The 72,089-nt window shown below is 37.3% G+C and overlaps 1 protein-coding gene across 2 annotated transcripts; it reads right to left on the reverse strand.

Annotated features, from left to right (window-relative positions):
- Nucleotides 1-24,396: 24,396 nt before the first annotated feature.
- Nucleotides 24,397-55,497, reverse strand: TFPI (tissue factor pathway inhibitor). 2 transcript variants are annotated; one of them, XM_026033741.1, is made up of 9 exons: nucleotides 55,388-55,497; nucleotides 46,497-46,616; nucleotides 41,318-41,518; nucleotides 35,063-35,101; nucleotides 33,263-33,439; nucleotides 31,694-31,789; nucleotides 31,093-31,191; nucleotides 27,184-27,366; nucleotides 24,397-26,812 (listed from the first exon to the last, which is right to left on the reverse strand). In XM_026033741.1, the coding sequence occupies exons 2-9, from the start codon at nucleotides 46,609-46,611 to the stop codon at nucleotides 26,706-26,708; spliced, it is 1,017 nt and encodes a 338-aa protein (XP_025889526.1). In that variant the 5' UTR covers nucleotides 46,612-46,616; nucleotides 55,388-55,497; the 3' UTR covers nucleotides 24,397-26,705. The 2 variants fall into 2 exon arrangements, with proteins under 2 accessions (XP_025889526.1, XP_025889527.1); XM_026033742.1 differs by lacking the exons at nucleotides 24,397-26,812; nucleotides 27,184-27,366 and adding an exon at nucleotides 29,755-30,423.
- Between the last annotated feature and the right edge of the window lie 16,592 nt (nucleotides 55,498-72,089).

Here is a 72,089-nt window from a genome sequence, read left to right on the forward strand (position 1 = left end):
ATTTGAAGCTTTATTTTTTCCAGATACTGCTTCTTCCAGACTGCAGAGTAAACTATGCTGCTCTATGAATCCTTCTTTTTTATTTTAATGACTCTGATGCTGTTTACAAAGTAAATGACTGAAAAAAGGTCCAAAGGTTTCTTTGTACAGCATGAAGTCATTTTCTTGACTGATCCTGTTTTAAAAACTTTTTGGGGTGGTTTTGTTTTGTTTTTTTTTTGTTTCTTCATGGAGTTGTACTCATTTTACAAAACCAGTATTCCCAAAGTTCAAAGATTTTTCCCGACAAAGCAATGCAAAGGGGAGAATGGTTTAAACAAAATGAATCAGGACTCTACCGATGTTACTCCTGAAGCTTTTTCTCCCACTAATCTCCTCCCATTCCCACATCAGTTTGGCTACCAATCCTGTGCTAAGAAACATATGAGATTTATATCAGCATTCATCACCTTTTAGAAATGTGAGCATTTACATAGGAATCTACACAAACATACTCTGCTCCAACCATGAATTAAGTTTTTATAAAGTTGTGTTTATTGTGAAGTTTTAGAAGTCACAATTCTTAGGTGATTCACCCCACGCCAACAACTGCGGGCAGGATGGGGAGGGAGCAGGTGGCCAGGAAAGGGAACTGCTGACGGCAGCGACACGCGCCCCAGCTCCGAGCTCCCTGTCACTTAGGGACTCGCACAGAACGGATCGCAAAAATCAAGGTAAACCCTCAGTGCAGTAAGTCAAGCACCGTGGTCTTACAGCTTTGTGTTGGATTCTTCTTTAAATATAATATCAAGTACTTGAAAAGCCTAAAAGCAGTGATTTTACACTATTATCATTTTTGGATTGGCTGAAAATGAACCTTCAGATGGAACTTCATGCAAAATATCACCATTTTCTCACACAGGCTATTTCTGGTGCATTTAATATTCCAAAAAAAAAAAAAAAAATTCAAGTATATTCAAAAAAGCTTAAAAAAGATTCAATTTGATACTTATTCAAAACAAAGAGAAGCATCAACTACTTCAAAGCCTTTTACTAGATGATCCTAAGTCACCACAGTTCAAAACATTTCCTCTTAAAATTTCACATACCATTAGCTGAAAGGACAAGATCTGATATATTCCCCTCTTTGAATATTAGGCATTTGGGGTTATGCCCCAGGCTAAAAGATATAAAACTGCTAAACTGTGCAAAGACTTGTGGATGTTTTCTAACATCCAGAAAAGAATGGGTGCACGTACCTAAGCAGGTGAAGAACACAGCAGTGCCAGATTTATAACCAAGGCTTTTTACAGACCGTTCTCCTCCTCACAGATTAACTGCAAAAAGCTCCTCACGGTAGCAGTAAGTTTAACAGAGTGATAGAAGTTTTTTCTGTCTATATACAAATCCTTCAAGTGACAGTATGCACCAAGGCATTGTTATAGCCAACAGTATTTTACATTAGTGTCTTTTTCCAATGATCAGCATTAGTATTGACAAAGAGCAGAAAACACCATTCAGCATTTCAAAATCTYCTAAATGGGAATTCCCTTCAGCTTCATCCCACCCTCCCACACCCACAATGTTCACATGARTAGAGCCTCGCGGTGCCTCAGGCTCCTCGGAGCAGAGAAACATTTGCTTTGTTAGACTTATTTGTTTTAAAAAAATGAATTACAGGATCATAGCAATAACCAATAGTCACTTTAAAAGAAGAAATGCAATGCATTGAAAAGGAAGCAAATCATTACCTGTGAGTTCACTAAGCTCTCTTAATGTGTTCCTCACTCTGACTTAACAATGTATATGGGGAATGCTGGATGCATAGAACTAGCAGCATGCATAACCCTGTGATTCTCCAAACTTTTGCTGTTATGTAGTCACTGAAAAAACAGTGATGACACAAACAGCTGAACAGAAATTAATTTTATGACAACCTTTATCAGTTCTTAGGCAGTCTCTTTGTCACCTGCACAAATACATCAAGCATATGAATAGAGAACATCTTCACCTTTGAAATAATGTTTCAAAATCTTCTTTGAGATACCACTTAAGTAAGATTTCTTCTCCTTGAAAGTGCACGAGCCAATTGATATTTGAACAACTAGGAACATTGTAACTAGGAACTAGCAACATCTGCATCTTCTCCATTAATTGTCTTCTGAAAAAAACTTACGACTTTCTTTCAACTATCAGTTATTAGCAATTGTTAGAAACTGGAGCAGTTCAGTCCAGTTGCCATCATATTACATCTTCCTGATGTTAACATGAAGGAGACGCTGTGCCATTGAAAATTTCCCCTTACAGAGAATATTCTGTTGGAAAGATGTTAAAAGTTTGAAATAGCGAAAGCAGTTGGCGAGTGTTGAGGCAGTTTGGCTGGCATGCAGTCTGCAAGCTGGGCACATAGCTGATGTTCAAAAACTGCTCTGATTCCCTGTCCTCCAAACAAGAGCTACAAGGAAGATTATTACTAGCATTGCAGCATTATTTGCAGGGCTGTGCAACCCAGCATGTTTCGGCTTTTGTTTGATGTACTCCATCTGTTTCACATAGCTGTACAGTAACACTGCAGCAGAATGAAATGTATCATCGCACATTATCACATAAAATCCTCTGCTCTTTGTGAAGCAGAGATTTTACAGACAGAGCCAGCTGCAGTCTGTAGGAAGCAGCCTGAATGTTTCCATGAATTCAGTCAAAGATCATATGCTCAGGGTGTGGCCGTGGGAAAGACTAGTCTATCTTACACACGGTCCCCAAAGCCCAATTAGCGTTCCTTTAATTACAAACAGACTTTTCCATATCCTTTTGCACTATTCCACCCTGTCTTACCTGAATACAAATATTAACTATGAGCATTCAAACACTGTATAAATCAGACAGAAAATTACAACCTCGATAAAGCCAACTCTCACTTGGACAAGATATTTGATGACGAAGGACTATTGCATTCCAAATGTAATAGCAAACTATTACAAGCACTATAACCACAGCATGGAAGAATGGGAAAGCCACCACAGCTATTCTAGTCAGAAACTACATCCAAATGCTATATGTTGTTGACACACAGGCACATTGTCCACCTCCACAAATGTCAAAGACAGTAGTATAAATGTACGTACATATCACTGAAATTGCCAGCTACGGCTTGTCAAAATTGCAAGCAACTGAAAATTACCAGCATGGAAAATATTAGATAGCCAAAATATTAGATAACCTTAATATAGGTGTGCATACTCTCCGTACTCACACATCCTGCATTTATTTTCTTGGAAGAAAAAAAAAAAAACAAACAAAAAAAAACCCACCAAGTTCTCACACTGATTTCTTTCATGTCTATTAAAAATAATCCCTGGTTCAAATAAAATTAGTAGAATTCTATGAGAATCTCTGATTACGATATCTACCAAAATTAAATCATGATACAATCAACCAAGTTTTAATTCTATAGACCAGTCCTTGCCACTGGTATGCAGGAATTTTCATAAGCAATTGCTAATTCCCATTAATAGAAAATGGGCATTAAGCTGAGGCGTGACTTAACATTTCTCAGTCTGTGCTACCRGATGTCATTATGAAAAATCAATCTCTGTATGGATTCTTTCATTCCACACACTATAACTTACACGGTACCTTAAAAGGCTCATCGCTTTCCTACGCAYCTTTCATCCAGCGGGAATGAATTTGTGCGTCTCGGCTGTCCCCCTGCTCAGCGCTGTATTGGGGCATCCTGTTCCACCGAGCGTGCAAAACTTCAGATTCCTTTTGCTGACAAATTTTGTTCACAGCTGCTGGCTTGGCAGGGATATCRGGGCCGGTGGGGGGAAGGGAGACAAATTTCCAAGCAATGGGGGAAAAACAGTACAAAACTTTCATCATCAATGGCCTTGACATTGTGGGAGCCAACAGAAATAACATGGCCCAGCTGATTCCAGGCGAGGGAACCGCGCCGACGCGAACAAACAAAAAAGCTGCTGCATTTATTTCCATCAAGGTAGCTSGTGCCAAGCTTCCTTTGGTGAAGTGCCGATTCCTCCCGCATCGGCTTCCTCCTGCTGTTGATGGAGCAGGATATTTGCCGAAACRCAGCAGGTAATGAATGTGATATTCTGAATTAATCAGCATATATGGCGGTGAGATAAACCTGTTCTCTGCAGAAAATGTAAGCAGCTTTTTTTTTTTTTTTTTTTTTTTTTTTCCACCTCCAAAAGAACTATCATGTGCTTTATCACCAGAATGCATAACTGGACCAAAAGCACACAAAATTTCTGTGCCAATTCTTAACTGAGTGCAAGTCTTACAGATAAGTGAATGAGAAATGTGCTCTACCGACCTTTTAAGTTGACCTTTTAACCATTTCTACAGAAATAAAAGCACTTGGTTACTCCTGCAGGTCTTCATCATACAAAGAATTGATAACATTACATGACCTATCTTCTGATTGCTCTAATAGCTCTGAATTTCTCAAACTAAATCAAAATTTGCAGGAATAAAACTTGCATATTTTTACAGTAAATATATCTTCCTTTCTCAGGAGAGTATTTAGAAATCAAGTACTGAACTAGCGTATTTTATAACTGCTCTGTGATGAGGATAGAACAGAAAAATAAATTGACTGCTTCTTTAATATCTTTAGCAATCTAGTGATAGTCTTGCTTCAACAGAGCCAAGTGTCACTTGTCTTAGAGACAGGTTCTGATCAAGAATGACACTAACAAGTCTGGCTGCATTTGGTTTGGCCTGGTCTAAAAGACCTCCTTCTCCCTAATTTAGATTTTGTGAGATATTCAGATTTCCCTAAGTATCATTTGAAACTAGTAGACRAAGTTCACTTCCAGGATGTTGCTATCAGAAAACTTCCAACTTTGAAGTCATTAGAGACCCTCAGGCTCTGCAGAATGTTATGGAGAAGAGAAATATATCTTTGGAAAAACGAGTTTTTTAAAGGAATATGAAAACTTGAAGTYTAAAGTGGCCATCATCCAGACATCTGAACTCTGAACCCACTTGGCTAGTCATCTTGGAGGGCCAGGCATTACCATAAGGATAAGACCTTTYAACATCTGTTGAAAATCAGAATAAATTGATGGGAACTTAAAACTGATCCTTAATGCACGTGCCAACTCTGCTACTGAAACTATATATTATTTAATGAGGTCTTGATAACCAAAAGACTCTACCTTCACACTGTGTACTAATTCTATTTTTCAAGGGATATTGAGCTGTAATGAATCACTAAAGTGTCATGAATTGCTAATGCTACRTTTCAGTAAATAACAGTCACCTGCAATACACAGGCATCAATAAAGCTTATTTAAATTCACAGTTTTAACAATCTGGTAATTACAGTCACAGTGACTGTCCTGACACCTTCGTTATTACCATACAGCTTCATGATCAATCAAAAATTTCCTGCGCCTAGATACATAATCACAGAGCAATCCCAGCTGTCACCCCCAAGAAGTTCTGAGTGAAGGGAATCCATGAAGTGCACCTGTACAGCACCTCAGGCAAATTAAAAGAACGGAAAAATATTATTTTTAAATACTTCTTGATTTCTAAGCAATCCCCTAGTGACAGCATCAAACTCTTGATTCTTCTACTTCTATTATAAGTGATATAATTACTTTGCCAAAAAGAACTACTGCAAACAGGTAATCTTACCTTTTAAACATGTGTCRGAGAACAAGAAAAGGCAAGAATCATAAGAAAAGTATTATTTTAAAACCCTTTTAAAACCTTTTTTTTTGATTATGTGAAAAGCACTGTAACCAAAGATTACATCTAACTTACATTAGCATATTATACTTAATATATTAAGACACCCATGTTACGTTGCAGGAGATTCATAAGCTGGTATCTCATATTTATTGTGAATCAATCCAAAAAAGCTGCAGATTAAAAATTAAATTAAATCATAAATTATTTTATGATTAAAAATTTCCTTTAGATTTGAAGTGCTCTTTCAAAATAAGAGTCAACTGAAAAGCAAATATGACCATCCTTTCAGTGGTGGAAATTTATTTAAAATCACCCTGTTACACCAAGGATTTCTCAAAACCCTGTACTTAAACAAAACATTAGACCAAAAGGCTGTTAATTTCAGAGGCTAATTTTAGCTTTTTAAATACCTACAGTATTAGCAGTTTTCTGTCCAAACAAACCGGGGACATCCACAGCATGGAGTGGAGTAGCGGAAATAGTAAACCTTTCATTTTAATTGATCTTATAATAGGAAAAGGCTACCRTTACATATGGACATTGCAGACAACACAATAACATTTTGGCTCTCATTTTTGTTATTCATCCAGTTGCAAGCAGCATAATTGATCCCTAGTATTAGCTCCACTTAAATCAAGGTCAGAAACTGTCATGAATGTCACTATATATATATATACATACACACATATATATATATATGTATAAACATTATTGCTCACATGCATTTATCACAACAGATCCCTCTTGAACTCGTAGCCTCCAAGAAAAAAGATCAGCTGAAGAAGCGGGAAGCCCCATGGAAGAGGCAGAGAGAAAAAACAAACAAACCAACAAAAACACACAGACCTGCGGAAATGAAAATATGCTGAGCTATACAAAACACACCGCATCGTTACARTTTGGGTTTCCTGGTAATTTTGGTCACATCACTAAATCAAGACATGCCCAGAGCTGAATCAAACACCTCAAAAACAAAGGTGGAGGGAAAAGGGGGCACGTTTAAAGCCAGAATCACCTCAAGAGACAGAAAGAAAGGGAAAACAAAGGGAAAACCAGTAAGGAAAAATTTCAGGGAAAATCCAACCAAGGCAAGAAGTGCATTATGGAAATTTTGGGTGAGATCCCAACAGAAGAGGTGCAACATCACTGCTCATAGCTGTCAGGGGCAGCTGGAGGGACACTGGGAACAGACCTTGCGCTGTTTTCCAGCTCCTGTTATCTGCTGCAGGCTGTACAGAATTCGTCTTGCCTATACCGACCACTTTTTTAAAATGATGTACACCAGAAACACTAACAAATGTGGAAATACGGAGTCATGTTTGCAAGAAATATTTCCTCAGAGAGTAAATGAGCAGAAGATTCAGATGGTCTCAAGTGCAGAGAGGTGCTGGAGAAAAGGACGGCAGCTTTTTACAAGGAAGATTTGTCATACTGAAGTATCATTTCCTGATACACCTAGCAACTTGCTTCAGTGATGGCTGGGCTTTGCCAGTCAGTCCTAAAAATAGTTCTGAAGGTATGAATCTTATAAAAACCCATTTCCTATCCCCTCAAAGAGTGTAAAATAAATATATTTTTAGAGACAATACTACATCTCCTTATTTAAAAAGAAAGATAGAGATACAGATGATATAGATATACATACACACACTCTAAAATCAGGAGTTCTCATTATATAAGCAAAACTGAAAGGGCCAAATAAACCCAATATTAAAAACAAAGCTTTCACATAATTATATTTTAATTGTGTAAAGTGTTTATGAAAGATGCTAAMCTGTGTACYAGGGTCATAATATCATATCATAATATAATCTTATTCCATAAAAATCAGACTAGGATTTTGTGCAACTTTTTATTTTACAGTTTGTTGAGGCATTAGTGTTGCCAAACATACAGTCTAATTCCTGTATAGTCCTTGGGAGCAAAAACTATCTTACTTGGGCTGTAAAAAGTCTGTTCTGTACTTCACTTTGTAACATTCGTATTTCACATCTGTGTAAGCTTTTCTTTATTATCATAAAGAAGCACTAGGCTTCAAGGCAAAAAAGGATATCTAGTTTATATGAAATTCTCATTGACAAGCTACTTATCTTTGCTCTTTCCTGTCATAAAATGGCTGTAGCATTTGTCTCTGTACAACATCCTTCCTCTCTTCCAGGACTGTGACATAGGTGGAGCTGATCACTGTGGGATTTGGGTTAGTTTATTGGCAAAAGCGGTTATGACATACTCGCTGCTGCAGCCTTACCCTTCCTTGTCCTAGCTGTATCTACCACATCCTATAGGGATAACCAAGAAATTCTTGCGATATTCTCTGAGYTGTTAATTTCAGAATTTTGTTCTTCAGAGCTGTGCTCTTGCAATGTCAACTGTGTCAGTGTCCTCTGGTGCAATGCAGCTGTAACCGAGTATCATATGCATGATATTTCTAGTATCTACTAAAAAACATAGAAGAAAATGAAACTGTCTAAATGGCAAAAGTGTAATATTTCTAAAAGCAAGTCTCAGCACTCAGTATAATTTATTTCCAGAGCAACTGGATGTCTTGCTCAGAGCTCCTTAGAACTATTTAAACCTAGTGGCAAGTCCCATCTTTTTGGGTACTGTAGACAATTCTCACTGATATCTTTTTATTTAACTGTGAAATGTATTGAGCTGCTTGCAAACATAAGGGTTCATGCATTTACCATTCCCCAAACGACTGAATAATGCTAGATGCTCCGATTGCCACTGTACACCGCTTTTGTTCTGTACAATGAGGACAGGAGTAGCAGAAACTTAAAAATGCTGCTGTCTAGCTGGCAAATACGAGTTTTGTGGTGACAACAAATTCCTGTTATGAGCAAATAGGCTTCAGAAAAGTCAAAAAGGGAGTTCTGAGGAACTGCTAATGAAGGTTTTAAACAGAACACAAACCCGTCTTCCTCTCTATGCTAGTTCCAGGAGAAAGAGGAAGTCAACAAAATCAATGACTGATAATTATAAAAATACAGCATTGCTTTATATCACAYCGCATATAGCTTGCCTCTGCACCTTACAAACACAGAACATCTTTCCCCCAAGTGCAGTCACCAGCTTTTATAGAAATCTGGGTAATACTATGATACTAACATTATCAGGTAAATTTGTAAGTAGATAAAGATACACAGGATTCGGAATAACACGTAAGTTCCTGAAAGTGTTAAGGAAAAAATGCCTTTTTTTCTTTTTCCTTTTATGCAAAGTATTGCAAAAAATAACTTAACCTCCTTAAGTTGAAGTTTTTGCTTTTTTTTTTTGTCCTCCTCCTTCATTTCAGGAAGCATCATGCACAGGATACAGACACAAGTCAAAAGACCGACACTAAAGATTGCTGGCCTAGATTTGATTCAAAATGGCAAACCCTCCATTTAGAGTGTAAAGTCCCAGTCTAATTATACCTGTGACAATAGCATAAAGTCTTAAATACATGAAAAGCATGAGTTACATTACAAAAATAAAATATCCTTGTGATATTTTGATTCCGGAAAACAACATGTCACTACTAACAAATCAGAAACATCTGTTTCCACAACAAAATTAATTGGCCTTATGAAGAATCTGTCAGGGAGCCAACTCCAAAAGAATAAAATCATCTGTGTTGGAAGAAAGGTAAGGATGGGAAAAAGGAGGATCAATCCCAGCATATGTAAACAGTCACACGTTTTCTTTTGTTTACTGCAGAGTTGATAAATTTGGCAGTTTTACAGCATCTCTCAAGCTACAGCCACAGTTGCATAGTGTGACTGCAATTCTATACTGCCCAACAGCGTCTAGAAGTTGCTTAAGGCAGCAAATTTCTGGTCCCTCTGTTAATAAGGTTATCTGATAACCTTAAAGTTTTGTAAAAATTAAGCTACTTATATGCAATAACCAATTCACAAATTGCACAAGCGCAAAACAAAWCCAAGGTTATCACTAAATATAAGCACCCACCTCAACTTTTTCATGCTTGAGAACAGACCATTAGCATCAAGCCCTCTCTGACTTGAGTTAGCTTGAAAGCTTGTTGTTTTTATTACAGCAGATCTGCATATTAAGAGGACAGAAAGATACACCCGTGTTCTGGAGGCAGACTGCAAAATTCCCATCTAACTCCACTTGAAGTCAACACCCTGAAAATGACACTGTTTCTTATTTCTAAGGGATTGGAGAAGGATGAATTTGCATTAAAAAAAGACATTAGCATGGGAAAGGGACACAAGGAAATTCTTACACAGCTGTTTTGCTAAGAATGAAAGAATAGGAAATAGCTAAAATTATACAAAACCTCTACATAAAATGTGACAAGGGAAGTACTGAAAAGAAAAATAAAACCTCAACCACAAACTCTGCTGTGACTGTGTAAGTATCTCCTTTTTGGATAGTGCTATGGATTTCTTGGTCAAGAAATTTGCATGAGAATCTTGTAAGTACTGGCTTTCTGGTGATATTCTAGATGGTTCCAGCTTTTAAGTCTTCCAGAAATAATGCAAGAGCAGCCTTTTTCCATAATATTTTGGTACTTGGATTCCAGCTTCAGCAAAAGAAAAGAAGCTGCAAAGGCATATGAACGTCAAAAAAAAAAAAAAAAAAAAAAAAGTGATCAATAATAAATCTCTTTCCCCTTTCCTTACCAAGGTGCAGTGTGGTGCAGTTCAAATTTTCAGGAAGAGAAAATTCAGCTCTCTCCTGATTTCATTTAATTACATCACCTCCTTTTAGTTCTGAAAAAAATATTAACTGGTACTATTTGCAGCAAACACTTGACAGAAGTCACAGTTTCATTTGTGCTACCAAATGGTTTTCTGATAAACACCACATTTTTCCATCCCCTTTCTTAGGCATGGACTTGTGACTTCACACACAAGATTTCTGCAGCTTACAGGTATGAGTGGTAAATAAAGCAGGATGCTGTAAATGTTACCTTTCTTTCTCACAACTCACTGCAATGCTGTGAAAAGGCATCTGATATCCACAACAACCATAACGTTCTTGTTTCATTTTGCAAGAAAAAATTAAATTATGAGTGGTCGAGTTCTGTGTTACTTGTCCTTTAAGGTTGACCAGAAAAAAAGAGGTCAACTGATCACACAATCGAGCACATACCTATCATTTCCACATGCATATCTTGCCTGTCATTGGAAGAGCTACTGGAAATAGATCTTGAGATAACCATGCCCTCATGCACTCTGGACAAAATAACTGAGAGAGTCTACTAGGAAAAAACAGGATTCTGGCTCAGCCTGCCTTTGTATCCCCCCACATAGGGCTTGTTGTGGAGGGAAGCATGGCAGCTTCTGAGTCACTGAGAAGCAGGAATCTTACTCCTAACGATTTGGGGATAGAGACTGCTTTGGAAAGATGCCAGTCCAAGGCTCAGAGCTCTGACAAAAATACAGCCAAGGTATATTTGGTTGCTTCACAGAGATTATGTTAGCTGAAAAAAATACCTGTGGAAACAAGGAGAACTTAAAGGAAATAAGAAAGAAATAAAAGTAAGGTTTAATACCTCTTTTGCTGTTCTTAGCTAGAAAACAAGATTTAGATACTGCCGATTTAACTACAGCAGTGAATCTGGAATTTCCCTTTGGAAGCTGAACTTCTCCAACAGCCGGRCAGGAAGGGCAATTGAATCTCCTCAAGCAGACAGCAGTTGCTCGATAACTCAGTGACCTTCCTTTTGAGCCCAAAGGCCACGAACACACAGAATCCATATGACCTGAAACATCTCAAAGCACTGGGAGCTGATGCCCAAATGCCCAAAGTCAGGAGACAACTGTTGTCTGTGACAAGCCAAGTTCTCCCCCTATTTTAGGGCTGGAACTAATTTATAGTCAATCAGTAGGCTTTACAAGTTAGACAAWTTTTTTAAAAAATTACCTAAACTAAGAAACAGAATTGTGGCCCTTTCCATTGTTTCATGCATCAAGCTGATTTCCAAAATCAGATAGATCAATGTCAAAAAATGTCAAAAATATTCTAAGTCTCACSTTTTATAAAGAACAAAATTTTTAAAAATTCTAACAGTATTCTCTGTGGAAATACATTATTCATATCTACTCTTAATTCATTTAATCATTTAACTATGATGATCACTGTCCCCTTGGGAAATCTAGTATGATTCGGTGATTTCTAAATCACAAGTTGCTACAGCATAAGACTTGAAAATACATATAAATGTATTACAAATAACGAAAAGCAGCTTTTTCCAGAAACGGTAGATAAAATTTGAATTTCACTAAATTGAGCAGTCCCTTAGAAAACAGATGGTATCACTCAGAATGCTAGTAATAGGATGCTGATAAATGAAGCAAGCTGGTAAATATGTAGCTTGGTCATAACAAAATCGTACAAAAGAAAATACACTGCAATGACCCTGCCTTGAACATCCTGTAAAAGCCATTGTTCCTTTCTATTACTCTCATTCAGCATTTTTTTTTTAAATTATAGATGCACAGCAGCAAGGGAATGCGTGTAATGCCGTACTGCACGTGCACAAGTCATGGCACAAAACAAAGATGAGAAAAAGACTATAGCAAGGCAAGAGGAGCTTTGAATTGGCTATTAACTGGATGTGGAGCCTTACAAAAYGATCACACACATTTGTATAACTGAGCTAGGGCTGTTACATGTTAAAAAAATATACATACACACACAAAATTGCAGGATTGGAAAGATTTGTAAACACTAAGAAAACAGGAGAACCATTTTGCCTATAATGGGTAATAAGGGACAAGGAGAAGGGACATGAGAAAGGAAGGCACGTGAGGTTGAAATTCTGAGACATCATGGATTCAGTACATTTAAAATTAGCATAGGAGTAGAAATAAGGAAGATTCTTTCCCTTGTGCTGATTCAGAAGTATCTTCCACTTRACAACTGGATGTTTCACCTTCAGTCTCTGCAAGATACTATGAGCTATGTAAGCTAATATGAGCAGCAGCCGCTATTGGCACCTTCACTAGATCATGGACCAGAGAATTCAGACCTCATCCTATCTGCTTTTGTCACCAGATTAAAGCACCAAATAAACAATTAATTTAGCAACCCTACTGTGAAACCACACCATTCATTACTACAACAACAGGCTTCTCAACAGCTAGAAGAATCTTTCAGTGTATCAAAGTGGTCACGTAGGTAAAGAAATGTCCTTTGTTTGGCCACAGGACACCTAAGTGTGTCCACAGTCAGGTCCTCCTAAAGGCAGCATCATTCCATCTGTTTAGTTTACTCGCACATGAAAATTACATTTTGAGATTGCTTATGTTCTTTTCCTTATACTTTTGTCATTGTTTCTATAGTTCAGCATCTTTGCTAGCACACTTTATCCTTTTATTGTGAATGCGTGTTCAGGCCTTCGAGTACCTTAGGCCTTGGGGCTGGAAAACTGTACTGCTTAAAAGTTATCAACATTTAAAATTGTGAAAATGATCTAAGAAACAGGCTAAGAAAACCCAAGAACTCCCTACCTCTACTGGACTTCCCAAACCACAGATTTGCATGGCATTATGCAATTTTGAACACTTKGGTTTGGCAAATGCGTGTTGCTTGAGGAAGCTGGGTTAACCCAGATTACTATCAATCATGTCCCTCTGTTTTCCTTGGATAAAATGTGTTTCAACGGTACCTTTTTTTTTTTTTTTCCCATTGCCTGGTCAGACTCAGAAAGACTTTTGCAATTGGCTCCTAAAATCTGTTTTAGATCTGGATTCTTTTGATGCTGMATTCACTCCAACTGGACACACTTGCTCTCACTGAGGGTACTACCTCCTGGCSTGCTCTGCTGCCCTAATGCCCCCACAGAGACAGCACAAGTATCCTGCCACGCACCCAACAAACCCTGAAATACTGTCCCGTCCTTCACTGGGCTGTAACGCGATGCTGGGAAGAGCTTAGCATGTCAGCACATTAATGTTATCTATGCTGCTCTAAATAAAGAGAGCGCAGTTGAACTCCTTGGGTTGCACGCATCGGTTTTAGCAGTAGCATCGGTTTAGAAGTAGCATCGGTTTTAGAGGTATCGTCTTTATTGCATAAACTTTTCTAAATCACTTAGAGAAAATACATAAATAAATGAAAACAGCAAGCCCAACARCTACCCCAGTGGCTCAGTCTACAAGGTTAAAACATCTCAGTGATACTTCCTACCTATTTTACTAGGATCTCAGAAAAGACCAAGATAGCACATCCAACATTCAGGGGTTCTTAAAGCTCCTGTAAAAGAGTGCTGTCACTTCCACTGTCAACCTAGGAATGATACAGACAAGTTGACCAAACCACTATCTGTGGTCAGAAATTCTTCACTACCACTATGAGAACCTACATATGTAAATTCAAATGAATATAAATGAATAACTCAGGATTGCTCTCGAGATAGAATTYAGTCTTCCAGTTACAGCCACTATTCTTGTTTTATATATAAAAAAACCCTTGTGATAASAAATGTAAGTGAAGTTTCCTATTTCTGCTTTTCTCACTGCATATTCATTTCGCATCAAAGTAGGTCACTCTTAGGATGTAACATGCTCAAAATGATAGAAGGGATTTTCAGAACTTCACTAGTGAAAATTACTGGGGACTAAGAGACTCTGTAGCTTCACAGGGCAACCAGCGTCCTGCAGGTACTGTTCTCTGGAACAGAAATGTTCCATTTTTGTTTTCGACAGAAAGCCTTTCCCCCCCACCCTTGCACATAGACAGGCRAAACAACCAAACCAAAAGAAAAAAACCCACTTTATCTACTGCACCCAAAAACAAAGCCCCAAACCAGAACAAAATCCCCTACTGCACTGGCATGCAAATAAGTACAAGAAAGATGAAAGACTAGAGCTTMGTTCAGTGTTTAGGCACCCAAGTGGTGTTAGGCATGTGCTCTTTCTGATGGCTGCTAGTTACCTAGACATAAGCATAACCCCAGTGGCCAGTGGTGTATTATGATGCACTAAAGAACACAATTGAAAAAAAAATATGTAGAATAGTGGCCATGCTAGAAGAGCAGTCAGGAAGGAACATTAATTCTGGCTTTCCTGAACTCCTTTAAACCATCGTTTTCCTCAAATTCATTTTTTTTTTWAAAAAAGATGTGGAAGTCCAGTTACAGCACACTTCTGTCATTCCAGCTTTTCGAGGAAGATGACTGAATTTCAATAGACATTAATTTATGGAAAGTTTCCCCCTCTTCCAAGAAACTGGGCATTCCCGCCATTTCCAAGAAACTAGACCTGTGTGAAGACAAACACAAAGGAAGAAGGCAGCAGCAGAGGTTAATTCCATGCAAAAGAGCCTGTGTAGGGTAAGCTTTCGGAAATATGGTCAAGCCACTTTTTTAATGCCTGGCAAAGTGACTCACTCAGAGTCATCACAGGAAAGGAAGTGGAATATAATAAAAAAGGGAACAGGATGGGGGCTTCAACAGGCAAAAAAAAGTGAGAGAAAGGAAATGGGATTGTTTAACATGGCTTAAAGTTACAAGTTCTATAATAATGCAGAATTAATTTATATAAATAAAATGCACATATGCACACACCTATGAATGTGTGTGTGCATGTGCACGGATGTGTATGTCCATAAAAGTGAACATCTTTCTAGTAGAAAAGTACTTGTGAATTCTCTTCCAAAGCTTACATAGTATTCATACAAGAATTAGACAAGGATTCCCTCTAGCAATCCAATTCCTAACAATTATGCTGCTGCTCCATACATTACGGAATTCAGAGAATATAGATTTACACATTCATGTGAAAATCCACCAGAATGCCAGAATCATGTAATTTTATTAATMGATACAAACCCCCCTCTCTTTGCAACAAACAAGCACTGCTTGTGTTTACAAAAAAACCACAGCATTAACTTTCTTGTACAAACTTAGTGCAGCATGAAAATTTTTGCTTCTCCAAATATTTTTACAGGGAAACATTCAGTTATTACTAACCTATCATACCAATTTTAGCTAATTGAACTTGGAAAATTTGGATTGGTTCAGTAAATACAGTCACCTGCTGCAGCCCACTGCAGAGCACCTCCCTGGATGCATCATAGCTGAAAACACTACGTGTGCAACTGTCATTTCCATCCACAAAAAGAATAGTTTTGATTCCCAGAGAGGAAGATAAAAGGCAACGTTTTAACAAATCTCAAATCAACCTCTGTGAGCAAAATTTTCCTTAAATGCCTGATACTAACATGTTAAAAGCATGCAATCAAATAACAGACAAAAAGATCAAAAAAAAANAAAAAAAAAAAAAAAAAAAAAAAAAGACAAGACGACAGTTAAAAAAAAATGGCATAGTCAAAAAGTTATCCTGGAAAAAAGTATTAGAAGAATACTTGATTCTACATCCTCTATTCTAAACAAGTTTATTCTTGTTTGTAAAATATGTCTTTTTTTAATCCCCAGAGTGACACCTGCTGGATTTCACTAACAGAGACAAAAGGACTAATGACCCCATTACGGAAACCACTTCAGGACAACCAGGGAGAGAATGCACCTCTTTGGTAGCAGCAGTTTGTGCAGTATAACAAGTTTGGGTCCATTTTGGTCTATAAAGAAATGGATGTATTCCATTTCTACTGTATTCCCCTTCCACAACCATGGAAGGGGAGGGATAAAAAACACATGATATTCAATGCTTTTGGACATTTCACACAATGAAACTTGGAAAAAAACTACGTTCATTTCTAATAACATTGACATAAAAAAACCTTTTAAGTCTAAAATCAAAGAGTTTGGACAGAACAAATAAGCTTCAGCATAATTCTTGCTTTCCTTTAATAAATCTCCATACACATTAGCACTATCTAAATAATTGGTCTCTAAGAAATTACTACTACAGTTCGGGCAGAAAAAAAGGAGGTACATTATCTGCAGTAGTGCAGAGTGATGTTTTGTGCCTCYGCAGACATTAAATGTGTGCACTTAAGTGTGGAATTATCAAAGAGTATGCTGGAAAGAGGATGCAGTTTTTACGATTTGTAAGGGACACGAATCCAAAACCAGCTTACCATATCCCACAGTACGTGAGGTAACTGCTGTGAAAATAAAGTAGCACTAATCATTGTGCTTAGCTCCTAGTGTCCTTGGTGGACACTATATTTGGTTGGGATATTTTTTAAATAAGGCCTGAAGCTCCAGGCATGTATTCAGAAATACATTTTTTTTTTTTTTCCTGAAATGCAATTAGTATCTTAATTGTCAGTTACAACTTAATAGTGGTCAAAACCATCAGAAACATCTTGGGTGATATGTCCGCTTACTAAAAGGTAACAGCTTCAAAAGCACTTACAGACTTTCACCAGTTGAGAATTCTTTCTTCTTGAAGTGAATACATTGCTTTTCTCATGTAAAGTCTTTTTTCAAATTATTATTGTAATGTATTACACTCAGCTAAATGCATTTTGAATTCATCTTTCCAAGAAAAAAGCAACTTTAAATAAATCACTTCTGTTCTTTTGGACAGCATATACTGCAGCAATGATTGAAAGTGTTTGCACAGAACTAGGGCAGAGAAAGAATGACTTTGCTGGGAAAATGTAAACACTATAAACAAGCTTGGGAGACTAAGGCAGGGAGGCATGAGAGAATTGTGAAAACAAAGCTGTGACTGAAAACGTGAAACCTTTGCCTGTCATTTTGCTCTTGATTCCAAAAGAAGGCAAAAACTAATGCTAAAAGCAAATACTCTAGTGGAAACAAATTTAATAAGATTATTTTATGTTCTACATTGGTTATAAAATTCTCTGCAGATGAATAATAGGTTAATTTCTGCTGTTCGTTACACAAGTATATTACATACTAAATATCAGAATAGAAATTACATGATAATCAACAAACTAGCATTCCCAATAGCAGTATAGCAAAGGGAAGGGTGAAAAAAATAACAACAAAAAAAAACCCAACACATCCACCACCCATGGAAAGCTTTCTCCCTTTTCCTTTAAATACTGGAAGAGTATTAAATGTGTCCAATTTAAACATTAATACCTGTGACTTACGGTTTTCTAAACAAAGAATGAGGTTTAGGGATAATTTATTTTGAAAGTATCTTGTTAAAAGAATAAATTATCCCTTTATATGATATGTTTGGAATAATAAAAGTCATGACAGCATAGAGAATTATACAAGAACACACACGTTTCCAGGCTCATTTTACCACTTAACGGTTACTTGCTGGCCAACTCGCACCTCTTCTGGCCCTACTCCTTTGACACAGGGCATGGATGACAGGGCTGCAGCGCCTGAGCTCTGTCGGGGGAGTATCTCCCCCTCAGCTACGCGAGCAATGAGGAGGCTGTTTTCAATAAGCGCAAAGTTTAAGCGAGGAAACCCCTGCCTGTGAAACCCAGTGACAGAGCCGCGCACGCTGCTAGAGCAGAGGTGACCCAAACACTGAGGGAGAGCCAGGACTGTGTACACGCTCTGCAGAAATGAGGACTAATCCAAGGCGCAGAAGGAATTCTGCTCCAGAACACTGTAAACACATTGGGAACAGATGGTAAAAACTCCTTAAAGAGAAAGTCTATTTTGCTTTCCTGACTGTAGGCTTTGACTTTTCACTGCCTTCAACTTCCCTCATAAATAGCTTATGTTTAGTTCAGTATTTACTATAGAAGCAACTAGATACACATTCCTAAAATATCATTGCATACATCTTATTATTAACAATACATTCATTGCAGCATTTTYCATCAAAGAACTTAGGCTTTCAAAAGCTGATAGAAATTATCACAAAATATCTGCTAGTAGACACACAATGACTGGATAACGTTCATAATCAAATTAAATAATTCCCTCAGCATAAAAATATATCCAGGATATTTAGGGATATCCTGCCTTTGACAGTAAGTGGAAAAAATCCCCCTGCCTCTAACTGAAGTTATTCTGTATCACATGTCTAGTCAAAGGGACCAACATTACGTTCCTTAGGGTAAAGCAAGGTTCCTGCTTATTAGGAATTCAGAACACAGTAAAATTTTGAGATCAACAAGACTTGCATAATACAATGACTTCACTTGCAACCRATGTTTTATATTTGTGTTTTTACATTCATGTATTACTAAATATTGAATTCAAACTGTTTTACCATTGTTATATGATTTTTGTCTATGCTTAATCTACAAATTATTTAGATTCTGGCCTCAATACTGCAAACACAAGTATGTCTAACACTACTTATGGGGGGTGTCCCATCACAATATAAAACTTCTCACTTAAGATAAAGAAAGAACCTGAATCGTTTATGATCTCCTGCATTGATCATTTTAGCAAAACACTCACTTCTGAATGTCCTTGTTTGGCTTAGTACCAGTACTAGCACCTACTGCCTTTTGTGCTACAGATTTTCCAAGTAGGATAAAGAGCCTGGGACTGCTCCTATGGCTAATGGAATCAAGAACAGAAATAAATATGGTGGAAATCTAGATCATTATTTTTATTTCAGAGAGGATATCACTCTCTGTAGTTTGAAAATAAACACAATGATTCCGAGCTGTTCTCATTCATATTTACACAGACCTGGTGTGACTGCCTTGAGTCTACTGCAAGGACCTCAGATCCACAGCACAACGATCCGTCTTTCGGCACATCACCAACAGGCTGAAATTGCTAAATACATTATTAGTGTGAATGAACGACAAGATCCCACACCAGGCACAATGTGACACAAACCAGACTGTACCGGTAGTGCTGTAACAAGAGCAAAACGTGCCCCCAAAGTATCTGGAGTAAGCTTATTATGAGACAATGAAAGAAAGAAAGAAAAAAACACAAAACTCTTGGCTATTTCCATCATTAACTCAATCTCATCCCTGTAAAGTATATGGATGACTAAATGAATCATTGCAGATCAAACCTAATTAAGTTATGGCCCATCACTTTTCTTAACTATCCTTCAGAAATTAAGAGTCCTTTCCTTGACTACAGCTCCACTGCTTACACACATAAGCAAACTACCAGTACCAAAGCTAATTTATGATGATGCCAATCACAGTAATGAAGCATATTTGTAAAATCAGGTCTCCTTYGAAAAGTTGAGGAAGAACTAAGTGACCACACTCTCTTAACTCTGTGTGGGAATGCAAAAATCACACACCTCCCATGCTCCACATTACCATAGTTTCTCCAGGAGATGGGACAAGGGACAACTACGGTCCAGTAAATCAGTTCAGCATGTGTGGAAAATTCTCACACAGAAACACCTCAAGACACAAACAAGCTCTAAACTCAAGGTTTTTCTCAAGCAACCAATGCCCTAATGAATCAGAAGCTGTATCTTCAAAGTCCTATCACTAGGGCTTAGTGATAGGACTAAATCACAAAACTGATTTGAAATTATTCAGAATCTCTTTTCCGTATAATAAAAGCAACAAGTGTAAGAAGATATTCAAGCAAGAAAACCTACCACAGTCCTACCTAAATCATCCTGCCTCAAAGATCTGCAGTTATACTCAATTAGTCTTAAGGACCCTTTTCAATAAGCCTCTAATTCTCTCCAGATGCAAAGCCAAAATTTGGTTAGCTGCTATTAGGCTTTCAGGCAGAATCTTTTAAGTGTTGAGTATTTTTACCACCCTTTCTACCTATCACTGGCTACTTTCTAAGGATATATTATAACAACGCAAGTTATAAAATCAGCTTGCTCACTAAAAATAAACGGAGACTTTTCCTCCCAGCCCTCTCTCCCTGCAGATTGGATATCACACGCCGGGGTTAATGCAAAAGCACACGCGTGCAGAGCTCTTCCCTCTGATACAGCTAAAAATACATGCAATTCAAAGCCACCAAGATATCCCCACACGCAGATAGCAGAGCTTCAGTCTGTACTCACCACACGCGCGTCTCGTGAGAACGGCTTCAGATCGATTCCTGGACAATCGGTTCTGTTCTCCCTCTATTCAGGGAGGGAGAAAGAGAGATGTCACTTTCCCTCCCCACGGACCAAATAAGCGCCCGAGAGGCCGGAGCGCTCGGTGTAATCCAGGTGGCGGAGCGAGGAGGCTCCGCTCGGGGCGGCGAGCGGCTCTGGGCTGCGCGGCAGCGATGTCAGATTGTAAGCGAGCGGCGGCCGCCAACATCAGAGCTTCCTGTTACATCACCGTGACCCCGCCTGCAGCCCGTGTTAAGTTACTTTTCTTTCTCAAATGGCATATCCCGGGAAAGCAGAAGCTCTCCGCATGCCATGTGCATCTCCAGCGATGAGAGCTGCACCTTCTCCCAGGGCAGCTCCAGCTTCCCCTCCCCGAGAAAAGCCAAGGCTATGCAGCGAGGCAGAAACTGGCCCTTCTGCCCAAATAGAGACCACGGAACTTATCTTTTCACAATCATGCAAGGAGATTCCTTTTTCCTCTTCTATCCAGCAGTAGTTCAGTCCAGGTCTTTATTCACATACAGTAGCTGAAGAGAACCTCCCTGATCTGCCTTTGACAAATCCACAGAGACTGCATCGCATGCCACAGTGTGAATGTTTAGAAGCTATACTGGGAAATCRTTCTATTTTTCAGATATAAAACTGCATTATGGGTCAGAAGCTGATTTTCAAATTCAAGCAAGTGCATAGGTTAAATGCCACCTTATTTTTTTTCTCAAGAAAAAAAATACCATACTCAGGTAAAATAGTCTTTGCAATATCAAGAGTGGACAAAAGGCAGCAGCATTGTTACTGCTGAGCTCTATCATATACTTTTTAAAATGCCAGTGATTCAAGAGCAACAATTACCATCTACCCAGTTTGGAAACTGAACTAACTGAAAACAAGATGGATTAAAGGAAATCTTTACAATAGCTCCAAAATTTGTATATCAAGACGTAGAAGTCTTTCTTTGCCAGCGCTTCTATCGCTTGTTCTTTGGTACACTGGGTATCTGCGACAGATAAGAGAGTCAGAATCTGTTCTCCAAATCAATGATCACTTGGCGTGTGCCCATGGTAACACTGTGCTAAGCAAATGGGCGTTCTTCGAGCACAAAGCTCGAGTATTTTGGAACATCACTAAAACTAATGCTCCCTACCTGAAGCCGAGGTTTCCTAAGTGCCCAGCAATCACAACTACTCAGCTGGCTCCTGAAACATGTATTTTTGGCTCATCCTCACTACCCATTGCTCATCCACTGCTTTCACCAGMAGGAATGTTCATCGAACAGGTTGTCAGCAGGAGGATTAGGGAACTGGTCTGTTCGTTGATAATCTTTCCTCTAAAAATGAAAACAGCACCAAAACAAAACTATTGCCAAGGTCAGGAAGGAGTAGAAAAGAGGAAAGAGGGCCAGGAGTTCTCCAAATCCATATTGCCACTGGACAATCCTAATTGAAATCACATTCTAAGGTCACCAAAAGAGCAGGCGTAGGACTTCAATACTGATTTGGCACATTCTAATATTGGTGCTTCTAGGATCTTACATCAACAAGGGAATTGTTTCTGCGTTTTATAATCAGTGAAGAACTAAGAACTGGCACTCTATATTTCTGTCAATGTAAACAGGAATAAAACAGGGATTAGATCCAATTTTGAACAAGTTAGAGTAAATTAACTTCTCTGGAATAAACAGTGTCACCTCAGGTGGTAGACCTTCACCAAAAGTGAGGCAGGCTGCATTATTTTGGACCAATCTATGGTGTAGAGGCAGCAACAGTATATGCACCTAACACATTGTAMTGTGCACAGGAGGAAAATAATCCGTGTCTTCCAGCCAAGCACACACACACAAGACAAGCATATCATCTGAATCAACCCGAGAGATTATTACACAGGCCATGTTTGATTTGGCGTGCAAAATTCAGTTGGACTGGTGGATTTTTTTCTTTTTCCAYTAGTAAATTAGGTTTTCTTATATTGCACAGATTCAGCTGTCACTGAGACTTCCTTACAACCCCCTCTTCTGGTATTTGAGACATCCCAGCTGGTGCGGCTTGCACTTCAAAGGAGATCGAGAGCCCCCACTCTGCTCCGTCTCCGCCTGGTTCCGGCTGGGAGCGGGAGCGCGGCCCGGGGCTGCCCCCTGGCGCAGCCGGCTCCTCCTGATGCCTCCYGGAGCAGTGTCCAGATATGAGGCAAAGGACGTCCCTAGCACGTCAGCAAGGAGAGCAAGGGGAGAGTCTAGTGAAAAGTGCCTCCACGCCAGAACCGAAGCTCCACGCGCTACAGATCCGAACAAGATGATGGGATCAAAACCAAGAGTGCCTTAGAAACTCTGCGACTGCTAATACATGCCTATGAATAAAACATTATGCTGTAAAATTACCCAGTCAAATACCTACATACATGCCATTTTCTTCAGCTCTCAACACACTCTGCTATACCAACTACATATACCCATACATACCCACTGTTTGCCCATATTCTTTCTCAAAACAAATAAATCATAAGCTTTACACACTCATTAATATGTTTAAAAGGTAGGCTCTAGGCAGATGAAGGCATTCTCAAAATGTCAATCAGTGCACTGGTTTTGAAAAAGTAAAGACACTAGGAGGAATGCTGGTTCAAGAAGAAAGAGAAAGAGAAGAAAAATACAGAATAGAACATAAAAGAAAAAAGGAGGGCAAGCCAGGAAAAATGTAAGGTAAAAAGCAAGCTGAGTAAATACATCTTTAGTTGCTTCTCAAAGACATTTCAATTCATCAATTCTGTGGACTACAGAGCCATACCAAGCTTATGCATGTTGGATGATACATGGAAACTTGTCAGTTCTCTGCACCTTCATTGCCGCAGCCTGTTGGTTACCATCATAAAACGTGGGAGAAATCTCACAGCACTTTGCAGAGCTCCTGAAGAGCAACCAGGACTAATTCTAGAAGGAAAGGACTGAATGAGAAGGCTCTAGTCAACTCTAAGTGCACAGCCACTGGCAACATGCTAGCATCGCTTTATTCTGTGACCTGCTCATCATTCTGCCTCTTATTCCATATTTACTCTCTTCATGTTCCATGTATTCCCCATACATGTTCACCTTTTAATTCTGAGAAACACGTGGAACTGCCTCTTCTGCTGATATCGGGCTGAAAACACTACAGTGAAACAAGGTGAACGAAGACAACAGGCATGAAAGAAACTTCTGGATTTGATCAAGATACAATCAGATGACAATGCAGGTAGTTTTTCCCATTAAAAAAGAAAGTCTTTATTAACTAACTTAACTTTGTAAGGGATGGTAACCACTTCTCAATTATAGAGGAAAAATAGAGGAAATTGTCAGCTGCAACTGACAAAAATAAGCACCCCCTCAATGCAACATGCAAAACAAGAAAATGCAAAGAGAAAAAGGAGCCTCTATTTCCAGGCCTTCTCTAAACCCGTTCTCATTTAACTGCCTGACCTTTACATCCACGTAGCTTGCCAGATCTGTGAAAATCCTTTGTTTAGAACAGACATAACAAACATTGCTAATATAGGATTAAAGTTTTTTTCCAATGGAACTGAGGCTTTCTTTTGAACAGAAGGGGAACAGATTTCAAACATAAACATCCCATGAACTAATTCCTTCATGCTGGCAACTAATCATGTCACTGGCCAGCCAAATAAATAAGCAATTTAATTGCAAAGATTTTCAAGGAAGAATCATCCATATTAACAAAATGTTTTAAAGCTCCAGCTTGCCATGTAACATGAAGTACACAGACGAGAGAAAACCACACTGCTTAATTAATCTCTTAAACTTAGTACAAATACAGGGGGAAAAACCAACTCCCAAGCTAACCACAAATCCTACTGCAGATGCAAACAGCCTTATACTCTTACATAGTTAAAAGAAAATGAGAAACGTTCAAGACGTCAACAGTTGATTCCAGTCTTCACTCTATTTTTCACTGTGTAGTAAGCCTAAAAGGTGAATCACTTCATAATATATATGTTTTAAGTCAGTTGAAATAGGAGTGGCACATGGCTTTTTTCTATCACATCAATGATGTAAGAGATTCTTCAAAACATTGTCTAATTGCTACTAATACAAAAATGAATGCACATGATATTTCTTTAGTATAGAATGACTTTAATATAGGGTAACTCAAAKATATGAAAACATGGGGCTCTAAGCTGTATTTTGGCTTCCTCTTTTGCTTTAAMCTTGAAGCAGAGCCTACAAATGCTCTTAAGAAGCACCTGGAGAATCAGCTCTGCGTCCTTCTCCCCCACTCCTGGGCATATCATGCTACATTGCTGTCACAAAAGTTATCTTCACAGTAAGAAACCCTGTCAGTCCATAGGAAATGGTAATGATTAGGCATGGAAAATTAGGCATTTTTACTGCCTTCCTCATAACCGCTCTGTACAAAAAGGTTCCACGCAATGGAAACGCTGAACCACAACCGGAAGGTGTCAAACTGGAACTGAAAACAGCAGTTCATGATATTTCCATGAAATTAATTCCATGTGTTGAAGTGACACTACTTTCTTCAGCAGTAGATGATGTTTACAGATTTCCCCTGTGAGAACTGCAGTTTTTCAATTCATAAAGTTATTCCACTGTAAGTCCATGGCACTCATTTCATATGAAAAGATTCAAGAGCTTGGTGCACCTTTCACTTWCATGAACATTTTTCAAATCAGACTTAATAAATCTTAAACTAAAAGAGCTGCAAAACAACTTAGGCATCAGAAATGGGACTATGAGAGAATTCCTATATAAAAATCCATGACTTTCACTTATCCCCTCAGATCTTTAGAATTCATAAATATTTCCACTTTTAACAGTAAAGCTTAGTCTCCTTGGGGAGATTGCAAAGATCAGACACATAAAAAAACATATATTTTCTGAAATCTCGCATGCAATTCATGGTGTACATACAAAGGTGGATTAGTACAACTATTCATGAATTATTCTTACATCGCTGCCTTGGCCCTTGCTATAGTACCCGAGTCCCTCACATCCTTTCATATATGCACAACATAGCTAACAAAAGGCAGTGTCACTTCTCACAGCTGATTCATAAGCATAACAAGAAAATGTTGATATAATAACAAGGATGTTTTAGCAATAAAGAAGATATGAGAAATGTCCTGTTCTGTTTCACAGCTGGAAATTCTGAGAATATTAGGAAACTAATTACTTTTTTTTTTTTTTTTGCCTTTTCTTTTAAAAAACCTGTTATAAAAGATTTGCACAAGATGAGAGATACTTTAGAGAGTGACGGGGACTTAGCCAATATATCACGCTAGTTTTAAAATAAAAAAAATAAAAAGAAAACCAAACACCTTTAGTTGTAATGTAAGCGTAGTGTTACCTCTGAAGCAGCTTTTCTTATTTCTTGATCTACGCGTGGAATTTGCTCTTCTTTACATATACGTATTTCTGGAAATTATGACTTACCATGTGTTTACTTCAGTAACAAGAATTAAGTAACTCCCAGGAACTATATTTTTAAATCATTATAAACATCATATTTGTACAAAAAATGTAAACATCACACTGATGTACAAACCTATACCTTGAACATTCTCTTTATGCTCTGGGTAGGTTGATTCTGATCTCACATTCATTTTATAGTAACGTAACTCTATGCACTTCAGTGGAGTTGCATCTAGCTTTCATGACCTAAAAGAAATACAATTAGAAACAAACTCAGTGCCTATTTCCTCTTCTTACTAAGAGCACCTTCTCTAAGACTACTTTCTGTAAATCTAAGATCGAAATAATCACACTTGACAAGTGATTATTTTTTGACAAGCATTAGGCTGTTTTTAGCACAAAAACAGTTTTCAGAAAAGAATAATAGGCCAATAAAGCTATACTGAATCCTGACTACTTTCTAACCATTGAGTTATACACCCACACAGCCTATTCTGTCCTGTTTTCAGCTCTGCTATGCAAGTACAGTTAAATTACATTTTTAACAGTCTTAACCAAAGTAGAAGGTAATATTTATTAAAATGAATGAGGAATACATAATAAAAACATAAGTAACTTAATAACATGTAATCAAAATAACCAGTACAGTAAATATATTTAAATGATATACACTTAGGACTTTCATTCACAGATGAGTAGTAGGTACTTCACATTTCTATAAAAAACAGTTAGATTCTTTCAGTGATTATCTCATCTCCCACAACTTTTACTAATAGTTTCTTTCTTTTCTTCTTTATTCTTATTAATCTTCTTCCACTTCTTTTTTTAATGAATCCTAAAGGTAAAATGAAGAAAGAAAGTTTAGATATAACATGTCTGAAACACACACAAGATTATCTGAAATAAAAAAGAAAAGAAACAAGTCTTATTTTTAAGGAACTTCCTTAAAATTTGAAAAAGAACATTCTGTCTTACCTAAAGTCTTCATATGACTGACCAATGCCTGGGTGTCTTACTTCTGTTCTTGTACACAAGACTTTTACTGTCCATCCTTTTCTCTCTAGCTCTGTCTTTCCTCTGTTACACTCTTCTAAAACTCCGCTACACTTTAGCAAGCCAATAGTGATTTGCAAAAATTGCAAGAATTTTTCAGCCTGCATGTTTAGCTTGTAAACATAAAGCCTGTGGCAACACCAAAAGCCATACCTTTCTTGCAGATGCTCAAGCAKGATACTCTGGAGGTGAAATTATTTTCATTCCCACCACAACCGCTGTAGTGAAATGGCCGACATTTTCCTGTTGCGTAGTTGTAAAAAAATCTTCTCTCTTTGGCTCTACAAAGTCCTCTRTCCATAGGGGTCATGCAAAAAGAAGGGACAGGGGAAGGATCTAGGAATATCAAGAAAAACAAAATTTTACCAGTTACTTTCAGTACTGCAAATAGTTTACTGGATGTGCAAAATTGCATATAATACACACAAAGGACCTGCACAAAGATGAATAACATTCTCTGTAAAGGCAATAATATATGAGATTCGAAGCTCACATTTATGTGAAATTTAAAGGCAAATTTAATTCTGTCCACATGAAAATACACACAACTTTACATARATATCTGTCATTTTATGGCTACAAAAAAACATGGAAGCAAATATCCTTGTTTTAAAGTCCAATAGCCAATGAAATCTTACCTGGAAGCAGGATTTTTTTCCTACATATTTAGTGTTAAAAATGGTAGCTCTGCAATGGGAGATAAGATCAAAATGTATTTAGAGAAGATTCAAATGAACACTAYGTTAAAAAAAGAAATGAAATTTAGGAAGCTTTAAAAATATGGTAAATATGCATGATAATTAAGGAAGTGATTTTTCCTAATTGCTGTTAGGCATTTTGAAATCAAGCAGGAGGTGAGAGAAACCAGCCTATCTTGTGTACTATTAAATTTAGGGTTTTTTTTGCGTGAACATGGAAAGCTTGACCTAAGTTTAATACTATAAGTTGAACTATTAGAAAACTTGGAAGGACGAATCAGCACGAGAAAGCTTGGAGCTGGCAACGTAACAAAAGTTGAAGAGTAAGTGGCACAAAGCAATAGGGATGCGATTTCCAAGATCTAAATGTATAAAAGGAAAATGTGAAGCTAGACGAATGGGCTTTTTAAAGCTACAAAGCCAGGTAGCTGTCAAAAATTGGTCTGCAGAAAGACCAAGTGAAAATTTTAAGGAGTAACTTGGCTTAAAACAGAGCTGAAGACATCCTCTTCATGGAAGAGACAAGGTGGGAACCAGATGAGTGACTGAAAGCAAGAAGTTATGAATTAACCTGTCTCAGTCCAAAAAGTTGGCAAGAAAATACCCCAAAAGTAAGTACATTTTACTTGTCTTACACATATTGTAACAGCTGAAAAAAACCTTATCTGTTAAGTATAACAACTGAAATGACATAGTGAAAAAGCATGAAGTGCTGTGAAAAAACGGAACAGTGACTTATGGAAAAATAAGATAGCAAAAGACAATTATTAATATATTTGGAGCCCTATCATCAACATTACACTATTCAAAATCAACCCTGAAAATGTAAAAAATCCAAATTATTTGGTCTTGTAGGACCAATTTGATAATTAGATTACTACTTTTTTTTTTTTTTTTTTTATTTAAAGTCCCAGCTGGAGAAGATGCTAGCCTTCAAAGCATTGTTGAGCAACATTAAAGGAAAATATACTTACCTATTTTAACCTGAGAATTTGTGAACCTGAAGAGAACAAAATAAAAAGGCTTGCCAGTGGAGAAAGAGGCAAACTGCATCAGTTTGCTAAATATTCAGTAGAATTTAAATATATATTTTAGTAATATAAATGACTTATCTGTTACGTAGACTTTCCAGAGACACCAGACCCCTTTCATGAAGGTCTTTTATTGGTTTTATGCCTTAGCAGATAGTGATGTGTTTATCAACGAATAGGGATTACTTACATAATGCATATGGCACATCTTGCTGAAAATTATGTTGCTCTTTGTCTAGCATACTAATTAGATAAGTGCCCCCCACTATTTCTGTTTATCCTTGTCATATTTATATCTGCATATTCTTTACATTCACAGATGCAGACAGCCCATAAAAAATAATCATTATATATCTCATTACATAAATCATTACATGTTAACCTCAACTGAATTAAATGAATCCAAAAATTAATAAACCTAAAGAAATGCTTCCCAATTTATTTTATACAATTGCTCATCCTCTGCCTTCCACTTTGAAGSAATTTTACAGATACCAAGCATGTATTTCCAAGAAATTGAAGATTTTTCAATAAAAAACCCTTTTCAGAAAACATTGATAAGATAAAAYGCAAAGTGTTTTTCTCACACATGTCAATTTTATCAAAAGTTTTGAGATTAGGCCTTGAAGCCCATCTCAAAAGGAGTTGGGAACTGGACTCCCCATCACTAACCCTAGATGAACTTCTCARGTGCCCTACAAGTTTCACAACAACCAAAGACAATGCAAATCTCTTCATTGCTTCTTTCTTCTTTTGTGTGTGTGTGTGTGGTTTTTTTATTATTATTATTTTTTCCTCTCTTCCCCTTCCCCTGACATTGCAGATGTTTACACTGGTTTAGTTTTACTGACAGAATACATTCCCAAACTGCAAAATTTGATTTTTTTTTTTCCTAAAAAAGATATTAATTAATTTTAAGAAATAAGGGGCAGATACAAAAAGGCTATTATTAATCTTACCCTTCATTGTTGCCTAAGCAACCTTTAAATGTGTGTGGTTTTGATTTAATATTCTTATAACCTCTTTCTCCTACCAACCTCCTACCTTCACCTCTCAAACAACTTCTCTGACAGAAAATTCAGTAGTCCTGATACCACCAAGAACCCTTCATTTTAGGTTCCTCTGAGACAATGTAGTGAAATATGTCCCTTTTGCTCCTAGAGGTTAGTTATTTTGGGGATTGGAGGTTCATATTGTGAGGAAATATCTTCAAGATATGTATATACTATTATGTTCTTACGCTTATTATCAGGTCCTCAGTCATGCAAATATTTTCAGTAAAACAAGCTTCCAAAAGCTTTACCGTTCTATATAAAGTCATTTTTCTAACCAGCTAAAAAGCATAACTTTTTATGTTACAAAAAAACTCCCATCTGTCACAAACTTACCTCAACCCAAAATGCCTGTGATCTCAATGCGTCAAAAAAAGAATACAACACACATTCAAGCTTCTTTAGATGTATATTTCTTGGCAAAGAACACAGAAACATTGTCCTGTATCTCTTCGCTTTATAGACCRTATAAAACACAAAAACCTTAGTGAATCTGCAAGTGATCACTCAATCCCCCCAAATACCAGCAGGTGCAAATGCAAAAAACCAACAGAAATTCTTGGTAGGAATGCTCAGTCTTTTTCCAACTGTTTCTYGTTTCCTCTTGCACAACTGTGGATCATAAAAACAACAGGCCTCAAATTCAAAGACCCTTTACAGTGTCAACAAAAACCAGCGGTCTACAGCRTACAGCCCCCAGCTAGAGACACTGTTAAAAGCAAGCCTCTGTGGTCCCAAATCTTCTTTGCATTGTGCCCCACATCCACAYAGCACAGTAGTAAAAGTAGACCTCAAAGTAATTTGCACTCACTTTGGCCATAATCACTTTCAGAACGGGTTTTAATGTGACCTTAGTGAAAACAAGAACTTAGTATGGAAAATTGGCCATATTCCATAATCCAGATATGGTCTTTATAGGTAAAAGTAGTTTTAAATCAGCTGTCAAACAGCAAAAGAAAAAGTGTTCTTTTGACTAAGAGAACTGAGCACCAATACTTGGGTCTTTGATTTTGATCTTTAAATCTTCATAGGAAGCATACAGTTTCAGAAGAGGACAAGGTTTGGTCAGTGCTTAAATTTCCTATATCCATAGAAGACATATAAGAAGCAGTATATTGCTTTACCATGACTTTCTTTGCTAGTGAAGATCTTTGACACAGACAGAAACCTGTTCTTTAGTTGCATATACTGGAAATATCGAAATGTGTGGAAAAGAAAAAAGCAAAGCAGTGTCTGCCTTTAGCAGATCAAAAGCTAGAACTGCAAAAGCAAAAAACTCACCAAAAAAACTGGGAACCYGGTCCCGTTCCTCCTCTGGGAAGCTACTATTCATGATGTTGGAGGACTGCTTTTCATTTGGAACAGTTGGTAATAAATTTGCTAAAATTAGGAAAAAAGAAAAAAGTGAGGAGAGCGGACAGTAAGTGATGGATCATCTAAACACTGCGAAGTTCTGAAAATAACTGGTGATGGGGATCCGTTTGCCCAGCTCCATGATGTTACATATAMCACTAGAAAGAAGCTTTACTTCAGGCCTCCAAAGTATATGAAATTTATGTTCGGAGGCAACGTTAGGCCGAATTCTTTTTTCTTCCTTAATTTTATTAATTTAATATTTAAATAGAAAACAATAACAACCTTACGGCTATTATTTTATTACTAGGCAACAATCTAGCCTTTATAATTATAACTCTTTCAAAATATGTATTATTGCTAACAACCAAATGGCTACAAAACTGATTTAGTGCTATTTGTTACACTATGCTTATGTATTTCAACCAAGATATATGTCTTATAACACACCAGAAAGTGAGTCAACAAGATGAGGAGTCCCTGCATTTAAAAAAGAAAGTAACAGTTAACTTTGGAAAAAAATTCTTACCAAAAAATCCAGGAAATTGGTTGGACTCTTCTTCTGGGGAACTACTGTTCACAGTGTTTGAGTGATCTTCAGTTGGAGCAACTGGCAATAAATTTGCTAAAAGCAGAAGAAAACAGTGATTTAAAAAAATTGGTTTCAATATTTTAATATCTCTACAATACTGAATAAAGTACTTTGATCTATTTTAATAACGATAATGATCCTAAATCATCTCCTTCTTGTTAATACAAATTTACAAGGAGATATCTTTCCTGATTGAAGTTGGGGAAACAAAAGCATTCTCTATTTTTTGATCCAGGAGATGAAAATGGAATCAGAGCCCATGAAAAATGCTTCAGGGAAAGTAGGTTCTGTATGTCTCACTTTTTGAAGTTCTCAAAAAGGAACCATTGTGGATCTGTCTTACTCTAAATTTGAATGAGCTTAAATACCCCTTGCCGAAAGGATATTATGAAACTGTCCTGGAAAAAGGCCCATGAGACAATAACAAAAGTGTCTGGAGCCTGGGATGGGAAAACGTACTTGTCCTGTGAAAAAAATGAAGTATTTGGAGAAGCAGAGAGGTGTTACAAAGGTTACTGTATTCTGAAATAAAAAACGCATAAGAATTCAGAGCAGGAGAAAGCAGAAGGATGACCTGGGGTCAGCCTGAAAGCCTGTTGCATTGCCTCAGCTGCCTAGCTCTATCAATCAGAGGTGAAGGAACTGAACGTTTCTCATTCCCCAGGTTGTGATTCTTCGGTGGGAAGTCAGCGACACAGAGCAAGGAAACAGTAAAAGAGAAAAAAAAATTGAAAATAGAAGTTCCTATTTTGGAATTTCTTTTAACTGGGAGAACTGGTTTGAAAAGAATATAATCAAATGCAAGGGTAAATAAATAAATATTTACATTTTCAAACATTATAAGGCCAAGTAGCTGGCATATCTTAGGTAAATTATGAAGCCTTGGGTGGGAGGACCACAGTAGGCCTGTTTCTTTATTCCCTGTTATTGTAGTCTCTGCTTATGTAAAGACCCTGCCTTCAATTTTCCCCCCCTTATTTTCAGAATGCTTTCAAAAAATTTCATGGAACTTTTATATTAGGGAGTTGAGTTCWATATATATATATATATATATATATAYAYAYAYACACACACACACCTCTCCCCTCATTACATATTAGAGAGAAAAATGTACAGTGCCTCAAGGAATGAGGAAACTCTGGCTGGAAATGATGTCACTTCAGTTTCTCCATCTGCCTGTATTCTAACATTACCTTTCAAATGACATATCACATGGTCCTTAATTTAAATATATGCGTTAATATGAAAAGTTATGAAAAATTAATATTGTGTGCTTTCATACATAGGTGTATTTTTCCTACAAAAAGAAAAAATTCCTTTTTTCTTTTATATTTTTTATCCCTTATATATTTTAATTTATGAATGTGTTAGCTTCAGGTATGAATTACTGCACTTTTTAGGTCCACTAAATTGCCTTTTTTAATCTTTGTAAAATGCTTTAAAAATACAGCATTTTCTTTATAGACAATAATAAAGCTAAAAATAACAACAACAACAACAACTTACAGCTGCTTTGGCAGGTAGCCTGGCATTCTTCCAAGTTCTTAAAGTTGTTCTGGTTTCCTAGGCACCCACCATACTTGAATGTTTCACATATCTTGGTCTCTTTGTTATAGAAATACCTGGAGAAATAGCCTCGGCAAATTCCAGGGTCTTTCTCATGAAAGCAGAAGTTGGGCTTTTCTACAAACAGCAAAGGATGAACAAAGTTGCGGGGAGAGGAAAAGAAAAAATACCATATTTGAAGACAACTATTGAATTGAAATAAGTTTACAAAATAAACCTGTAACCTTGACTAAAGACAGCTGCTTTGTTGCACTGCTTTTGTTCTAGCTCTAATTTTGCAAAATTGCATTGGAACATTATAGKGATACTTGTATTGCTTTTTCTTCTGTTTTCAAACAGACATGATCCAGTAAATTATATCCTGGAAAATAAGCACTGATGACATCTTGAAGTGTCCTCCTATGCTGAAGCTCTAGAAAGATGAAAACTAGTTTTTAGTCTTTTTTTTTTTCTTAAATTCCTATTTATATGCTTATTTAGTTAATGCTAGTGTGAGTTATAGAGAAAGAAATTTTAAAATAGAAGGGAAAAGGAAATAGGTTGTTTTTTTAAAAAAAGGAACAMAAAAAAAATCTAACAATGCATTTTGTCTGCAACAGAGCACTGCTATAAATAGATACAGGAAAYTGGGAGGCAGAGCAGCTATTCTAAGAATCATTTTTCAGTTCCAGTTCCTAGTCTGCAATCTGTAACTACTCTATCAAGCAATAAAAAGTTAGTAAATTAATATAACATAATTTGATTAAATATCAAGATAGGATATTAGAGCTTCTGACAGTAAAAAAAACCACACAGCTAAAAATATAATCCCAAATATTTTTTCATTACATTTAATTTTATCTAAATTATATTTTAAAAGAGAAACATGCAAAGATAACGAAGTGCATCTGTAGGCGTTCTCAAATTCTTGCATGTATACGCTTCGAAAAATAATTCTTGACTGAGTTGCCTTACAGAAAAACTGTGCAGCGTGYTATCACGTAAGACAATGATATCAGACGTAACACATAGGCAACCCCTAAAAAGGAAGCTTCAGAGAATATTCAGACATGAGCAATGTCACTATCATGCAGAGGGGAACTCAGACTGTCAACACTGGTCCCAGTGCGAATGAGTCCCAAACACAGCAGGAGGCAGGGCGGGATAAATCATCATGAGATTAAGTATTAAACTTAAAAACTTGTGACAGCTCCAAAAGATCCCTCAAAAGATCACAGTGTTTCACACAAACCATTCTCAGGACTTAAATTAGGAGCTGAGCACTTTCCACCGGATACCTAGGAAGCCTGAGCATGTGGCATTTAAATCAGTGTGAACAGCCTGTCCTGTCAGGAGCTTCAGCAGAGGAGAACTGGAGCCTCTGCAGAGGCAATGCCAAAGCACGTCGGCTTCAGCAAGAACAGAAAAACTCATTCTAACTGTAAATGAAGTAATTAGATTATTCTCCAAACATTTTATAAAAAGTTCTTTATCATGGTTAGTCACATAAGGCTTGCATCCCTGAATCCCAAGCTATTTCCTCGTTCCCAGAGGCTGACGATGAAACAACCATACCAGGCTTACTTTTGAGGGAAGCAGCTATCATCTTCAGTAACTACAACTGTCCACAAAATATGAAGATCAGGAGTAAAATTTAACTTCAATTGCTGTTTTTACTAAGAGACAGCCAAAACAATACATAAAAGGTCTACCAAAAAGGCTAATTCCCTTATCACTGAACATAAAAATAAGCATAATTACCTTTCTTAAATTTTCCCAACTTCCTCTTCACAGGATATTCTATAATAGAAACACAAAGAAGAATATTTAACAGAGAGATGAATTCTCACCTGCATGTGATACCAAAGTACACAGCAATGATTATGAATGCTGAGGAGGAGAAATACCTCATCTTCCTCCCCCATTTCTCTCTGTATTAGAGGGTCTCAAAAGTTTGTTCTACCAGAGGACTCAAATACCAGTTCTCCAGTATTAGAAGACTTGAGGATTCAGAACACATTGGAATGAAATGATGCCATTACTGAGTTGTACAGGGAAATTCTTCTCCAACTTAATAAAAGCAGAATGCTATAATATGTAATCCTACTCCTCAAAATAGGTCYAATATGCAGCCTTACTTAATCAAGTGCTGCCCCGTGTAACTACTGACAGTGCTAATAGCTTCAGAGGTGATGTGGTTGGTGATGAAGATCAGTCTCATGACAGGCTGTGCCATCTAATTTCCTTCACTAYGTCAGGTAGTGTCAAAGTAAAGTGTTCATAACGTTGCTCATGATATTAAAATACATTGTCAAGCACCTACAACTGTCCAGAGGGTAGTATAGACAGAATCCTGTTTGCACAGTTTTCTTCACTGCACCTTCGGGGGGATGAAGTTTCTATTGACATCTTTAAGGTACAGTCTGGCTTTTACTGCACTTGCTTTACTTGTACTTCAGTTTTCTTCACTGCACCTTCGGGGGGATGAAGTTTCTATTGACATCTTTAAGGTACAGTCTGGCTTTTACTGCACTTGCTTTACTTGTACTTGCTTTACTTGTGTTTACTTGCTTTACTTGTACTTTACTTGAATGTAAACTCACACTCCTTCAGGAACTGAAACCACTCAAAACCACACAACCATCAGAGACTCTCTAATCACAAGATTACAAGGGACAGCTTGGTTAATATATAACAAAGGTTGAAAAAAGACTTTTATTTTTTAAACTTTTTATAACAATCTCTTACAAGTATTTGTCACCATCATTTATACAGTGTTATATCTGCATGACACCTATTTTAAGAGGTGTTAATAATGACTAAAGAGTATTTAGTTTTAGCTGTACTCCTCTTGTGTGCCATAATCCTACCACAGCTTATTTTTCTAGGCTGTTTTTTTCTTTTTTCTTCTGGAAACATGGCTTGTATTATATTTTCAAGCAAGTATATTTGGTAGAAATTCTTTCATGATACATTTTCCTTCCTTCTCTGGGACAATGCAGCTGGCATCCTTAAAAAAATATCATTCATAGACATGACACACACTCTGGGCCAACACATCAGTTGTTTGAACATATTTCCAGTCCTTCCTGTTAGTAGCAGGCTGTGCCTTCAGCACTAAACCCATGACCTTTTTTTTTATTTATTATTTTTTTGAACACTCATATTAGGCAATTTCACTAATTTGACACAGCTGTCTCCTCCTTGTCCAAATGACCCATCCTGCTTGGGCATGTGATCTCTACTCTTCTGGCATAAACCAGGAAAACTTTATTGTGAGTTTATATATATAGCTAGATTTTTTTAATCTTACCAAAAATTTCGTGGTGTGTTTTGCTCCTGGTTTCACTCAAAACACCAAATCCACAGCTGAATTAGTTTTTTCTCTGCAAACATACTATATTTTTGAGTAGYTCTGCTGAGTGAAGAAGAGACATGAACACTGTTGTCATATCTAGAACCTTTTACCAATAGATATTTTGCCATGTGCAAAAGGTGAGGTAGTCTTCTTCGGATACATAGTCGCTGCCTTGACRATCAGGAACTTGGTGCAAGCACTGACATGTGTGATGCTACTCATATGTAATAACAAATTGGGAATACTGGAAAATTTCTCTTAACAGTAATTTTTGTCTCTGAAGTGGTGACTTTTTCTAAGAGACTGCATCACAAATCAGAACTCTGCCCTGGAAAGACTTGGAGTGTTCAACCTGGAGCAGAGAGAAAACGCATTTGGAGCTCTTTTACGGTAACATTAATTAATTTGGGACTTGATTGTTTCTTTCATTGAATTCATGGATTTCTTTTTTTCTTTTTGAAGTCACTCTGATTTAAGAAGTCTAGCAATTCACTCAGGTCAACTCACTACTCGTCATTGTGCTTACTAATGGAAAATGAGACATTTGGACTACTTCAGCTATTTCTTCTGAGTTCATAAATCTCGCAACTTCCCCTTAGATTTCTTTAAACCAGACTTGACCTTTATTTAGTTCATGGATGATCACGACCTCTTGTGTATCTAGATTCTATCCCGAGAATGAAGAAACTGGTCAGCAAGGAAAAGTCTGTGCATCTCTTAGATATATCTTTATTTTCAGGCATTTTTCCATCACTTAAATTTTCTTTTCATTCTGATTTCTACAAAGTTACTAAGAGATCTTTCCTCAGTAATAAATATTGGAAACACTGAGGTAAAACAAATAAAGCCRTGTACCAGGAGCCTGCACAGAGACCTATTTAATGAAGAGAACTTAGTTTTACTTAATTACGTTGGCAAGGGAGGATTAAATTGATAGGTCTATGGCTGAGTCTGCCCTGTGCTTTGTGTGCCACCAAACCATTTTATCTGACATTATCTGTTCAGAGAATATACATGATGGGTCCACGCTGCTTCAGCTCCTAGTTGTTCTCAGAGCACAGATGACCAAATATTGTACCTCAGGATGAACACTAATGCACAGTYACAAAGCCACATGTCATTCAAATAAACTTTCAGCTTCATTCTATGGAGTTAAGCCAGTTACATGCCAGTATAAAATCTGCTCCAGAAGATCTGTTTCAGAATTCAATACAAAAGGTACATTAAGGTCAAAACACCACCATTGATCAAAATAGTAATATTAAACTGAGAAAGTAGATTTTGTCCATGGCACCCGATGATGACTTTTGTGTACTCTGTTACAAGTTCTGCATCCATGAATTTAGGGCAAGCATTCCAAGTTGCCAGGAAGCTGTGTGGTTGGATGAGATACTGGCAGCTGCTGTCTGCAGGCCACCCTGATTTGAGGAAGACAAAAATTCTGTGGATTCAGCTGAAATCCAAAAACACATAAGAGAAGTGCCGAAAGTCAATCTGGTGTCTTTCTTACACTGGATGCTAATCAAGAAAAAGAGCTTTCCAGTTCTTGTCTTTAAGAATTGTATTTGTTGAATCTGTGGAACCATAACTAGAAACAGATTAATCACAACTGTCTAAACCAAACGTGGAATAGCATTACAGCAGCGAGAAAAACACCTTTAAAGGCATTTTTTTTTCTTTCAAATCATCTTGCTGACACCCATTTTTAAACTTGCATATATGTATATATTAACTGTGGATTTCATTTGCAAGTTTTTATTAATTTCTGTTATGAAAGTTTAATAATACGGAAAGAACCTTTTGAGTTCATTGCTCATGGAAAGAAAAGATCAGTTAAGTTCCTGATATAAACTTAGGACTCATGGAAACTGTTTAATTGCATTACAAAGAAAGAATTTTAGTACAGAAAGCCCACTTTCAGGTAAACACAAAATTACTATGACAAATATTAATGACACAACTTGAGTAACATTTTAAGATTATTAAAAATTACATTAATCCCTCTTTGCTCATAAAAATAACATGATTTGGTTTGCTAGAGTGACATCTTCTAGACTAACACATAACAAGTAACACTAATTCCTACTCAAAAATCCACATAGATTGAGTTAAATATAGGTAACATATCAGTTTCTGTAGCTGTAAACCTCTGAGGTGATGAATAGCAAATGTTAAATGATCTAGCAGTCTTTTACATCTGGTTTAGTGGGTGGCTGCCTTCAGTCCAAGGCTGAAGCAAGAGTTCAGCTCCTGGCTTTTCAGCAGCACATTCCTACCTCTATTCCTACCTCCAAGAAACCAGATCCAAATCTAAAGGTGTTAATGATTATAAACTGCACTATAAGCAACACAAGGCTGTTTGTTGTCCTTAAATACTGATAATTCAGTTCTGAACAGGACAATGAGACAGAATTTTTGACATGACAATCCACAGCAATGTAAAAACAAAATGTCTGAGGGAAGGACTGAAATGTCAGTCATGTTAGTTTTATATACTGAATAAGCACAACTCAGATCTTTCATTTTTTCTGCACCGATTTTCTGGTCTGTTTGATTTTCTAATAAGAGCTGTCATCATTCTAACGATCCAACAGTTTCTTAAAACGGATTTAAGAACATGCACTTGAATTCTGAATTAAGTATCTATTTTACTCAGGTTTGAAAAAACCCTAAGACACAAATAATGTCCTCCAGACAAAGAACAATAAATACTGAGAACAATTTTGCAGTAATTAATTTTGAAAGGAACAAATACACATATCTGAGCAAATACCAAAATACTAATCTGCACTTCTGGCAGTATCTGAGCCTTCAACATGGAAAGCAATCAGATCTTTTAGTTAAAAGTTCTACCCTTCTTGGTCAATTCAGTAGGAGTTGGTTTAAGWCCCATTTTAGATGCACACAGACTGAGATTCACTGACTTCAGGTTTGCTTGCATTTAGCATAAGATATTAATGTTCAGAAAGATTCTTTACATGATCTCTTTTATGACTTGAAATAATGGTGGTTTTTAACAACTAAGGAATTACAATATCATTTCATTATTCCTTGATGATGCGTTATGTCAACAAATGCCTTAAATACCCTAAACATTACATTTACCTACATATGGCTCCCGAAAACCGAGTGAGATGCTGACTAATTCTTGCCATTTCTTTGAAGCAGCTCTGCTCTCAGGATCATTAGTGGATTGTACCAGAAGTCATTAAAAGACAGCATCAAACCAATCCTCAGAGCACTGAAAGACAACTGCTCAGTCAGGTAGTGGGGAGTGATGAGATTTTATTTTCTTTTTGACAAGTTGCTGAAGACATTTCTTGATGTCCTTTTTTCCATCTGTCAGCGATTTTACAAACACACAAACACAAGAACTAAAGGCTCGCATTTGTGAAGCAGTAGTTCTAGGGTGAGGATGACTTTCTTGAGAGGATTCTCTGTAGCATCAAATTCAACAACAAGCCACACGGGGGTGCCAGCAGATCAGAAAACAGGYCTAAGTGGTTAAATACTCAAAAATAATATTTAGTGACTGACTAAAACCATGAAGACTCCTATCCAGGAAATATAAAGGGATCAATAGCAGTCAAAATCTGTTAGTAAGGATGGATTTGGTTATTTCCTATAACACTTTTTCCCCCAAAAAATTATGCTCCCATACAATGCACCATGTTAAGCTTTTGGTATTATTTATACTGAGTCCCACTGAAGAAACTACCATTGCTTTACTCTATAAATTATCRCCATCAGTAATATCCAGTGTATGAAATTACTAGGGAAAAACATACTTGGTGAATCACCTGAGTGTTACCACTCAGCTTTTAAGAGGTTGGCTGTTCTGAAACTGTCTTCCTATTGTTGTTCTGTCCCTTGGTCTCTCTCACCATCACTTCCTTCTTAACACAGACACACTCTACCTGAATCTCATAAGAGCAAGATCACTTTAGGTATCACAAGAGGACCCTGTAAAGAAGACTTGAATGTTTAAATCTCTAAAAATAAGGAGCTTGCCATGTTTCTAGCTCCTCTGACATAAACTTTAAGGAACCTCTCACTTCCATACACCTTTGTGAAGGACCATTTATCTACTTTCACAAGGCCAAAGGCCTTAGGTAACTATGAGGATCATTTCTGATGGCAAAACCCCCACTCATAAGACACTTTGGTTATATTTTGCTAACTATCTTACTTTGGGTGCCATTTTCTTAATAAAAAATGTATGAAGTKTCCATGAAGTTGTCATGAAAGCTCTCTCCCAACAAACAGCTATATGACATTTTTAATGAAAATTATTTACTACCATAGTTCTAATTTTGATGAATCATAGTAGATGTCCAAGATTTTGGACAACTTGTATACACTTCTCTGTGAAGGATRTATTGGGGATCAGGAATATTCGGAAATATCAGACAGATATTAGAGTCTATTTATTAGAATATCTTAAATAGATATTCTAAAAGTAATAAAGAATAGATATACTTACCATTGATATAGAAGAATTCAGGTGACTATAGCCAACCAAAGCCTAATGATTGGGAGCACAGAGGCCGCACRCTACAGGAGCTATAGGAACTGAAGAGGCCTTCCAAAATCCCTATGGCTTGTGTATGACAACTAGCAGATACAAATGAAGAGCTAATAGGGGAATGGGTTCTGACCTGTTACCACACAYGTCTCCTGACATTCCTCCAGCGTTAGGAAGTTGTTCTCGTTGCCGTAGCATCCTCCATACTCGAATATTTCGCACTCACGGCTTTGCAAGTTGAAATAATAGCGCATGTGGATTGCTTTGCACGGACCTTCGTCTGCTTTCAGGGCACAAATCGAATGTCCAAGTTTCAGCGGTGGCAAAGCAGCGCCTGTGATAAAGAGCGCAAGTTCCATAATTACTAGGAAATCAGTTTGCTTCACTGCACAGCCTGACTTCAAGATGAGCTCGTGTGCCTGTCTGTTCGAGAGGCACASCATGTCAAGTTCTGAACACCTGAAATATTGATGCAAGGAGAATATTTTCAGCCTCATTGGAATACAGGATCCATTCACTGAAACGGGATTGCAATTTCCGAACAAACTGCATTTTTCAACCAAAACAGCTCATATCATAAGCTTTAAGTCCTCATCACACTCTCCAAAAATAGCGACAGATGCTGGCTTATGCATGGGAGCCTGTGGACATTTCTGAACAACATCTACATTGAGAAAATCCATGGGGAAATCATCTCCAAAATGCTGTGTCACTGACTCAGTTCATCTAGAAGATGCTGTGAAAACTTCCCCKATTTCCTAACTCCTGGAATTTCAGACAATGTTGGCCCATTTTGCTTGCTACATCACGCTAAACCAATGTTGCAAGCTATCAAAACAGAAACAGTGTGCATGCATAGTTGTGAAACTTCCCAAAGATGAAGTAATAGCGTAGGATAGTTTCCCTTGGAACCTTTCTGGTCTTAGCTCCTTGCCTAGTTCCCATCAAACTCACAGAACCAAAAACTAAATCATTGTTTTCCTTACCTCCTAAGGCCTTTCCTTGGGAGTCAGAGTGAATGACACTCAAACCACTGAGAAACACACTGACTTCTACTGCAAACATAATGAGTGTGTGTCTTACTTTTGGCAAACTATGAAATAGTAGACACACTTATTTCCTTAAGAGTGCTAGCAGATCACCATACTTTGAATAAATATCTGCTCTGCAAATCCTGAGGGACCAAACCATCTCCCTCTGAACAATAACCAAAGGACAGTAAAGACAGTAATCTCTAAGGGATTTGAGGGAACTGAGTCATTCTTGTGCCTTGGAACACTGATGGAATTCTTCCCCATTATTTTACACCTGGGAACACAACTCACACAGATGGATCTAAAATTAGTTTTGTTTCTCAGGCAGGAACAGTAGATGAGAAGGAAAGCATGAGTGGCTAGATCTGCATAGACACAAATCTTCATATCTCTATTTTACACCTGGAATTTATCTTGAGAAAGCCAGCATTTAGTACAAGATCTATTCCAGACAAATTGTTCCTACTCCCTTTTAGGCCATGTGTGATGTGCAGAATATGTGACATTTAGAGAAGCTGACTACTAAGAAGGTCAGCTAATCTTTTTCAATAGAAGATAGTAATCTAAACCTGGAAGGAACTTTAACAAAATACCCTACCATATTTTTTGACGGGATAAATACATTGAGACATTTTGACAGATATCCAAAAACCTCCAGTTAAGTAAAATTCGCAACGAGGTTCCAATACTTCGTTATTTTTCTAACAAAATAGGCTCTCTTTTTTCTCATTATCTTTCTAACAAAATAGGCAAAATATACAGCCTACATATTACTTCACTGCAAATTAATTTCAGCATCCCTTCAGCACATAGGAAGAATAATATAATACCATCCAATATCTGCTTTTGAAAGAACCTTCTCTTCTCTCAAATATCTCCATACTCAGTAAACTCCCTTACTCAATTCTCTTTTTCCATTGTCCTTGGTGCCCTCCTCTAGATCTTTTCCAATTAGTCTAGACTGTTTTAAGTGTGCTATCCAAGTATAATACTACATCGAAGGCCTAATTGACAGAGTTGAATAATACCTCTTTTTTCCTCTTTTTTCTTAATACATCAATAAATTACTCGCCTTTGTAAGAGCATCACATTTTCTTTTTAATGTTCTATAACCTCTGCTTGTTTTTCAGCCAGTATAGCCTTATTATATAGGTACTGAGATAGTTATTTTCCATTTCACACTTTTGAATAGTATTTAGCTTTATCTCTTTAAAATGAAAATGTGTTTAAGGCCTTTACACCAGATCTTGCACTGTTGGATTTATATTAGTTATCCAATCCAAGAAAACTTTTAAAAAGTTTAAAAAGGCTATAAAATTATAGGACTGTACTACTCAACCACAAATATGTAATATGTTTTAGGAGAAATACACAGTAAGCTGACATGACAGAAGATACAGAGCATTAGATGCTCTGCTGTAACTCTCTAAACAGCCCATAGTTTGTCTTAAGTGCAAAGCACAGCTGATGAAACAGCTCCAGATGAGCACAGGTGCAGTGCACACTTTTTATGTCACTACCTTCTCCTGCCTTTCTGCTTACAGCAACTGCGAGGAACAGGATAGCTCAACCATGGGATAGCTAAGACAGCTCAAATACAGCACAGTCGTTCTTGCATTTATGTTATTCACTTGGCAATTTTTGCAGCTCAAAGCATAGATGCAGCTCAAAGCATAGTTACTGCCTGTTCACTGACGTGCAGTAACAGCAGCACAAACCCTCTAGAGAAAACAGTATGACACAAGTCACACAATAGCCCTGGACACATGAAACTTAGAGGATAAAAGCAAACGTTATTATTAAACAACACTAATTAGCACTACTTTGCTAGTAAGCAATATTATAAAACCATAACTGGTGAATAACATCTCACAGGAATACTAGTTGCTTTTTTCCCCGTAATTCTCTTACCTTAGTATAAGTAAAAACAGTACTTTTTTCTTCCTCAGACATAACCTGAGACTTTAAGAACCTAAGCATAATCTGTAAGGCTGCAGGTTAAAGATAGATTCTTTCAWTTAGAAAGGGAATTGATTTCTGCATTATACCCATGGCACAATAAATATGAAATAGAACAGCATTACTGCAGATGCTTTTTAGAACAAACTATATAAATTAAAATAGAACTAAGCTTCTTCACTGTATAGAACTGAAACTGAGATATTACTGAGTTTTAAACAGAAAATTTTCTGTTATGTTTGCTTAAGTTACAAGGTCTCACACTTATATAAGTTTCTGTGGCTATCCTTAATTTTAAAGATTGGTTGTCATTTTTCCAGGCTTCCCTGTAAATGTCTTTCTTTGATAAGTGATATCAAAACTAAGCACCTTGTCACTAATGAATAACTGGTTTTTCTTTCTCCATCTTTGTCAGTTTAATTTGACAGCTTCCCGCCCACACACTATACAGCAAGTGCTCTTCCTAACCATGTGTTTCCTACCCTTTCTTTTAAACAGTTACATTATTTTTTGATAAAATTTCATATTAGAATAAAAAGCACATTGAGCTCATTATGAGTCATTTGCTTTAGACGATGGAACATCAACTACAGGGCTCCCAACCACTAGTGGTATCACTGAATAGCATACAAAATCAAGTGTTCTATGTATGTTTCATTTTTATTGTTGTAATTGATTCCTGGAGAAATGACAATGTTATTGCCAGAAGAGAGAAGACACTGAAAATCCTTTTTACCCTATTGGACTTGGCTTGTAATATTAACTATTACTATAATTTAAATAGTAACAAGTATACACCAAAGAAACTTTTATATAGCACTTGTACTCAATGTGATCAGAAAGTATGAAATTATCTGTAATGGTTGCACACACCTCATGTTGCATATACATTTCAATGTATATGTAACGTATATGTATACATGTGTATTTTAATGCATCTCTGTGGTGAAATATTTCAATATTATACAACTGTTTATGTCAGAAAACAAATGCTATCAGTGAAACTGCAGCCTATGAAATTTTGCAGTTAAATTCGCTGGTAACAAAATTTTACTCCTGAGGAACTACAGGAGAAATTTTAAGTAGCAGCAACCTAATTCTTATATAGAAATATTACCAGAACACTGCACAGATACATTTCTGTAAATACTTCAAGTGAATCATTAGTAGTCACAAAAACAGCAACAGCTGAATACTCAGCATCACATTTGACTGTTTTCTTAGTTTGGAGCTGAGCATTCAGAACTGTTCCTCAGTCAATTAGCTTCCAATTCTATAAACTTAAATGACTGGTTGTGAAATATTTGAATAGAGAAAAGAACTATTTTAAAATACATTTTTATTTTATTGCTAAAATAAAAGCATAAGGGGACAAAACGGAAAAAATAATCCAGTACATTGCAATAATTAAACTAGAATTCCTTTTCTCTTTGCTCAGGTGTGTTACGGTACACTTATGAACAGCAGCTGTGGGTGAGATCTTATTTAAAGAGAATTGCATAAGCAGAGCAAAGGCAAATGTAATATTACCTTCATAGGAAAAGGGAATTTACATGTTTAGGGATTAAAGAGAAGCAAATTTCTTCTTGATGAAACAATCCAGTTACACAAGGATGTTAAGCAGATGCTTAAGGAAGAATGACTCATTTTTTCAACTGTGATGACTAAGTCCTAAAGCCCTGTCTTCATTTGTAGTACAGACATGATCGTGCAAGGATTAATATTTTTGTCTCAATGAACACTCCTGCAAAGGACTGACAGAAATAATCTGTCTGGAAATTGGACAAGATATGACAGACAAATAAGAGTGCCGACATGAAAAGCTTCCCTGAAGTTCCATTCCTAGTCAGGCTTCTAAGTGGCAAAGTATCTACTGATAGTTCTCTGCAGCTTGAGGAATACATCACCATTTTAAAGAAWTTTCTCAGAGGAGAAAAGAAAATTTAATAACATCCCAAATGTACACTTTCCTACTTTCTCAAAATTGTTTAGGTTGAAATCAAAATCTTTCRCAATGACACCCGGTATTGAAATAGGACTCAATTCACTTCTGAAGTGAAAACAACCAATGGCTCTCTAGGGGTAAGACTCCGAGAAGCTCCCCAGTCCTAACAGTGACTCATATTGTCAAATTCCAAGCATATCCCCATTAGAAAAATGGCCCAGAGCTCTTTTAGCATTGTTGCTTGCTTAGTTCCACTTTGAGGAAGTCCCCCCCCACCAAGTTCTCCAGAACCAAACTACATCTGGAGTGCATTTCAGCATAGGGGGTTTTGGTTTGTTTGAGAGCTTTCCATGTCATGTTTTGTAAATTCGTACCTGGGTCATCCTCCCCTTTGTCATCATCTGAGTCAGCAGCTGCATGCCCGATGATCCAGGCGAACAGGAAGATAAAGGCTAAAGATAAAGAACATCCCCTCTTTCTTCCTTTCATCTTTCCTGGGATGAAATACACAAATGACAACACACAGTTAGATTCAAGTGAGTGAGGTGCAAAATTATTAGCAATGAAGTACATTGCTACAAAGGTAATTATATAAATTGTGAGCCTTAGAAATAATTGGAGTTACATCAGTATAATTCTATCACAAGCACAATGGAAAACAGGATGAGATTTTTAGTCATGTTCAGCTAGCTACAATTCCATCTTCCTATCTTTGGAATAGATTAAAGGCATTGCTGCTATAATTAAGTCAGTTTTATCGGCATAAAGTGTGAAGTTTTCTATTTCAAATACTTTTAATCTCCCCAGCAATTACGTTATGCTAATTGATTGACATTTCTAATCCTTCCCAATAAACATTCTGTCCACATGTACTCTGGATTCATCATCAAAAGTATGATTTTATTTTGAACAATTAGCATTGATTTCCTGAACTTTCCTGTAACCTTTATTTTCCAAGAACTAGTGAACTTTTAGCAGCATGAGCTTTAACATTTTATGAATTATTTTCTATCTTGAAGATCCCCTTAATATTGAAACATTTACTAAGTAGAGACATTTATCAGATAGGATCACAAGATACTTTCATTTCATGACAACTGGTATCCACAAGTTGCCAAAGATTAAATTATTGAATTGTGCATGCACATATAAGAACAAATCTCAAAATTTTTTGCTGTATTTTTTGAAACACATTTTCAAACTACCATAAGGTCCTCTAATAATCCCTTAATTAGAAGGTAACATCAATATTTCTTTGAAAGTACATATGGCAAACTCTCAATGCATATACCTCTCTCTAAAGTATTACACTGAACTTCATACTTAATGAAATAGAAGTTAAGGGTTTAAGGACGAGGAAGTTTCTGGTCTTCAGGTCTTAAAGCAGGGAGGGCAGCAGGGTGGTCGAGGAGAAGAGGTGACCAGTCACTGAGCCTGGGATGCACTGTTACAGAACAGGCCCGGAGAAGGTGCTGTAGCAGCAGCCAACATAAATAAGTGCCTTTGACAGACCAAACTTTTCTTTAGGTGATACTACTTTGGCTATGGATTTAGAGCTAAATTACAGCTGTGGTATCCAAGAAAACATGCAAGCACTAGCAAAAGGCTAGGAAGCCCCAAGAAGGTGGAASAGACACAGTAAAGATTAACAAATTTGTCACAGCCTCTCAGAAACTGTGCCAGGGCCAGAAGTCACAGTTGTATTTTCAACCTCAAAGCAAAGCCTTAACCAGAAGGTTCCAGGCTCTCCTGATAATTTTTCCCTCCTGCATATCATGAATAGCACTAATTACTTGGACAACTATTTATAGATAGTTCCCTTTAAAAACCTTTACTATTCCTTGTTGTGAAAAAAAAAAAAGTTCCCCCTGCCAAGAAACTGAGTTTAGAGATCAAGGGAATTGTTATTTTAACAGGAAAATATGAGCACACTGAGTTTTTCATCAGAATGCTTTCCTGCCAAACTAAGCAAAGGAACACGTCTTTCATATCTTTAAGTTTAAAGCACACAGTGATATATAAAATCTTCCATCCACCTACAACTTCAAAACCATTGAAGAACCCATTTTGTTCTAGAACTCATGATTTTTAACACAGCTTTGTCTAAGTTTATTTTTTATGTCTAAAAAAATGCKGCTTTCTAGTTGGGCTATAATAACAACTCTTCACATAAAAAAATACTCAAATTATGAAATACAAATTTAGAAAACATTCAACAGCCACAGTCTTTTTTTTTTTTTWAATAAAAAAAAGCAATAGTGCCTGCATTTGCTTTTCTGGACTAAAACTACAATTCTTACAACTGAATGCTACATTTCGGCCAGAGGATATATCCACAATATCTCTGAAAACCACAGAGCAAAAACATGTCATTGTGCTATCTTCCATCTGCTAACTTCATCATCAATTACCAGCTCACCCTACCATGCCAGACATCTAGATTTAATGACATTTCTTAACGCTACTGACTGCCTTTAAGTTGTGTAACCCACTCAGTCATTTGCCTTGCATTTTTTGTCAGTCTATCTGAAATTCACTTMCTGATATATCTGACAAATACATATGATAATTATTTTCCTATTACAGCCAGGTCTGGCTGGGAACATACACTAGCACTCTACCTCCTACCCCAAGAACTGTTGGCCAAGTGTTATCTGGCCACTCTCCCCCTCTCTGCTACCTACCAGGTGCTTCCTTTGAGAGTTTTGGTTCCTGAGGGCTGCAGCAGCACGTGTTCTCCTCAGGAGATTCTGAGCATTTCTTTTGGACATGGGAAACGTGCATTTTATAAGCACTTTCATTTCCCTAGAAGCCTTAACTTGCAATCATTGGCACGGTCATGAGCCTCTTCTCGAAAGAGCCTAGAAATTACCCACAACCTCAGTTGCCCTTGGATTAACTCCAAGTGGGACACTCAGCTCTCATTCTCTATGCCTGTGCTCTTCCAAACACGATGGCAAAGTTTCCACTAGCTTGGGAAAATTCTATTTGATTTTGGTTTATATCATTCAAAATTAGGCCTTGATCCTTCCTTCCTAGGAAACTGCAATATATAGCTTCAGGACTGTAGAACTCCATCTTTACTCAACCATTCAAAATTCCCCCAAGTCTGTTCTTAAGAAAAACACAACAAAGCAAAGAAATACAATACAGGAATCAATCAGCCAAACAGAAAAACCTCAGTAAATGTCTCTTGATTATCTGGACATGATTCTTTAAAATAAAATTTTGTTACCTCATGGGTTATCTTTCATGATTATCAGCCTGCAAGTCTAGGGATAAATAAGTGAATTTGTGAACTACATGAAAATCTTACTGCATTTCAGTATTTCTGCTCTTCTCCCTGCTTCATTTCCCTGAAAACAGCTTTTTGTTGAAAGTAACGGGAAATCTCCCAAGAGGGAAAACATAAGCTGTGTAATGGCACATCTGTCCTCTTACAAAGACTAAAGACAGAACATAATCTCCTTTATCTTCCTGCAAACCATCCCTCAGGGTCATACATTCCCAATAGACTGTCGGGTGCAAGGCCATGTGGGAAAAGAATGGATTGGTGGTAAAGATATTAGTACTGAAATGCTTAAATGTTTCTGTAGCTTAATTATTCCTTACACCAAGCTAAAGCAAAGTATTTACCCTAGGATGTCTTGCGTCATTTACAAGGACTTACATAGCAGGGAATTAACCGGCCTATACCTGTAACTGTCACACATCTGGGCAAGTCAGCAGGCTGCTTAGAGAAATACAGCATTTTACTACAGATTCCATCTTACAGCTGTTTAAAGCAACATATTTGCTCATTTACTGTAGTAAACRTAAGAGAAATGCTATAATTTATCAGTTTTGCAAAACTGTGTCCTTTTAAATTCAAATGGTAATTGCAGCTTAGGCAAAATATTTTCTGAACTCAGTTTGACTCACTAAAGTTAGGAACAGCTGATTAGTGTCAGACTATTGAAATCCTGCAGCCTCAACACATTCCCAAACCCACCCCCTGCAAGGAGTTAATAAAAGTTCCCTTCCTCAGCGTAACTTGAAGCACATCATGACAAGCAAACAAATAAACAAAGAAAGGAACAAGCACAGAAACTGCTACCAGGAACAACAAAAAAATCCTGTACTTTGCAGCATTATTCCTTATCAAGATGCTGATCAATTTATCCTGGAAAAAAAGATGTCTTTTTTGTATACCTATATGTGTGCTTGTGCATGTGTGTGAATATATATATATATGTATGTATGTATGCTCACTTCAGCATTGAGCACTGCTTGCTTGTAAGACAGCTTCTTCTCCACTGTACTATGTGTGTACCAGGAATATTTTACAATCAAACTTAACCTTTTCATGTGGCAGGAAGAAAATCAGCTGTACAGCACCTCAACAGCAGCAGGGTAAGGTAAGTTCTTCAAGGATTCAAGGAAGATCAGAAATGTGAATTCCTGATAAGCCTCAAACCATCAAAGACTTTGTTAGCCAACTCTTCACTGCAATTAAAACAAGATCTATAAGCTGTGAAATGCCTTGGAAAATAATTCTACTGTATATTTACTTAATCATCTTTCAAAGTGTAAAATATATACATATTGCTGTTACATAGGCATAAAAATAAAAACCTCTAATACATTTTTGAGATGTACCATGTCACAGCTCTAACTGCTGGCACTCAACCAAATGCCACACACTTGCCTGTCCTTGTCCACCCATGGCATTCCTGGAGTAAACTTAAGTACTATTGCATGTAAATGTGCTATGCTTTGCTAAACACCCAAACCACATCTGGAACATCGCACTTGGGTGGGAAACCAGACAGTATTTGGATCTGTGTTTTCAACCTGAAGCAGCAATTAGCATTGTCAGCCAAGAAGCTGATGGACCTAAGAACCAGTAGATCCTATAGACAGTATAGCCCAAATGCCAGGACAAACTTTTTGTGCATCTGCCTCCTACACCTGAAAACACTAGCTCAGCCTCAAAACTACATGCATGAGGCTGATGAGTAATTAAAATTATTTCTGTTCTTGGTAACATGAAACCCACATTGTTTGCACCAGGTATCTTTAGCATAAAAGAAACTGCACTGATGTTCTTCACCAGCAAGATAAGATGCATCCAAACTGATAAATTAAAGTAAACTCTACATTTTGACCAAAATGCAGCCCATGAGCTCTTTGCACTGAATAGACTAAGAAAACTAAACACAGAGAGATGTGTCCAAGCACCGTGTAATGCAGCACAGTGCTTAGGCAAAGGACAAAAACTACATGGTGACAGCGGGGTCATAGGTCATATAATTCCACATTCAAACAGGGAATGCCCTCAGTATCCCAGTAATAGCTACCCTCAGAGCACAAAAGCAAGAAATAACACAGGCAAGCAGCAATATCAGTTGTACTTCTAGAAACGGAGTGTGGCAGTTCAGTAATAAATGTTTGTACTATAAAGTCTATAACCTGCATTCCTGTCAGCAGTATTGACTGGCAAAGCATACTACATAGTTAGAAGTTTCAGCTGTTACAAAGTCACAAGGCAGGGTATATTTGTTATCACTTGAGTGCGGTTTCACATTGCATACACCACAGAAATGTAAAGTGAAAGAAGTGTAAATTGAAGCTGCCAGTTATTGAAAATACAATGGACAGGCACAGGAGAACACTACCTGTCCTACTTGACGTCCCTTTGGATGTTTTTGAACGCATAAGACTCTTCTCTTTACACAAGCTCACGATCAAAATTTGAAACCCACTATAACATCCTAATGTTTCCTTGCTTTACTTTCAGCATAAAGGAGGAGGAGGCAGAAGACAATGAAGGAACAGGACAAGGAATGGGACAGTGTCCCACATGGGAGGCGAGTGCAGCCTATTCTCATGGCAGGGCCAGCTTCTTACTACACCAAGACCACAGGCAGCCTCAGCCTGATCTTTCCCCTCCACCTCTCTCTTACTCCTTTCCAAATAACATTTCTCTGACACATAAAAGTTCAAGTCACGGGCCAGAACCTCATTGTGCTGGAGGCTGCACAAATACAGAGGGAAAAGATTGTTTTTCAGCCAAAGAGGAAGTACAAATGTTTATAGAAAATGCTAATAAACTTCTGTAGGCCTTTCTGTTAAGTTCATACAAACTTATCAGCTAAGTATTTCCTTGATATAATGTTTATATTTCTAATCTATTTGCTATGACTTCTATTCTCAATATAATTATATTAAAATCAGTTCTTCTGGGACAATTTGTTTTTTGGAAAGAGATCCTTCAACTTTCTTGCCCCCAGATGATATCCTCAATAAGCATGTTCACAGGCCTAGCTTTGCTTTGTTTTGTTTTATTTGGATAGCAAATAAAGCTAACTAGGTGGCTTCAGGGGTACAGTCAGTCATGTATGGCTCACGTGAGGGGAGGTGGCAGTAGCACTAAAAATGAGAAGTGAACCGTATTGACAGCAACAGGAAGTAGTTAAGGAAAAAGGAGGCACAAGAGAAAATTAAGACAACTAAAAATAGAAGGTTTTTTTTCTGTGAAATAATCGTCAGGAAAGGAATCACACAACTCTCCATATGGTTCTGCTTCATGCAGTCCCCAGGCATACTCTGTCCCATAATCTATTGTACACAGTTTCATAGGAAACACATGGCAGAAGGTAATTTGTGCTTTTATTAGAATAGCAATGCTGCTGCTTAACCGTTTTCCTGGTTTAAGTGTAAGGAAAAGCCTTAGATATCCAGATCCCAGTTCACAGAAATCTTTGCTAAAACACCTATTCGGTTCCGCTTTCTTTAGAACTTTTATTTTAAGACTCAAAGACAGTAACTACAACACACAAGCATCATCTAATTCTTGAAACCCCTAAGCTCTACCAGTGTTAGGCTTTCCTAATTCTCTGATTTCCTGCCTCATTTCTTGCACACGCTCTGACTCACTTGGGCCATGTTCTCAGAACCCACCAAACACACACCAGCAAAACACACTTCAAGCAGCTACTACTTGGCTTTGAAATGCAGAAAAGGAGGACGTACAGTTAGCACCGTTGATAAAAGAGAGTATGAGAACAGCTTCCCAGAATGAGACCCAGGGTTAATTTCTCTTTTGACCCAAAAAGATTCATTATTTGTATTTCCAGAAACTGTCCTCACTTCATGGCTGTGCGCAACTATGAGTAAGAGGAGCCAGCGTTCCCTCTGTGCAGAAAGGAATTCAAGATCCACAGAGGGGGAAAAAAAAAGCAGCTTAAAAGAAGCATAAAACATATCAGTGGAGTTAAAAATAAGCGGCCTACCAAAGCGCAGGCTAGTGTTTGTTCCATTTCTGCATTTAACGCAAAACAGGTAGGTACTGCAGGAAAACAACAAAAAACACAAAACACATGAACAGCCCCCAAAGCTAAATCTTGAATCCAGGCTTTCTCCTGCACTGACTTTACTCTAATCAAACTGGAGCTAAGATTTAAAATTATCTAAAGGCCCAATCTTCTCTGATAGCCTGTTCTGAAGCTTTTTCTTATGTATCTTTGCAAACTATTACCCATACTACTGTATATTTGGACCACCTTTTCCCTGATCTCTTAAAATTTCCTCCGCGACAAAAATTCTGCCTCCGTTTTGCATATATCTCATCTTCCTTTCAGCCTGACACTCAACCATAAAAGCATGAATAAGTTTTGACCATTAGACTTTTGATATTAACTCCCAGATGAGATTAAGCATAAATTCAGTATCATAAATTGTTCAAAGCGTCTTCAGATAAGACTATAAAACTGTAGTTGCCAGTATGTTATTCAACACTGAGAGGATTAGCTGGATGAGTTACAAGCGAGTTTTCATAAGGAACTTAGTAAGCGAGGACTGCATGAGTATACAGATGGACTTTGGAGGTTATAAACTATCCTGAAGGATGAAATACTTTATATCTCCAGATTATAAACTATAGCATACACAGTGAAATCATGCACATAGAGATTAGTTTATTTCAATTTAAAGTAGGGGATGATCTAGCCTAAATTATGGAATGGCCGTAACTTGCTATGTCCCATTTCACACAGGACATACTGCACAGGAAGCAAGGCCAGAGCAGAGTGTTTAGTCATCCACAGCTCCTCAGCACTGCTCCAACTGCAAGCATTATGCACAAAGTAAACTGCTTAATAGTCATTAATAGCAACTGCAGGTCTCCAGTTTAATTTAGACCATAATTCAATTTAATTTACAGTGGCTACAATTTTCTGCTTTCACAGGGAGCTGTGGACTCTCTCAGTTAAAGAAACGAGGATTACAAAGAGAAAGGCAAACCGGCAGCTGGGCTTCCTGTCTTTACATCTGTCCATATGAGATTCAGGAAGGAAGGTTTATATCTTTACATGTTTTCCATGAAGCATTTTGATGACTAATTTCTAAGAGCACTGAGTCACACCGACCTTTCACACACTCCCCCTGTCCCTCTTGTTATTGTTCTCCGTATTCCCTACTTTTCCCATTGCTTTGTACCTCTTGCTCCTTACTTTAGCTATACTTCAATTACCTGTATTTTAGCTATATGTTCTAAGTACAGAAGAGAATCAGCCTTTTCTGTATCACGGCTGCTAAAATTGAAACTAAAGCTGATTCTTCAAAGCAAAATATTACATAAAAGAACCAACCAAACAAGCCACACAGCTGAGTTTCTGCTTGGTTCTTCATTTTACATTGGCATCAAGGTCTGTTAGTCTCATTCATTGCCCCTTCACGGATTCTCAGTTTCCTCAAAACTTCAATAAACCTCCTGAGTCCATCTGCTTTGCATTAGCATCGGATTAACCTGGTTCACCTAAAATGCTGTGATATTTCTCAAAACATTAATCGCTTCAAGTGTTATATGCTTTAGATTTGCGAATCTTGGCAGAAAATTCCACCTGAAGCAGGCTTCCCTCAAAGGTACTGCTGCGGACGCCGTGTTTGAAAAATGAGAGCTTTTTGTCAACTCCAGCTCACTGATCCAAATCAGCACGCTCACTTTTTCTCTCAAACCGCTTAAGCTATCTCAGAGCTCAGAATATCAGAGCCAAACAGCAACACTATTACTGACAAGAAAGTTCCATGCGTTTCACTGCTGTTTCATGTTTTACAGGGGCGGAAAAAAAATTTTTTTGCAGCACTTAGTGCTGGGTTTTGAGTTCAAACATCTGCCTGCTGCATCTAACACGGCAAAGAAAACACGGCAGTAGAAACTCCTTTCTAACCACTAAAGAAAAGATACTACTCACGTAAAACAGGATGTCTGTTGCAAAGCACTCACCCAGCTCCTGGAAACTGTCCTTGGGATGAGAGAGAGAGAATTCCTGCGGCAGGGCCGAGCAGGATTCTCCTGCGCTCAGTCACGCTGCAGATAACCCGGGGGTGCGGTGCCGGGCTGCAGGCTGAACTGCAACCTGATCCTCCTGCAGCCCGCACAGCGAGCGGCCGCTCGCCGCTCTGCCTTCTGCACGGCGCGCTCGCTCGGCGTGCAAGTCAGATCTGCTTCGGCAGGGAAGCTTCCTGTCCAAAGTTTTCACATCTGCCTGCAGTTGAGCGTAACTCTCCTCTCAATAGYATTAACCGTAAATGAACTTTTAAAGTTTAAAGCAGGGGAGGCAGTATTATAGTCCCTCTGTTTTATATACATTGCGGACTTTTTAAAACAAAGACAAATCTGCAGTGAGGTAGAACATACCATCTACGCATGAAACGTATTTCATGTTCATAAAGAGTTTCATAGTGTGCTCAAATTGAAGTGTCACATAGTCCCATGACTGAAGAATTCAATGAGGACCCTGAGCTGCTATCCATTATCTTGGGACACCCAGGAAGAGATCAGATGCTTATCCCTGGACACTACAGCATTGGAATTTGTAATCAAGTTCGGGGCAATAATAAGAGCAACAGAAGGAGCAGCTGAAGATCAGTTCCTTACATGCAGTTAGTAGCTGTCACTAATCATATGTGCCTCAATTAGGCATTTGTGGGCAATTAAATTAGTAAATTAAATCACCTTCAGGGAAGATTGAAATTCATCTTCTTACCATGCTCAAATAGATTGAACCTTCTCATAATCACGTATCAGGTTAACTTTCTTCAAGGCACACCCAAGTGCTGGCTGTSAGCTTCCTTGACCTCCCCTCTGGTGCTCCTAATTACACGAATACAATCCGATTGGAACATTTCAGTATAAATCAGCTGGGTCAAGCAGGCAAATGGATTTAAGTCTCCTTACGGGTAGTCAAATCCATTTGCCTACTGACCCAGTTAACAGTCAGTAGACTCAGCTTAGAAATGCCTGCATGAGAAGCAAAGATTTTTTATTTTCTCGCTAGTGTCTCTCTCGTTTTCACATTCAGTCCTCCTAACTTTATGGTCCTAGTCCTCCTAGCAGGAAGGACTATCTCTGGATTCATTTGCATCATCACGATAACCTACCAGACTAGAAGCAGACTGAAGATGGAAACAGAACTGTTTGGGATGTTGAGTAGGACCAGGCAATCCAACTCACCCATAAACAGCAGATGAAGTCACAGCCCTAGCTGGATAAACAAGAGTAGGAATTGCACATTCGATTGGATAGGTATAAGAAAAGACTATTTATGGTACCTACAAGCTTGCTTGCTAGGTTGCTTTCCATCTTTCCTTCTGGGTTTCTGCAGATTACACTGACATGAGGAACACACAGTACAAACCTAATATTCCAGCTTGTTTTACCAGCTGCTCTGTGCTGGTCTGTTATGAAATAGCTTGAGTTTAACAGTTAAAGGAAAATCTGGAAGACACTTATATGATTCACTGGTATAAAGGCAGCTTACACTGCATTTCTSTTGAAATATATCCAATTTGCAGCTCTGTTCTTTTTATGATCTCTGTAACTCAGCATGTCCTGGTAAACAGATGCAAGCAGGAGTAAAGAAAGATAAAATAAAGATGTAATAGTAAGACTAATAATAAAAGGCCTTGTATAAATCCTAGAAAATCCTACCCAAAAGAGTTTTGGCTCTGGAGAGCTCAAAGTTAGGATAATTCATGTTTCACCTTCTGATACGAGACTACAAGCTGGAAGACTGGTGATTGAAACAAATGGGGGAGGAAGCTTCATGAGAGAGCTCAGAAACATAAGTGTTTTTCTGTTTTGTGGGTTCTTTTTTGGAGGGGGGGAGGGGAGGGGGGAGGCAGATGAGRAATCATATATACATTATGCATACATTGTAATTTTTGGAACTCCATCCTGAGACAAATTTCTGTGCAACTTGGAAAAACACAAAAGCTTATGCAAGCTCTCCTTAAGGTCATTACATAGATACCATAGAAGCAGCAACACAGGCTATAGTGTCCTTGAACAGCAGTTTGTGATGCTTTGTTGCCACCTAGTGATACTACTTCGTTTTTTCCACTGCTTAGTTCTTAAAACCTTCCCAGAGGCAAGAACTTCCTATCTCCTCAATTCAGCAGACTAAATCACAACTTAATTCCCAGTGCTGGGAATGGATGGATGGAAACTGGCTGGAAAAGTTATGGGTATTTTTGAGTGTTCATAAGGAAATAAGCTGCAACCTGAGAGGAAAAACACAACCAGCCCAGTGAGCTGGGCCCTGCTAAGCTTAAAAGGGCTGGTAGTCCCTTGTCAACACATGGGCTAAAAGCTCCAAAGAGTCTTTTCCACCTCAGCATTGTTGGTCATCTGCATGGCATGACATGCAACTTCCAGATCCCATGTAGGTTCTAAGAGAAGACAGAGACATTTCATAACAGTTTCGCAAAAGGTGCTATTATTATTTTATATCTTACCTATTGTATTACTCGCATTGTGGTCTTCGCAGCCTTTAATATTTAAAAATCACCAAGAATATACAAAGGTCCTAGATATTTAGCAAGATCCAAACCCTGCAGCTAGCTCTTGAAAACTTGTCTGTATAACATACATTATATATTTCTCCTTTTCCCTTTCTTATTCTTTCCTATAACTTCTTGTTCTTATATATGAATATCTGACTGAAATTAGAATGAACACAATGGCCCTTTCTTTCAGATAAGAGAGTTTATCAGTCAGAGAAAAAAAAATCAATTGAAGCGAAATTGCAATTATGATAGAAAGTTTTCCTCTAGAAAATTTTTAGCTGAATAAGAATTCTTGTTTGATGTTTTACACTTCAGTTGGATCAGCTTTATGATAAACTGCACATACTTGTGTTATGCACTGCTTTGTCATTGGTGCTACTCAAGTATTTATATCATTCCTACAGATTAACTATTTATCATTTTTTATTCTCTCAGTGAGAGTTAATCCTCAGTATTGCTTCACTAAAGGCTTTAGTAAATGAGCTTCATTTTCCATCACTGACAATTCACTTCAAATGCAATTCCAGTCTAGAAGTGGCTCAGTCACTGGATGTCACTCTTGCAGCACTAAGGGCCTAAATATTATCAGGAAAAAGGGAGTCAGATATATGGATTTTATTCCTTATCTTTTATATAACAAGCTTAAATATTATGGGTTTAATTCTTGTTCAGGATGACAGTGTGAGTTTTTGTAAAAAGATCGAAAACTCTTCAGTCTAAGATAAATCTATGCTCTAGGGAATAAAAAGCATTATTTTATCAATAGGATTTTAATTTTAAGATTGTGGTTCTATTTCAACTAAAAATATGCTATTTCAATGTTCTTTGGTTAAGCTTCTCTGCTACTCTTATTTCCAAATGAATTTGCAAATATATATATAATATACATAATTCYGGTATTATTCATACACACACCAGATTTTTTTATACATATTTTTGTGCACGCACACACATAAGACACCCATGCATAAGTAGTATGAACATACAAGATTTCTAAAAACAAATTCCAAAATAATTTTCATGGTGTATATAAACATTCATGTTTTATATAAATATTAAAGCATTAATTATTGTACAAATGCAATATCTATACTTTGTTTTAATAAACCTGAGAAAAGGTAAATCACTGAAGAAAATCTATTTTTGTAATTTGTATCTAAGGAGGAAGTCAGAGTCTTATTACTCACAAAAAGCTAAAATCTTTCAAAACACCGATGTTACCCACATCCGTAAACACACTGACCCAGCACTACCTAATCATTTCCAATTCTCATTTAAATGAAACAAAATAGGACTCAATTTTAGATTGTCAGCCAGAAACAAAGTAGAATTTCCTATTTATTGATTTTTCTACTAATTTCAAAAAAAAAAAAAAGCTATGTTCATGGTGGTACTTTCCTTGCCATGACAGGAGTGAAAGTTATTTTTTTCTATCTGAGTCTTGGACTAGGAACCACTAGGTATAGATTCTCCCGGGAATAGAACCTAAGTCGTCATCTGTGAGTCATCCTGGTTTTAATTAGTACAGTTTCTCGCAGCCTCTGAGACCCAGTCCTGCTGTAAGGTATGTCAGGGGAATAGAACCAGAAGGTAGAGGGGATGCTCAGACTATGACATAAGGAGCAGCACCAGGAGTTGCACAACATGCTTTCAGAAAAGCAATTGGAGAGGATGAGTAACTGAGAGGTGGCAACTGAGGACACCGTGAGTTGCTGCCAGCTCTGGGAAGGCCAAGCAGCCAGTAATGAAGCGTTCACCAGCAGAGCTGCCAAACGAGCAGCCACCCCACGTCCCCCACTGCTGCGGTGCCAAAGCTGCTTCCATCTGTCCCCTCACCCTCCAGCCAAGTGGGGCTCTCAGCTCCTTGTCCCTGCTGTCATTTCTGTCATCTCTCATCTGCCCRCTCCTAGTGTCTAAACCAGACACCCCAATGCAATACAGGTAGGTGAGCAGTAAATTGCTTTTCCAGATGACAGATAGACAGACAGACAGAAAGCATCAAAGCATCACTGGCAACCCCTGTGGTGAAGGCCTGCACTCCCTGGTCTGAGCACTTCCTCTGCAAGTCCCATTTGACACGCCGGCGGCCTGCAGCCAAGCAGGTGTGTGTTTGGAGAGGCAGAAGATGTTGTCTGAATGCCAAAACATCTGATTTCATCTTGGAGGAAGAGGCTCTGTTGGGAGATACAGAGAGGGGAAAAGTTGTTTGGGAAGTGCTCCATAAGCCTCAGCTGCTACCCARTCTTCAAGCTCAGTGAGCTCCTCAAATGCTCTCCTGACAAGGAACAGGCCCGCTGAAAGCTGCCAGTTTGCTCCTGYGTGGCAGCCTTATTGCTGTGCACGTACTCAGCAGAGACCCAAGGATGATTATTTACCAAGTGCGGGTGACTCCTGGAAGGCAGAAGACAACGGTAGCTCCAGGTCTGCAGCACACTGGGAACAGTGACTGCTTCCACATAACATATTATCTTACTCAGGTGTGAGGAGGAGTGAGGCATTTCAGCTTAAATCAAGCACTCAGTTCACACACCTTAAATTATTAGCTTGTAAACCACCTGTTGTTGGCTATTTGTACAGTAGCTACAACAGCAGGAAGCTCCTACATATCTACAGAATGTGAATGATTAACACCAAATGCCACTACAAAGAAATTTCCCTCACATCTGTATCTATTTCCTGTTTTCAGTTCTGAACCAACAAGTCCCTTTATTAGACCACAGTGAAATGTRTCTGTCTTGTCTCTCAGTGATCTCCCCAGTCAGGTCATTATGCCTCTGTCGATATATTTGCTTTGCACAAACCGATACCCCATTTTTTGTTAATAATAATTCAATTAAAAAAAATCCATTTCAAGAAAAAGGGAAGTTACCTTAAAACTGGAAAAAATCCAAGTAAATTCAAAATTCAACACCACGCAATTTCAAATATGCTTGTTCAAGGGAAGACTGTATCAGGAAATATCTTCTATACCATAATGTTGAAACTCATAATGCAATATAAATAATGTGTCACAGCTTCTCTGGAAAGAGAAACCCTATCCAAATTCATCAGGTAATACTCACCACATGGTTGATATTCATCAAGTTATTCACTACTTATATCACTTGTTCTTTCTTTAACAGAGAAATGACTTCAACTAACATGCAGAGGTCAGAACATCTGTGATGTGCAACAGCTTCATGCCACACAGGAAGCAACACAAAATTGGTTCTTTGCAAGACTCCCTGTGTCAGGAGACAAAAGATGCCACACTGTCTTAACAAGACTTCCCCTTTCACAATTATCTTTCAAAGGGAAAAATAAATATCTGATATACCAACCAGCTAAAATCCCTTAAGCAAGTGTTTATATTTGAGTGATGTATATGAGCATGTGAGTAATAATAATGAAATAAGAGACTATTATTAAAAAGAAAAAAATACTTGCTACCACATTTTTGTTTCACCTAGCAAGTTTAGATGTGATGCTCATCAATGACTGGATGAATGGAGCAACTCAAAATCTACTTATATTAATAGGAATGAATTAAGTTAATGTGAGTACATGTGAAACATTTACTTGATGTCTCAAGAAACTAAGTATGAAATACTATTAGATTTTACAAGAGAGATGAGCTCAAGATCATTGCAAATGACAGCTAAAAATTACAAGTCAGAAAATATTTAAGCATTACTCCAATCATTAATACTACTGCTTTAATATTACAATAACCAACAAAACTTGATATTTGTAGATTAAAGGACACAAACAGTATACGTGTAAAAGCATTTGGCTGAAGACTAAGGGGAAATAGCTTAAAATAAAGAAAATAATTCCAAGATATATTGTAGGGGAAAAAGTGAAAAAATATATAGCACAGTGGACTTGAATTTATGATTTATGAAAGAAAATAAAACATAAGAAACAAAATAAGGAAGAAAATGAATACAAATATGTTTTATTACCAAAATCATACTGCTTAGCAAAAGAAATAGGAATGGCAGCACATATAGTTATAACAAATGATGTCCAAAGTCTGAATGAAAGATGACATAACTATGGGAATTAATATTCTAGATGCTATTTCCTGATTTTTAGAACTAGAAAGATGACTTCAAAAAAAAAAAGGGGGGGGGGATGGGGGGACACGACACGATGACAGGTAATATATTCATTTCTTCCAGAAACTAATATCCTAGTTCCTAAGAATACCAGGTCCTCTCCTTTGAATATCAAGCAATCTGGATGAGACAATGATAGAAATAATCAAGGACAAAGACATGTAGRAAAGAGCAAATCTTACAAACATACTAATGACCAGAACTGCAGGCTGAGTGGATTTTCTCATTGCAAGGCCCACATCCTTACATGACAGAACCATTTGGACAGTGTGCCCTGCTAAATCAGCTGCTCAAACATAAGAATATCACAGCTGGCTTACATCTGCCCAAGTCTGTAAAGGAGACCATGAAAATATAAGTCTTTGTCTTTGCTGCTATGACCACAAAGTAATAATTGTGCATCTCTYATTAGGAAAAGCATTTCTTTTCTATAGCTTCCTGAACAATTCTAGAMAAGATCAGAGTACTCAAGTATATCCCTCTACAGCATTGTTCAATAAAATTGTTTAGAATATTCAGGGAAGATGTTATTTCCCATATATGCTGGTATGTGACATGGTTTTCATGGAGAAATCAAAATTTGGTATCAGTAAAAATAAAGGGCAAATTTTCAAATGACAAATATCTTCCACCGAAAAATTCTAATGAACAATTTTATCTTAATCACTATGAATTGCAATATAAAATCAAAAAGCACCACCACACTTGGATACTTTTTGAAATAATACTATATAAGGCCTATGCTTTGTAATAATGCTTTTTCAAAAAACAAAAAAACTTATTGTGAAGTAGGTTCAAGAGTTTTTGAGGTCTTCTTCCATCTTTCCAGAATTTTAAAGCATGAAAAGGAAGATTTTTATTTTATTTTGTGTGTGTGTATATATGTGTGTGTGTGTGTGTATATATATATATATATATATAAAAGCTTGGGTGCTCTTGAAAAAAGGAGATTAGGAAATGCTCTATATTTTTCTTTGATCCTGTAATCTCTCTCCTGCATCACACAAACGTCCTCTAGATTTTGACAGAAATCTGACAGCTTACTTGATTTCCTTAGGGCATATAGGATAGCAAAGGTCATTTTTCTGCTTCTCCRGGCTACAGAATAGCAGAATCGACTGCCTCGAGCACAGATATTGTAGTATAGTAGTAGACCGTGCTTTAATATAGTGAACTTCTTCTAATGCAAATACATATATGTCTGTCTTTCACAAGATAACTCTTATAAAACCAAATTGAGATTGWTTGCACGATGTTTCAAGAAAGATGTTAATATGAATTATTTGTAATAATAAAATTGGCTAGACAGTTTCTTCTCAGTACTTGAATTTAAGTTGAATACAAATTTCTCACAGTCACACTGCTTTGTGGGACTAAGAAATGCATCAGAATGGTGCAAGGACAGTTAATTACCTCAACCCAACAGGATTATATTTCTCCCGAGACAAGAGTCAATATGACATCATCCTAATGTGATGTGAGGCTGTGGAAAACAGCAGGCCAAGTGAATATATAAAAGAAATCTGAATTCAAGTCATCAACTTAGTTACCCTGCTCCTGTTTCAGCTGCTTAAAAATAAACTAAGAAACAATTTGTTCACAGTCCAGGCTGTTTACAAATGGAATGTGTTTAAGCAGTCCCTGCCATTCAAAGATAATACTTATACATAATTATGAAGACATCCAGTTTWTCTGAACAGTACATGATTTCAGGAGGACTTGCAATCCGTAATTTTAGTAGAAAATCATCACACTAGCACTGTGTAAATAAACTGAAACACACACACACCCCCTCACATATGTCAGAAGCAACTGTTCTATCGCTGTGCTTTTGCAGAGGGAAAGATACACAAACTGAAGATCTTTTCCATTGTGCAGATGCATCAGAATTTGACCTGAAGAGGTAAAATAACCATCCAGTCTCCAATATCTTCAAAGCAGAATGTTTTGAGTTATTCTTAGTCATAATTTGCCCCACAACCACCTTCTGTAATATTAAACTCAGCAGGTCACACTGATTGAAAYTGGAAATTTGTCACTTATCTTAGCAGACAGCTCAATATAAGGAATGTCTACTAAGCAAAACACAAATAATTCAGCGAGCCTATTAAAAAAAAGCAGAAACTATGGAATTATTATTATGTAAATCACTTTTCTGCAGTWGTTTTCCATGAGCTCTACATTCAAGTTCCTACAGGACAGCTCGATATTTAGTGATTCATGCTAGGAGAGCTCCTCCTGTTTGAAGGCAATCTTTGTTTTGAATATTGAGGTATCACTTCATTAGGACTCTTTCTTCTCTTTTTTTTTCCCCAGTATTAAGAAAATTATCACCAAGAGCCATCCACAATAACACAGATCCAAGAAACTCTTTAGGGAGCAGATATTGTTAGATTTTAAAAGAAATTCCAGAAATACTGGTCTTCCTGACAAAACTCTAGTTTCTATAGTCTTGAGAACACACAAGCAAATCTTGAAATTAATTCAAAGTCAGCAGAGAGAGAAAAACAACTCCATGTTTCTGATGGAATTGTTAAAGAAAATTTTGTGAACTATATTTTCCCAGTCCATAACCAACTAGAAAATTGGCTCAAGACTTCCACTTCCATCTTGAAGTATGTCCTAGACCTATTTCACCAGGCCACATATTCTATTATGTATTCTGTTCAGTCACTAGAACTTCTTCACATGTTTACATGTCTAACACAAGCAAATCTCTCTGTACACAGTGAAAGGTTTTGCCTCAAGKGTATGTTAAGGCAAATTTGTCTTAAAGATGGAATGTATCTCAACTAAAACCACCACAAAGAAAATGCCAAATGAATACTGAAACCAATGCGAGTATCACCTATTTGTGTTTTCAGGATCAAYCCACAGATCCCTGATTTATTTGCCTGGGTATTTGATGGTTTACAAAGAAGTGTACTGTCTTGCGCTCTGTCTAGTCAGTAAACATGATAGTTTCTGACTGATTTTATTTATTTTCCTATCTGAATTTTGTCTATCCAAGCTACAAGTCTGAATTGCATCTATCCAAGGCCCTTGGTCAGGGGCTTATTCAGGTTTTACAAAGTTACATTGAGTAAAATTCCACGGGAGAGACAGGTCCTTCTGGACAGCCCCCCCAAAAAAGGAGGAAATAATCAATATAATTGGAGAAAAAAAKAAAAGAGCTAACTGATAGAATTTATATAGCCTTTTCAAGTGTATAACATTAAAGGTCTGCAGAAATGACAAGCTATTTTAGAATCTACACTCCAGTTCAAGCCTTTGAATAGCCAAACCTTATTAAGATCAATTTCCATGGGATAGAACTGTGTACTGGAACAGCCCCTCTCCTAGCCCATGATATACAAAATTTATAAGACAAAATAAATTAGAAATTAAAAATGGAGAAGAAAATAACTACTGACATCAGGGAYAGGTATAAAGTAGAACTGCTGAGGAATTAAGAGGTTAACAGAATCTAATAATTCTGATGGGTCAAAGTACAGCACAGGACTACTTTGCATAAATACAATTTGAATATGTCTGTATAGAGTTTCAATCAGCTGGTAATATGTAAATTAAAGCTGGTAATATGCAACTTCATTTTGCAGACAAAATGTGATACAAGTGGAAGAAGTCATAAGCAAATCCAGTCAGCTCTGTCWGTGCAGACAGGGCCAGGCTCCACACTGCTTGCTGCATTCCTAATGGGAAACATCTGGTGGCCAAGGAACTGAGCAACTTCAGTGCCACRAATCTTTCAAGCAAAGTAAGAACACACCTTAAAACAACACAGTTTGGGAGAACTGAAGCTTTARGAACCATCTCTGAATGGAGCAATAGGCTATTCGTGCTCATGCCCAAGAACTCCACAGGACTATTATACATTGTTTTAGCAATGCGGAGTGGACAGCTAAGTCCCACATTCTGTTACTTGTTATTTTACAAACCATATTTCAATCAACGTACTCCCACTGCTGGCTACTTATGAAGAACTATTAGCTTGGTTATACATCAAGAACAAAGATCATTTTTAACTCTTCCCTGGAGCCATTACACAGCTGTTAAACTACAGGGTACTGTGAACTCCAATAAACATCACATTTATAAGGCAAGGCCTCACTGGCTGTTGCTTGACACTATTAATGAGAGCAAATTACTCAGACCAGTGCTAAAACAGCTAGGTTGGCTGAGAGGCATTTTTTTGCACTCTTTTATGATCAGAGAGAAACATGTTTTTATTGCTAGGTTTTTAACTCAAGCTAATTAGACAGTGAATCTCAGTGATCAAACAATGAGTACAGAGCATCACTGTGTGCCCTGCCCTAAGAACAGGGAAGATGCGGACACATCCTGGTGGTGCAGAAGGCTTGAGCTGATGGATAGCRAGTCCCTAGCAGGACTCTTCTACTCGGCTCAGCAGTGACTGCTCTTACACAGACATCAGAGGATCTGAGGAAGAGTACTTCAAGTTCGGGTTTGAAAGGAGTCAAAGACTCTTGCTAATGAATAAGCGTTTCCCTTTTAATCTTGATGCTGTAAGGACAATTTACCTGCTTTTACCACTATCCTCAGAGAGAACATTAACTTTATCAGACAGTTGTATGCAAGAAAAGCTGCAACATGCATGGGCTGCTAATTCTTTAGCTTTTAGAGAATTACTTGACAGCCTACATATTTCTATTTCTGTTTCTTCCTTTCTTCGTTGTCTATTCAATATTTTCCATGCCTTTTTTTTCTTCCTCTGAAAGAAGTTCAAACAATGACATTTACAGCTAGCACTTTTTTGCCTGCAGAACACCAAAGCACAATGTTAACAGTAGCAGAAAAGAGTTCTCTTTTTGTCACTACTAAAGATGCAGAGATAGAAAAGGTGTTTAGCCTCTCCATAGCTCTAATAAAACAGACAACACACTAGAAAAACATTTCATATGCTTGAATTGGTGTTAATGGAAATTCAGGCCTTAGAACAACAAACACTTCAGACAAGATAACATACTATGTTCAACCAGCTTAGATACTGCTCAGCTGCAAGAGAAGTCAAAACCACCACCATTTCATTAAATTTAATGACTGCGCAATAGCTACAGCAGCTTTTATCCATAAATTAAAATCAAAAATTAAGTCAATGGGATAATGAAACAGTAGCAGTTGGATTTTTCTGAGAAGACTTTTTGTGTTTGACAGCAATAAACGGAACTGTTGGCATTAATAATTTTTCATTTAGTTGACAAGAAGTCACTGAAAGTAACACACAAAATTTCAGCAAATACAAAGCTTATAAAATTGCAGATAACATGACTAGAAATTAAAATCGGATATTTGGAGCTAGAAATATAGTTCCTTAGGAAACAAAAAGCATGGCAGAAAGACAAAATTTCTTGAGGCTTGCAGTATGAATTTTTTGCATTAACTGTCTTGAACATTACTGTTTTACAGAGTTCAGCTGAAAAGTTCCCGCTTACAGAGTTTCAACCTGTGTTCCAGTTTGCATGTCTGGAATCTAATTTTAGTATTAAAATGCAGTTCATATTACTAACTTCAGGATTTTACCTGTACTGTCCCTAGACTTTGAAATTAACTGTAAAGCAAAATGCTAAGCTTGAATTAATTCATAAAATCCTTGATATTTGGAAGTAATAAGCCATCAGCTAATTGAAGTCAATTTTTTAAAACTACCTTTTTATTTTGTCCTTAGGTCACTGATCACCTCAAAAAATTTCAATATTTATTAAATGTATAGTAGAAATTAGTTACTAATGATATTTTATGATGAAAAATATAAAGTCAAGAATAAAAGCTGGAATATTAAAACAAGGCTTAACCTGGTCCCATATATCACTATATTTCCATCTTTAAGCAGTCAGTCTATTTCCTGAAGAGCAAATATTGTGCCTTTTCCACCACTCAGCCCTAAAAGACGGAAAAGAAACCAAAAACCAGATAAACTTATCCGTAAGGATGCCAAATTGAGAGCATTGAGGCCTTGAAATTAAGAACATGGTGCTTCACACTCACCCTGTGATTGGTCAGCATACTTTCTACTCTCCATGGAAAGGAAGGCCTGCATTTACTGTGCAGCATGCCAGAGTAGGGCCTTGAAAAGCCTACAAACCAAAAGGGACTTTTCTTTGGCACCCTCAATCAACAACATTCCCATGAAAATAAGAAGARTTCAGTATAACAAATGCAATCTGTTTGGAAACTGAGTAACTTCAAGGTTTAGTATGAATAAAACGAGATAATAATGATTTTCTTAAASCATAGGAAAGAAAAAGGACCAACACAAAAAAGGACCAACCAAGCCATGTATTATGAAACTCATGTATCTCAGTTATTTAWAGTGTCAAACACCAGAAAAATCCAGAATGCTGATGGCAGAGTAAAACTTCAGAAACGTGCAAAAGTTTCAAAGTTRGTTCCTGTATTTCTGCTCTTAGAAAGAAGCACCTCTGAATAAATCCTAAAATAACATAAACAGATAGAACTAATTTAGAGAAACGGATATTCAACATGAAAATGAAAAGGGAATAACACCATCAGTTTCACAGTAAATGTCTTTTTCTCATTATCAAGTTTCTTCACTTTAACTCGTGCTTCAATCTGTCAGTTTTCATATTAGCAAGTATATGAGCAGAGAAAATGAAAGACGCCGAAAACCAAGCCAATACACTATGACATAAACTTAAAAAGTTGCAGAAGCCAAAGATTATTTAAACCTAGTGGAAGACATCAAGGCAACAATTAAAGTAGTTTAAGTAGGGGGGGCAGGGGGGGGAACACCCTCTAAAAGGCTGTCCTTTTCTTGTTGCCTTATTGTTGCCTTTTTTTTTTTTTAAATGAGTAATTCTCATGATGCATATCACACTCCAGAAAGCCTTTCACTCTCACTAATACAAGGCTGTCACTGATTGCTTAAGGCAGATATATACCCTAGTGTCTAATAGTTCTGTATTGTCTCTCCTCACTGTCTTCCTACAGAAAAATGACCAAAATAAGCATGGGAATAATTCTTGCTGCAGGCCTGGGCCCCTGCAGTCACAGCAGACGGGCTTAGGTGCAGCACACCAGCTACCTTCAGCATGGCCAGCTCCAGAATCGTGGAACTGAAAAAATAGCTTTGCATCAGGAAAATCACTAAGATTTTCCCCACTGACTAAAATGACAGCATGATTGGGAGCTGAAGACCCAACACAGTGCATCTTTTACCAGATTTAAAACACTGGCTTTGAGCTACAAGGCAGAGGATCTATTATGTTCTCCCACTGTTAAATAATCTTATAAACTTAGGTAGCATATTCAAAGAAAAGAGCATGCTTAAATTCTGTAGAATGTTTCTTCTGCTTTGCAATAACTGAAAATACTACAGCTGCTATTTTTCTATTACTCAAGTTACTTTGTTGACTAAAATAGCATAAAAGATACAAGAAAATTTTGACCATCTAATTTGACTTTCTGTATAATTTTGACAATAGAATTTTCTTAATTCTTTCATAAAATTTAATTTTTGGCCACATAGTATTTTCAAGATCCATTCCAAATCTTTATTTAACACCTTAAGTTAATGAAGAGTGTCCAATGCACTTTCACAAATACATCCAGCACTGGATTGTCCTCACTGCTGCATATTTTCCCTAAAAAAATCCGACTCATTTGCTAAAAAACATTCTTGCATTACAATGAGTTCTTCCCAAACTGTTCTATATGGACAAGGACAAAGTCCTCAGCAGATAGCAACATCAATTTGTTACTACATACGATTTCTATTTTATTTCTCATATTCATTCTTCCATGTCTTCTCCAAACAACAGCCAGATAACGAAAGTTACAAGAAGCACAGGCACGACATTGCTTCTTTTACCAGAATCCTAAGCATGTTTTAAAACTAATCTATCAACAAGAAAAAGATGAGCAGGACAACCTAGCTACAAAGGATTAAAGTACGTAGGACTTATTTAATTTTCTTTACACACTAAAATAGAAACTCCTCAAAAGCCATCTGCTCAATCAGCATCATGGGAGTCATCAACTACATCTTCAAATAAATCCTGTTACTGCTTCTACTCAAATTGTAGCCAGATATGCTACCAAAGACTTCCTGATAAACCAGGACTGAGATGAGGGAGCATTTTTTTTGGATGCAGCAGTCAGGCAGTACAGAGCTTACTGTGGAGTCATAGGCTTAGGGCAGCTTAAAAACATGAAACTGAAATTTTGCCGTGAAAACTCAATATTCCTATCAAAATTTGAGGTCTCAAATCTTTTTGAATTGTTAATTCACAAGAAAGGATAAAAAAGAAGGGTTGTCTCATTTTATTTATATCTCTTTACGCAGCAGGTACCTTCTATCTGCTGGAGGAGGATTAAACCTTTCAAACACAGGAGAGAAGGAACAAATCTAAGTACTCATTTGAAAGGAGACTTTCATCTCCTCAGAGAAGAGGGAGCTACTGAAAGGTGCCCTTTCCTGCTCTTCTAAATTCCTTTACCCTCTTCTTTTTGAGTAGTTCATTCTCACAGGTCAGCACATCCCACTTGCTCTCTTCACCCCAGAGAAGCTGCTTTTGTAGATAAGCCTAAACAACCTAAAAAGCAAGGATTTCCTCACTCAGAAAATGCTAGACAAAGGTAGGGCCAAACACTGATTTTGGTTTTTTTTCTGTCCAATTTGGAACTATATAGTACAAAGGAAAAGCACAGAAGTCTGGTATTGCTTGTATGTAGCTCTAGGAAATATTCCAATTGATCATAAAATAAATACCACTGTATATCAGCTATCAAGAGCCTCATACCATTTTGGACGTTCTTTTGTTAATGTTGTAACCTGSTCCACAGAAAGGCAGATCATTGCAAAACATTTAGGTCTCTGGCACAAATCAAAAACAGCAATAAMAACTAACTGCTAAATTTCATTTTATTTTGAACCTTGCTACATGAATATGAAAGATAATCAAATTTGTRCTAGAATGTTTAGAACTCTCCAGCCATGCTTTCCAGAATTCCTAAAGTGAACACAGATCGTCTTTTTATCAGTAAAAACACTTCAAAAAGTATAATAAAATCTRCCCCTGAGTAAAGAGAATTTCCACCGTGGAATACCTTTTACTTCTCTCACAAGACATTTTAGACAAAGAGACAGAACCATGCAAAACTTAAGAAATATGTAGTATGAAACAATGAAAAGCACAACAGAAACCTTAAAAGGAAATTAATTTTTGAAAAATAACCTATTTCTTGAGTACAACAGTATTATAAAAATAATTTGACTTATATTTAATTATGACTATTTTTTATGTGCGGCTGCAGTTAAAAATTTGTCCCAAGTTGTTCCTTTTTCTGATGGAAAATGATGGAATCCATTTCCTAATTCTAGTCACAGATCTAAATACATTTCCCTTAAATGACTATAGATGGTGCTGAAATACAATAGTTACCCAAAAAATAGAACAAGAAGAAAAAAAATGAGTTCCAAGTAATGCTGTAGCAAAGCCACCCACAAAGACAGATCTTTTGGTAAGCAGATTTACTTCAATCAAATGTGTAGCTTCAGCAGCACACACTGCTTCAGCAGATTTACTTCAGTAAGAAATACAGATGAAGCAGCAATCAGGTCCASGTTCACTTCAAGTACTTATTAAAACCCATTTTCTCATATAGCAGGTCTTACAGCTCTGTTTCCAAAACTGAAGATGCAAAACCTCTCTCTCTCCCTTTATTGTTTAAAATGCTCCAAAATAGCAACAAAATGAAATTCTATGCATCATTCATATAGTGCCAGTACTGAGAGGGAAATTTAAGTAAATAAATAAAAACGGAAACATCTTCCCAATAATTTTTTTCAGGTTGTACATTTCATTCCAATGTTCTCTCTTTTTTTTTTTTTTTTTTTTCTCCTCTCCAGTTAGGGTAAATTATGACAAAGCTACTACTACTAATAGCTCTTTGGACATCAGCCCAGGTAGTGGAAATGGAACAGAACTAGCTAGCTTCTCCACAAACATATAATGCTTAAGAAACACATCTTTGCCAGGCATAATTAACATTTGGGCA

The sequence above is a fragment of the Nothoprocta perdicaria genome, unplaced genomic scaffold, assembly GCF_003342845.1.
Source record: "Nothoprocta perdicaria isolate Ctin4 unplaced genomic scaffold, notPer1 scaffold_132, whole genome shotgun sequence".
NCBI classification, from domain to species: domain Eukaryota; kingdom Metazoa; phylum Chordata; class Aves; order Tinamiformes; family Tinamidae; genus Nothoprocta; species Nothoprocta perdicaria.